The sequence below is a fragment of the Argiope bruennichi genome, chromosome 8 (genome assembly GCF_947563725.1).
Source record: "Argiope bruennichi chromosome 8, qqArgBrue1.1, whole genome shotgun sequence".
Classification (NCBI taxonomy): domain Eukaryota; kingdom Metazoa; phylum Arthropoda; class Arachnida; order Araneae; family Araneidae; genus Argiope; species Argiope bruennichi.
This window is the reverse complement of record NC_079158.1, coordinates 128,796,464-128,858,527: the sequence shown is the minus strand read 5'-3', so window position 1 is coordinate 128,858,527 and position 62,064 is coordinate 128,796,464. Positions and strand designations below refer to the sequence as shown.

Below are 62,064 nucleotides of genomic sequence, written 5' to 3'. Positions count from 1 at the left end.
CTTTTATTTCTAAGTAAATTCATCTTTTACATCTTACAAAATACATCTTTTACATCTTTTTTTTGCATCTTACAAAACACATCTTTTACATCTTTTCTTACATCTTACAAAATACATCTTTTAATTTGCACTCCAGTTATTCTCAGTTGACTGATTCACATGAATTCACATCTTTAGGTCTTATCAAATCACACGCTGAAAGTTAAAAAAAAATACATTTGATATTATTCATATCGTTTCCTAAAAAAATCAAAAATCTGGAAGAATACGATGTTTGCCAAAGATAACTAATATAAAATATTATTAAATTTAGTGTTTCCAGAATTAGCTAAACGTATTACTTTGTTTAAAAGGTGTTAGGAAGCTTCAGTATCCCCGATGTTTATAACGTCTAAAAATCTTAACGGAAAACTTTTCATGAAACAAAGTAGTTATCACAATTCTCACATGCTTTAAACAAACATATGTAGACCGCAAATACTGCACAACTTGTTTCGAATCTCACTTATCTCGTCGGCGTGAAAACTCCGGGTTAAATAGCATCAAAATAGTGCGTCTTATCTATGCGCGCTTGTACATTCAGCATTATTATTACTGAACTACCGATTCACCATAATCTCTGTAATGTTTTAATATTTATTTTAGTTTAAATTTTAAACAAATTATGTTACTTGAATTAAATGTACTACATCAGAAACATATAAGGCAATCTATCCAGTGATACCTTATTCATTACTATATGCCTTACATAAGTTGAGAAATTGGATACAAACATGAGAAATAATATATTTATATAATTATTATGAAGTAATTTATCGGAATAAATAATTCAGATGCTAAATAAAAAAGTATGAGATACACATACTTCTTATTGAAAATAGTTTAATAAGTTCTGCAAAATAATTTTTAATATAATATCAGGATAAAGGTTTTCCTAATCAATTTACAAGAGAAAAAAAAATGACGGTCAAAATGTTAAAATTCTTTTCATCTAATTACTTAACTTTAGCAAACGAGATGTATTCAATGAATGCTTTTCATTTTATCCTCAGTCTTGCATTCATATATTATATGCTATAAGGAATATGCTTTCTTATATATGGTGCCAGTTGACTATAACTAGCGACATATTGTTAGTGAACGGCATATAAAGTAAGTTTTACTAAAATCCATATTAAAAATCTTATTTTATTGTATCATAATTCTTATTTTAAATTACACATATATTCTTGCTCGCTAGTTTTGAATTATTTACCTGTTGATATTGACATATAATTCGATGTTTACATCATTTTTCACTTGAATAAGAAGAGCTCTTCCTGTCCTTTTCTTTAAAAACTTTGTTTGGTAATTACTCTTGTTGCATCCAAGAAATCATTTTACTTAGTTATTTTTTGGATTTATCCTGGTTTTTACCTTTTTGAAATTTTTACATTACCTCGGTTTAAAAAAAAATGCCAATTAATGGAAGTCTAGGAGAACGTAAGGAGAAATTGCTGAATTTGAACAAATGGAACGTTGGGATAGAAAGAATTTCTTATAGAATGAATACATATTTCTTGTGCAGCTCATATTCAAAATATTTATATAAATATTTCATTTGTGACTCCCAGAGCGTTATTTTGCTAAAAGATTCGATGCTTGAAACGACGAATTATAAGATTTCATTTTCAAAATATAAACAAAACTGTGCCATTTGCATTTAGTCTTTGTTAAGATATAAGCAATTGACATTCTTTGGGTTTTGAACTATCGTATGTTTTCAGAGTAGTTTATATATATGAGAATGAATAATATATGACGAAACGACCCAAAAATGTAGTATTTGTTATCTTTTTATAGGAAACTGATGTCTGAACATTATTCCACTTTCGAATTTCCGTATTATCTTAAATATGAATGAAGCACTTTATATTGAAAATTTTAAAAACATAATTACTATGACCTGTTGATTTTATATGAATTCCCTTTTATTGCATAATAGCAGTTCAATGAAATTCTTTTGAATGCTTTTTATTACATGTAGATTTATCTATAATGAATGCCAATGTAAAGTAACTCGATTTCCTGGACAATCCACGGCAGTCTTTACTTTTTTCAAATTATCAATATTTTTGTTACTTAAAGACTGATTATCCAATTTCAGCTTTCCCTCTTAGTTTTTTCTTGAGTCCGAGCATATAGAAATATATCACTCCAAAAATGGGTTTTAATAGGGTCTAAAACATGAAGATTCATTACTATACAGTTTCGTTGGCAGAAAGGTAAAAATAGTCTTGAATTTCTAAGAAACATGTGAGCGATGGCTGTTGATAACAGCACAAACCATCCGTATCGAAACACCACCTTCAGACCTCCCGAAAGGTGGGGGGAGCGATGGAAGTTGATTTGGAGCAACAAAATCAAAAAGAAATTATTGAATCGCTTCACTCCAGCTGTGAGAAATGACAGGATATCGCTTAAAAATCCAGTCTGTGCTCAGGGAAGCGTAAATTCCGCGTTTGGGCAGCTGTTTCAGAGTCGGGCTTAGCTACAGTTCGAGATCTGCGCTGCTGTCAGTCGGATTCCACAAACCGGCGATCATCATGTTCCGGGGAAGCCTCATCGTAAGTGCTCTCGCATTTTTAATTTTTTTAATCGGTTTTTTCTTTATTTTTATACATTAAGCTTTCATGGAGAAAGCATTGCAATTTAATCTTGAGATTTCTTAAATCTCGCTTCCAAAACGTGTGTTTGTCTCTCTATTGCGGTTGCATGAAATGAATACCGCAAAAATTCAACGATTTGTATGACTGAAATTTGAAGAGTAGTTTTTACATGAAAGTTGTAAATGCGCATTAAATTTTGGATAAAATCATTTTGATAACAGAATGTTCATCTGCCTGCTTATCTGTTAGCTTTTAAACATGACAACTGAGAAACGCGACTAATTAAATATAAAAGAAATTCAACTTGCTAGTTTTAAACTAAAATAACTAATGCGTAGCATATTTTGTACATAATGAAAAATACACTTTTTAATAAAACATACGATATTTATAACAGAATGAATTGATACTATCACCCAGGTAAAGTAATGGATATAATTTAAAACCCTTTCATACCATTTAATTTCAGAGATAAATGCACTTCGTGAGCTTAATTGCCTTTGATTTTTTGCGCCCTTTAAAAATCTCATTGTTACAACATTCACTCTCTGAGATTGATCTTTCCCGTCGACACACAAGAAAATATAAGTTTAGCGGTTTTTCATGGATTTTCTATCCTAAAAACAAAGACCAACTGAGCATGTTAGACTTCTTTTTATTTTATACCATTTGCAAATAATATGTTTTCTTTCTAAAGCAAAAATTTTTTGATGTTGGAATCAACTAAATTTTCAAAGATCCTAGTGTAATATTTCATCAAATAACAAATCTCTCATAAGCAAAATAATCAAAAATTGTCTCTTTATGAATATCCACTTTTTAAAACAATTATGCATTACACAACACATACTTATTTTACATATTAATTTGATTATTTCATTTATTTGAAAGCCGATCTTCATTCATGTTCCTCAAAGAAATTGTTTGCTGTAATTATAGCGTTTATACAATTATTTATTGTATTCTGTTATCTTGATCAGAATAAAAAAATGGCAAATAATTTTCATTAGTATATATTTATAGAGAAATAACATGAAAGTCTAATTGAGGTGAATGGTAAAATAACATTTTGAATCTTAAAAAAACATTGATTTCATTCCTTATGTATAATATGTAATATTCCTTATATGAAACTGACGATCATCTCCCAAAGAACGAAGAGACAATAGTAATAAATGTTCTGTGCAGTGGATTCAAAGGAATTTTAGATGTGACAATCCAGAAAATTCATAGTACATAAGCACAATCACATTGATCCACAAAATAAGTGAAGATTTAACTGAAAATATCTGAGAGGAGAGAAGGAGGGAACTGCAAATCTGCATGCACCGATGAAAAGGAAAAAGTACTGCTGAAATGTGTGCAGAATTTAAATATTTCAAATAACTCAAATATCTACTAAAATATAATTCTTATTCTGAAATCGAGCTTGTGTGTGTGTGCGCGCGAGCGCAAACGCGTTTCTTCTAGGTTTTGACTTCTTGATATCTTTAAATGATAATCACTAATTCTGTTAGACTTATAAACATTGAATAAAATTATATTTATATTATGAATATATTATATTATTTTCTTCAGAGTTTAGAAATTGATGAAACATATAATTGAAGATACTGATATTAAAGGCGCTTCTGCTATACTACAAACGCCTCGAATATTAGCATATTTTTAGTTAAATAAAAAGAAATATTTATACAAAATTGTACTTTTAATTTTTTTAATGTGCTTAAAATGTTTAAATGTGTTTATTTTTTAATTATATATATATATATATATATATATATATATATATATATATATATTATATTTATAATAATTTACTGTGTAAAAAGTTTAAACTAGAAAGAAATATTCTAATAAATTATTTTATTTAGAATTTTACTATTTATTTTATTTTTATTGACTAAATTTTTAGTGGTAAAGGTTTCTTCGATTCTTTTTCTAAAATTATTCTTAATCAAACTTCATGAAAATTCGGTTAAAAAAATGTTATCCTTCTATAAGCTGTCCTTCTGTTTCATTTTATCAGCATTTTAAGAATTTCTATAGAATTTCAGGAGATAAGATGCTCTACACAATATGAAGGACATTCCTTGTTGTCACTTAATTTTTCTAATGTTTAACGGAATAATAATTTTCTTTTAAAGTTAAAAAGCTTCTATTAATAAATTAGGCTTAAAAATTTAATGTATTGTTGAGTTTTGGAAAATAATCTATATATACGGTAGTTTTAAAGCTACATTTATTATTTTATTTAATTGCATATGTTCTAAGGCTTATAAATAAATTTCTATATGTTCAAAGATTTTTAATTTTACATTATTAAAAATAAAATGCTCTCTTTTAATTCATCTGATTGAAATTTTAAAATATTCTTTTTTAATTTTCATAGCCTCTACTTTTAATAAAACATAGCTATTAAATGGACACTTGACAAATATTTTCCTTCAGATAGAAGTATACATTATATACAGAAGTATTTCTATAAGCCGATAACATCCCGTTTTTACTGATGAAACTGTATGCTGAAATTGGAAATCACAGCCACTAAACGGAATATAAGATGAACCATAAGAGGCTTTTAGGCGTCTATATACTGTGTTTCTTTCAGAGCAGCATGCAGATATAAATTATATAACATATGCAGCTATGCTTATCCCAAAACTGCAATGATGCATTTATTGATTCCCTAAAAATAAAGCATTGCTTATTTTATTAATTCGATCAATTTAAAACGCCACCATTATTTCATGTAAATAAAGTGCTTAATCTGAACAATATATTACCCCTTTGTTCATTTGAAGTATTTTTATGTTTCAATAGATTAAAAGAATTTTTACAACACAAAAAATAATCAATATAACATACAAAACAGTCACATTAATAAGAAATCATTATTACGCATCTGAAGAAAATTCTACTTGCATACGCACACATTTATGAACAATCTCATGAGAAAAAGAAATAGTATCATTTTCAAAATGTGTTAAAAGTAAATTTTGGTCTCATCATAATCGTTTCACCAGATCACTTATTTGCTCAATTTCTCAACATTTAAAAATATCACTTGCTTAGTTTTGCTTTCTTTTCACTCTTAATATTTCAGGAATATTTAATTTCTGAAAAATATTAATGGGCTATTTTGATACTTTTCATTGAAATCTCAGCATCATAAATCAACATGATATTTCAAAGTTTACTGAAATATTTCATCTTATATTATAAAAAAAGGAATTTCAAAAAAAAAAAAACTTTAACAGATATTAAAGATGAGTAAATTGTGCAATGTAATTATTTCGGTAATTTTTTCAATTATTATTTTTTGATATTAAACTCCATAGTTAATTTTTTTAATAGGAATAAATCGAAAATGAGCATGACCTCTAGCCTCGCATTTGCAAAATATGTACTCTAATTTCTGTCATAATATATTCCATATAATTAATATTTAAACGGTAAATTTGTTTCATTATTGTCTTTGGGAAAATAATTAGTTTTCTTCACAAAACAGAAAATTCCATATTATAGAAAGTAAAAAATCCTGAATTCAGGCCATAATATTCCTTTCAGTGAAATAGAATTGAGAAGAGCCTTCATTCGTTCATTCACCAGCTGTTATTTTTCGACCAATTTAAGTTTTCCCTAGCTCGAAGACTAATCTCATTTTATGTAAGCAATATGTATCAACTTTTCAAGATAATTGAATTCAAGTTTCCTCCAGCAATAATCATTATCTTCAAGATAATGCTTTTCAGGCAACAAGTAGAGTTCTTGGAGGAAGCACTTAAAATCTGCGAAGGCGTTTGTAAAACAGGAAACAAAGGTATTATGAATTTATTTTAATCTTTCAACCACATGTCAAAAAGGAACTTCTTTATATACAGGAAACAATTTTAGTTTCTGATCACAATAGTATATGATTTGCTTCCTCCTTTCTATTATATTAAATAATAGTTTCTTCTAAATAGATTCTTAGATTAAACCTAATTACCATTTAAATTCGTTATAGTGGAGTAGTAAGTGTACTCACCAACGAAATACTACAGGCATATAATTAAGGACATCTGACCATTTTCAATGTCATCTGATGTTACAGTTCAGCAAAGTGTCTGAATACTTTTGATTGTTCTGACAAATAGAATATGTAAGTCGATTTAGAAATGTGTTCATCTTTAAGTGCATTTGAATAAAGAGCTAAAAGTACCTGAAAGATCAGATTGCCTTCACACCATACTTGTTTAGAAATCTAATTCCTGATCATTTATTTGTTTAAGTACTTAATCAATACATTCATTCATTGCAACAAAAATTTAAATTTAAATGCTTAAGCTGATAAAACTAAATTGCATAGTTGATCAAACTTGTTCATTATACTATGACAGCAGTTATATTTGAGAACTTGGTTATGAATTATATCATTATACTTATATAGAATAAAAATCATATTAATTTCATTATATATTATATTGCAATTTATGAAAACTTAGAAAATATAATTTTTGAGTAATACATTTATCCACAGATAAAGCATGAAATATAATTCTTTACATTATTTAGAGAATTTATCTAATTAGAAGTACATGCTTAGCTGTTTGAAAATAAGCTATTTGTCCATAAGTAGAGTGGACACTCTCTTTAAATACAGATTTTCACAATAATCTTTCAAATATTGCTTAATATATGGGAACAAAATTGTGCTTTCTGATCATAATATTTAAGATGATCAATTATTAACTGTTGAAAAATAAAAAATAAAAAGATATTTCTTTAAAATTGAAAAGAACACAAAGCTTTATTTGTGTTTCAGAATGTTATCTAAAACTTTTTAAATAGAATTTTTGTTTCATGAATCATAAGCACGATAATGATTTAATGCACCCATTAGCTTTTTTCTTGTTGTACATATTTTTATGCAAATTCTGTGTCTAATATGATGAGTTCTATCAACCGCTAGGGTATGGCAAGGAATATTTTAAAATTCTACCTCAGTTAAGAGTCGAGCTTTTCATCATCAAAGAGTACGACAACGGACTATATTTTTCCAGGTCTATCATCTCTTTGTATCATATGACATCGAAATATATTCAGAATGCATTGAAAATTCTTACAGAATTTGTATCTTTGGATCTTATCTTCAGGTTCTCTTTTTTTTCATACAAGTATCTCTCGTCCATCAGGATACCATGCTCTCAGGGTGGCAGATGAGTGCTTTTCATACAATTAAAAGATTAATTTTTCTAGCGTCATCAGACTAAATTCTCGTTATTTGAAGAAGCTTCTAAACGCATTAACTTTTATTTCTTAACTTATATATCTTAATATCAAGGTATAAGGAATATATTACCTACAACGTAGTTTACAAGTGAGAAAATAAAGAATTGAAAGACTCAATATTTAGCAAAAGAATAACTGGCAGATCCAGGATCCCACACAACTAAATATGAAGAATATTATCCGATCTCTCTCTTTCTTTCTCTCTCTCTCTCTCTCTCTCTATATATATATATATATATATATATATATATATATATCATTTCATTTTATTAGATGATATTCTTTCTATCTTATATTTATGGGTTCTGTTCCAAGTGTTTAATTGGAAAATTTTCAATCTTAGAGTTACTATTTTCCTTTCTACGTTTTTTTGCCGGAAGTTTTGAATCTTGTGTTTTTATTTACAATCCAAATGCTTAATTTAATATCATTACTATACTGATATTTCAATTGGATGAAATCATAACAATATTGATATTATATTTAATAATTTGATACTTTATTTCTAATTTAATAATCTTGTTGAGTCAGATTTCCTAACATTTAAGAATAATATATTATTGACAATCCTCACCAAATTAAATTCAACAGCTGAGTTCCAGCAGAAAAATAGCCAGAATACATTTGTGCACTATAATGATTTAAAATTTTAATATTTTGTTATTACTGGTGATTATTAAGGTTTTTATATACTATTTTCATAAATATAATTCCTTTTGCATTTCTAATGTAAAATGATGAATGGGATTTCTATATTAGTGTTTATATAATGTGAAGGTAAGGGAAACTTGGTATCATTTTTAATAAGCCTTTAAATTTTAATTTTTCTTACTTGAACACCACTGTAAGGTATGGCTGTGTATCAAGGGCCCTGAAGCACTTCCACGTCTTTAGGTGGGGGAAAAATTGTATTGATGCTTTATTTCTAATTTCAATTTAACTAATTTCCAAGGTTTTATCTTAATTTAGCCCATAGTAAGTTCATTCTTTTATTTCTTGATCCAATTCCCTTTTCTCTACTTAATTAATTCAAGAAAAGCTTTATAAAATTGCTCAATCAGCAAAACGCCAATACTTTCACACGCTCAGAGTGAAGGGATAGAAAACTGACCAGTAAGCACATTCTTTTTAAAAGATCCCTGTGTTTCTCTTATTTGTGATTGACATGCGTCAGAAATCCCCATCAGAATCTCAATAATATATTAGCATTGTAAAGAAATATTTTCCCTATCAAAATCTCAGATTATATAAGACAAGGGATAATTTATTTCGCTCTTTTTTCGACTTCCGCTTTTGTGCCGCGCTGTGGCGGACATGTCTTGTCCGGGTCTCGGCTTGTAAATAATTATGCTTTCCCGGAATGGATATTAAAATTAATTTAAAAATATAAAAAGTCTTTTCACTGTCTTCAAAACTGCATCCTGCTTTACATAAAATAATGATATATATATATATATGTGTGTGTGTGTGTGTGTGTGTGTGTGTGTGTGTGTGTGTGTGTGTGTGTGTGTGTGTGTGTGTGTGTGTGTGTGTGAATAGTAGCTCATAGCTCACTGAAATGATGCAAGAAATGAGCCACTGCAATGAGCATAGATGCTAACCTATATGTTGCCACACCTCATAACCAACTATTTACAGTTTATTAACATCAAAATCATTAACTTCCACTGAATTGCACGTGTCTATTTCACAATCGTTCCTACTCACGGTGTGACGTAATCTACAGATCATCCAATAGACACACAGTCAAGCTAATGGGAGTCTTTTTCTTTACTTTTCTATAAAATCTAACTCTTATTTTCTTTGATATATAAATTCTGTCATCAAACCATATTCTCCGTGTCTATATTTTTTTCTATCATCTGGCGTTTGACAAAACTTTGCCCATGCTTTTATAATAATAAAATTTTGAATTTTCATGAATATTCTGACAATTTGGACCTAATGTGCGAACTCAAAATGAAGTATGAGATTGTTAAAATCTGTTTTTTATTAACAGGAACTAAGTATCAATGATTAAAAGGACCCTATTAGAAATCGAATGCAGTAGCTAAATAATTTTGGAATAAAAAATATAAAAAATAATTTTAGAATTATGTTTTTAAATTTTAAAATCTTTTCGCGAAATGGAGATTTTGTGATTAATATTTTTTAATAATTTTTCATTGATTGACATAGAAATACGCGATTTCTGAGCTCTAGTAAAATTCGATACTGAAAACTAATTTACTCTTTCACTCCGTCCTAAGATAAATTGCGGTATTTCGATGCAATAAAAACTTTCATTTAGCATTTGAAAATATAATTTTTCCTCCCGGAATCAGTAAGCTGAATAATGCTATGCTTAATATTGGGTAATTCTTTCTTAAACTATTATTAAATACTCTTATTTATGGAGTTATTCTATGGTATGGGTAGTTTCGGTTTTAATAAATAATAATTGAATGTAAACAATTCAATTTTTTTGGAAAATTATTCCTGTTTGAATTCAAGAGCTAATACCATGAAATGTTTATCTAATATACAAATTAGTGAATTATAGAATAGAATGAGAAACTAATATTTAAAGAATATTATTTTATGTAGAAATTTCAAAACTACTATGTGAGAAATTCTTTAATCTGTGTAATTTCATTTATTTTAAATTTTTTAGCGATTTTTTAAGCGATTTTTTTTTTAATTTGGGAAATATTTTCTCTAATATTTGCTAAATAATCACAAGAACTATAGGAAAAGAAAAGATTTTTAATGAGAATTTATTTTCTTCTGCGATTCTAATATGGCAAATCATTAATTGAATTAGGAAAGAAAAATACCACAATGTCGAAAATTTATAAACAATATCATTGATGCGATCAGATTTCAACCTCTACTCAGCGGCTTTAAATCCAGCATACACCATAAGTCATCGGTTACCTTGCATTTTACCTTAAAAATAAGATGGCGAGGACTTCTATGTCTTCAATTATTTTCTTTTATCTTATGATTGAAATACTAATCACTTTTTTTTATCAAATAGAAGTTATGTGACTTCGTTTTGTTCTCGTTATAAAGCTTCGAATTCCTGGTGAGAGTCCGCAGTGTATATCCGAAACAGGATAAAGGGGTTGACTGTTTTATTTTCCCAACAAATGCAATCATCTTTATTTAACTCCTCTCAAAGCAAATTCGCATAAAAATCTTACATTCTTCATTTTTCTTTATTCTCACGAAATCAAAAACAATTTCCTTATTTCCTAATGATCACCGTGAGAAAAATCAACGTCGATGCCCCGCGAAGGCCGTCCTCTTTCATCTTTTCAAAATCCATCCAAATCTCATCATCGAAGAAGAAGTCGAACTCGCGCTTCAAAGGTTTTACCTGTTGCTTTATGAATATTCGCTTTTTATCAGGCCGTGCCGAGAAAGACGTGCATCGATTTGTCTGGAGGCTTGCTGAAGGAACGTCTTAATCAGGAGGAAAACGATGTTTCTTTTCATCGGTTTTATTGATCTCTGTATCCATTCCTTTGTTTATTAGATTTTCTTAACAGGTTAGAGGCGAGTAACTCTGAAAAGTATTGATGCCTGAATTGCTTTATTTTCAAGGTCTGCTGCGCGAATTGATGGATTTATGGATGAGGATACACTGAAAAGCGTTTCTTTGTGAAATTAATGATTACAAGCTATCTGATACGACTTTTTAATGCGAGTCTCAATTTGAAGTCGAAGAAAATACGGAATCTTGAAGCTATATTCGCATTTCCAGGAAAAATATTGAAGGAAAATTAGCTAAGTTATTATTTTAAAATTTTAAAGTATAAATCCATTTTTTATGTTTCCTTCTTTTTTTAGGAGAAAATAATTCGGTGCTACTTTACAATTCAACTAAGTAGAACATGTAAACCTGCCTTATCTATGAATGCAACAAAACATATTTATTCACATTTTATATGTAGACATGATCATATGAAACTAAAGAAATGAAGTGGTTTATTGTATGAAGAGTTGTAATCGAGTGCTGAAAATTAAGCTTTAATTTTCGGATCCTCAAATTATTGATAGATTTCACAATTTCCGATTTCATCCTTTAGAGTTTCATTAAAATAGTGTGTGCGTGATGATGTAGCAAATTGCATTGAATGATATTTAGAACATATTGCCAACAATTTTACTATGCATAATAGTATAGTCTAACTTCTCTGGAATGAATTGCACTGTCACATTGCATTGGGTAAATAAAAGCAGACAGGTGAAATTTCATTACTTATTCGTAAAAGAACTATTGAAGTGTCCTTGTGAAATATTTTTTTATCTTCATAGCTGTAACACTTTTTTGAAATCCCAGGATTAATATGTAACTATCTGGCATTGTTCCTTTAGACAAAATAAATAAATTCGATACTTAAAATAAAATCTAGGGCTCTTTTTTTTTTCAAATAATATATCTATTTTTAAATGCCTCGCAATCATATTCACCGCTAAAGTACATATCTAAAGGTTCCGAGAGATTAGATAATGAGTCATGAATTAATCAGATTTTTATAGTTCTATGAATTTAAGAATTATTCTACTTTTTTTATTTTGCATATTTAAAGATTTTTCTTTCGTACAGTTGTTTAACTTTAAAATTAAAAACTTGGAGCACTATTCTCAGGTGGGATCCTGCTCATAAAGTCTTTCTATTCCAGATTTAATTTCTATGTACCATTAGTCTCATGACATCCAGTCAAAACCTGTCGTTGTTATCATTGCAGAATTCACGTTCCTTTTTAATATTTGATGTTAGTTAGCTGAACAAATGTAGTATAATGATGAGCATGATTGATAACTATTAGAAAAGTGACTCAATATTTTTATTGTTGCTATTAAAATATTAATAAAACTTAATGTCTTTGTACAAACTATTCAATCTTTTCTTTGAGATATCATTTCAAATTTTGGTAACAAGTCTATCTTAATGATAGCTTAAGTTGAAAGCCATAATTTTTCTTAAAATCGCTAACAAATAAAATATCAAAACACTCTTTAGAAAGTGAGATTTCGAAGGAGAGTCAAAAAAGATTTTACTCTTTTTTTACAATTTTTGGAAATGATCTGTCAATGCATATTTCATCAAACTACTGCGTTGCCTATCGACATTTTCCGAGAATTACATTGAGTGCAATAATATGTGTTGCTTTATCTATAAGATCGCGATATAGGTCCATTTGTGATAGATCAATTTTGCAAGGAAATGAAATTTCAAGAGTTTATTAGAATCTGTAACGACGAATTGATTGGATATGTAGATTCGAATACAATGAAAACATGTAGGATATAAAACTGTCGTACATAATTATTACAAAAGATAGAAAGTCATAAAATGTCAGATTGTGCAATTGAGAGCGGAACATTTTTGACTTAAGATATTTTTCATTTGAAAATCTATGCGTTTCCATGAGTTCTAAAATATTTTTAAACGAATGAATCTCATCTTCTCAACGTTTCAGGTGCCTGTAAAGAGAAGTAAATACCCATTTTGTACAGTGTTGGTTAAACTTGTGGATACTTTTGAAAATTCTTATGTTTCTAACTTTGTACGCATACAGAAAATGTTGCGTTTCACAAAATTCAAATTCTTACGCATCATTTTAAAGACAATTTAAATGCTACTTTCAATGCTAAAAGCAAAATTCAAATATTTGCAATACAAAGAAAGTTATATTTACTTTAATACGAAAAACAAACATAGTGTGAGAGTGTATTGTAATTTATAACTTTTCTGGCAAATCAGTTTTCTTGTTCTGGGAACGAAAAAAATTTTAATAATTGCCAGCAAAAGCTGACATCGTGTTTAAAATTAGAACAAGTCATTATTGGGTTTTGTTCTGTAGGAGGAAGACTGTTTTTTTATGTAATAAAATTACAAGTAAGAAATTTTGTTAAACTTTTTAATATTTAATTGTAATTTTTGTAAATATTTCTAATATTTAGTCAAGAAGCAATGACATCAAATAAAAGAATAGATTTGACACCTAGAAAGAATACTAAGATTATTGTGCTTCAAAAATAGGGTCTTTCCTATGCAGAAATTTCAAGACAGGTGTCTTACAAATTCAATAAAAAGCAAAGCAGAAAAAGGTCGAAAGAGGTACATCAAATCTGTTGATAACAGAAGAATAAAAAGACTATGTCACCAAGATAGAAGAATGTCATCAGCGGCCATCAGAAGTTAATTGAATGATTCTAGAATTTCTGTCAGTTCAAGAACAATCAGGAGAAGATTATTAAATATTGAACCTCCTCGAAAAAAGCATTATCTCAATTTACAGCAGCGCATAAAAAGATTACAGTGGCCAAAGAAACACATTATTTGGACAAATGATCAGTGATCACATGTTTTGTGGAGTGATGAAACTAAGATATTGTTACTCAGTAGTGATGGGCGGAAATACGTAAGACGTAGAATAGGTGAAAAGCTATACACTGATTGTATTCAGGCAACTGTGAAGAACTCAATTTGTATTATGACTTGGTCTTGCATATCAGCAGACAGTATTTGTCGCCTTTTATTGGTCGCCTGTTATAGATGGGATACTAAATGCAAGAAAATAAATTGACACTATTCTCGAGTTAAAACTTAATTCTTCCATCAGTAATCTCTTTCCCAACAACTCATCATTTTTTTCAGCAGAATTCGGCTTCTTGTCATAAGCAAAAATATAGAAAGACTGGGTTATTGCAAAGAGCTTTTAATTGTTATCATGACCAGGAAACAGTTCTGGCCTCAATCTTATTGAGAACTTATGGCTCTTGTACGAGTGAGGCGTCCATCAAATAAAAGTTGAACTTACTGAGGCTACAATTGTTTCCTGGTATCATGTAATAACGAATGAAAATCATAAAACTCACGCAGCTCAATGAAACATTAATATAAGGGTAATATATTAATATAAGGATTGTGGTTATCCTACTAGATAACTAGTAGGATCACTACAGTCATCAGCATCTAATGTATCTCAATAATTATTGCCGTTTTAACTTTTTTTTTTGTTTTGCGAATATTTGAATTTTTTTATTGTATTGAAAATCAGTATTAAATTCTCTTTAAAATAATACACAAGACTTTGCATTTTGTGAAAGATAACGTTTTCTATACGCATACGAAGTTAGAAAAGATAAAAAATTCAAAAGTGTCCGCAATTTTCTCCACTGTTGCCGATAATTATCTTCCAAGAATTTTAAAATAAGGCAAAATAAATGTTATTGAAATTTGCGGGAAAAACACAGACACGATTCAAAATAGCCGCATTTTGCCCATCTTCGGTTTCGAGGATCGAAAAGCATTTCAAAGTATCTTGTTTTAGTTTTAGAGATGCTGGCTCAACGATATCTCTACAGAATCTGCAAGAAGAAAGGAAAATTTTACTTTTTCAGGTTTTTACAATACAAGAAAAGCCGTGAGTGTAGGTGATAGAGAAACGCAAGAACACAGGTCATCGACACTGAAGTATTTTTCTTTTTATCCGCCAATCACCTGAAACATATTTCTAGTTAAAATTATACATAATGAGTTTTTACTACACATAAACGTGTTTAGACTGCGATGAATATCACAACTCCTTTCTGCCGATGTAAGTAAATTTGTTTCCTGTTAGCTATATGATAATGTCACTAGATATTTTAAAACGAATATCATACTAAATCAGCTATGAGTTAAGGCTTTATTTCCCACAAACAAGAAAAACAAGAAGATAATACAGTTATGAAAGCAGAATCACTGTTATTTAATTTAAAGATCGGTTGTAGGAGGAAATATGTGAAATTTGAATCAATGTCTCCTCTCAACGAATATCATTTCTGTTATGCCAATTTATATGTGTGTTATTTTATCTGTTATCTATCTTAGCGAGCACCATTTGAATATGAATCAATGTCTCCTCTCAGCGAATATCATTTCTGTTATACCAATTTATATACATGTTATCTATCTAGGCGAATCCCATTTCTGTTATATATCTGTTAGACGCAGCAAAATGTATTAGTTTTTGTAGTAACAAGTGTGACTTAGAATGACTTATAGAGTCATTATATGATAGTGAACAAAAATCGCCTGTTTCTTATAATATTTTGAGAACACAAGTAATAAACCAATATAAGTGATTTGCATCAATAAAAATGTTTTGATTAATTTGGTGTATGGAATTTTGTTATGATAGGTGGACTGTTTGCTACTCTATTGTATTGTTTGCTAGAGTTTTTCCAGTGTATTGTACTACAATGACTGATTGATCAGTGGAACTTTTCTGATTCCGGCCTAATTGCCAGTATAATTTATAATATCTAAGCATCTTAACTGCTTTAATATTTTGATATTTTTTTAATTATCACTTCCATTTCGGGATTGTTCAAATCTTTTCGATTCATTTAAAAATGCATGGAATATTCGAAATGTTTTGGGGTAATGCTTTATTTTTATAACAAACTAACTTGTACCCGGTATGTTGCTGCCGCAGGAGAAATAATTTCGGAAATATTGTTTGAAATTTGAAATAGCTACCTTGTTTAATTAGAAATGGCAGAAAGAATGATATTTATTTTCTTGTCAACAATGAATACATTCAATAAAATTGAATGATATATAAAGAAGAAGTATAAATAACAATTTTTATATATATTTTTACTTTATTATTCAAGTGCTTTAGAATAGACAATATTTTTTTTTTGTTTTTCCTTTTCCCGTTGTTTTTAGCAAAACAAATAAATTTTTTGGCTGTTTAACTAGCGAGCATCCAACATACAAGTATCCATGTGAAAAAACATGGATTTTCTAGGTTCAATCTGCATTTGAAGTGATTGTCCTTGCACCTTGTTGATGGACATCGCAAATGGAAGTCGAATAATAACTGCAGTTGTTTGAAGTCAAAAGACATGGTGGTAGGAATAATGGAAATGCGTGGGAGGAGCATATCTTCCCCATTCGACCTTCTGTTACGAATAGTTGCCTCGATTCCTACTGCAAGTTGGTCTTCTCATTCTGATGCGCTTGATGGGTTAGAACATAAATTTGTCTTTCGTTCCTTGCCGCATATTGTTCTTGAGACTCTGAAGCCCGTGAATGTGCAATTCGTAAACGATTTGCTTCATTTTTCGCTTGTCGTTCCTCGTGTGTTCGAGAAGCTCAAATTCGCTTATTTCTATGTGCTCGGCTGGTCGATCTACTGACGAAAGTTTGGGAGGCATACAATGCAAAACACGATATACACTTGTAAAATCGAAATATTGTTTGTCGATTCACTGAATAAATAGAAAAATTTCTGTTTGCACCAGAAAATTTCCATTGTATACATAACTGATCAGCATAGATAATAATAATTCTCTTTTGCATATGTGAAATTAATTCTGAATAATATGTGCGATTCGCCTTAACCAAAGTATTGCGCCCGTTAAATGACAAGATCTTGTGTAGACGACTATTCAATAACGAGAAGAAAGAAAATGTGAGCTTGCACTAAATATTTCCTATTTCATTTCACTCACATGAATTGGCATCGATGATAATTTTATTTTGTATGATATATGACAAGCGGCTATATCTTTCGATTCCAGGTTTTCCATCTTGAACATGATTGGCTGTTCTGGACATGTGATTCACTGACGTTTGTGAGATGAATCTCCTTTCAGTGAGATTAATCTTACAACACATTTTATTTACTATTCTTCAATAATTTAAAGTTTCTGCTGACCTTTCCATTAATCCTATTCATTTAAAAAAAATATTAGGATACTATACATTTTTTATTTATGATTTCAATGAAATATATGCACGCTGCTGTAATAATTTCCGATACTTTTATTATTTATCTTAAGATATTTTCAAGAGGGAGTAATTTGGTGGGTATGGTAATAAGTGGTTAAACTCAAATCATGATATCATCGCCAAACTTGATTTTTTTCGATAATTCGCCAAATTTATCATTTGACTTGTAATTACAATTTAATTTAACTAATTAATATCATTAATTTGTAATTCCATTTAAATATTTAAAATAATAACGAAAAGCAGTCAAACAGTTATATAATTCCAATCACTGATCCGAAATCACGAACTTTTATGATTTTATTTGAGACTATAAAATACTGCAATTGCACCTTAGTTCGATAGTAAAGAACACTTTATTTCTCCTAAAAAGAGTGGCGAGTACATTTTTATGGAAAAAGAAACTTTCACTTGAATTCGAATATTTCACAAATGTCTCTATTTCTGTATTGAACGAAATATTGTTTGGGAAATGATTTTCGATCTTAAATTCACTTTCTTTAAGCACATCTTGCATCAAAGAAGAAAAGTATTAAAATGTTTTAGATATTTTGGTGGTGCTCTCCGAAATATTCTGGAACGTCAACAGAGTCCGTACTTAAAAAGCAGTCAAAATTTCTTTCATAGATTACGGATGTATGGTTTCGATTACACAGTCTGCCATTTTTCTTCTAGTTTCTCTTTTCTTCCATTTTTCTTACTTCTACAATGGACAGTTTGAATGCTGTATGTTATCAGATATTTATTTAAAGCGTGTCCACCCTGTTACATCATCAAACTAAGTCTATCAGAAAACGACTCGTTCTGTCAAATGACTGCCAATTGATCTTCGTAGATTCTTTGACATCCTTCCTTTTCATATTCTTCCATACTATAAGAGGGAATACTTCTCTACATCTCGGATCTGAGAATCGAACTTCAGATCGAATCTTTTCCAACAACTATATATATATATATATATATATATATATATATATATATATATATATATATATATATATATATATATATATATATAGCATAAAATGAAGTCTCCTGAAAGCGTCTGTATGTTAAAACCCGAAAAACTCCAGAAATATTTAACTAATTTTGAAGATATTTCTACCATTTTGTATGGCATTTATTGGGGAAGGTTTTAATATATTGAAGTCATATCAAAATCAAAAAAGGAGTTTTATAATTGCGATTTTAATTATTTTCCTACTACGATTTGCGCATGCGTAAAGCAGCAGTATCTGTGCTTTGCACATATCCGCTCGTGAATATGAGCTATGGTATTCATATACGATACATTTCTTTGTTTACGTCTAATTTTAAACAGCTATTAAAATTTCATTATTCTCCAACCTTAGCCGGAGCACATTTAATTCCAAAACGCTTTGTTTGTTGCGCGATAATGAACATGTAGAAGAAATAAACGTTATATTAGTGAATATCCAAGAAAGAATGTTTGTACTTTCTTCAAATTAAAGTCTTCTACTGAGCGAAGTAACCGTCTCTCTTTAAATCGCACTGTAATTGAATTACGGAGACAGAATGAATCTCGCCTGTCTGCTGACAAAGACATTTAAATTTGAGACAGGAGAAGTGAAAGAACAAACGTTCCTAATATTTTGTCCGAAAAGGAGCACTCTGCGCTGAATTTCGATCCATGTGTGGATTACAGAAATGATGTTTCGCTTTCAATAGGAACAATGTCTATAGTCTGTCCATATTTTCTAGCTTTAGGAACAGTTTTGATATACAATCGTTTTAGCCAAAAAAATAATTTATCGCCAAATTTTAGCGAAATGGCCGAATGTGGTGAAAACAGCAGCATTTGGGTAACAGTATCAAAAGCGACACCGAACAATTACCAACCTCGCAAGGCGCAAAATGACTGTATATCAAAGATTAGCCTTAAATATTTCTGAATATATGCTAAAAAAATGTTTTGTAGTTATTTTTGATGATTTCTAAATGTATTTTTGATCCCCCGTGACATTCCCATGTCATATCGGGTGGAGGTTAGACTTAAGTTTAAAGCTAATTTTTCCTCTTAGATGTTTGGCCATGGGCAACGCTGTGCGGGTATTGCTAGTATATATATATATATATATATATATATATATATATACAGGGTGTTGCCGAATTCGACCGACAAACTCAGAGGAATGACAGTAGACATCAAGAGGATAAAGAATCACCATACAATATGGGGACCCAAACGACGTTTAGGGGGTGAAAATCGCAAAAATATAGGGAGTCGGAGAACTGTTGAAATCTGTGAAAAATTAATAAAAAAATAACAAATTTTGTTTCAAATATGATTTTTTTAAATGAAAGCACATTCTTAAAGGCTGTTTTCCATGTAAGTAACATGCCAATTTGATGAAGCAGAGGGTCATAAATTATTGAAAACGAAAAATTACTTTATACCCCTTATCTTCAAAAATATTTAAACTTTAAAAAAAATAAAACCTTGAAAATATAAAGAATTTTATACTCTTTAGTTTGATATAAGTCTGTAGTGTGAAAACTGAGGAGGTTTTAAGATATTCAAGAAAATCTAAAATGTTTGCCGGGAAACATCGCTGCAACATCAGCACCGATGTTTACAGAGGATTTTGTCAAATTCGAAAGGTTAATTTAGAGAAGTGATAGTAGGCATTAAGAAGATGAAAAATTATCCTAAAACATAAGGTCGCAGAAGAAGTTTATTCTGTAAAACTCGCAAAAACAGACATCGAATAGACAATTAGTCTGGCGAAAAGAATAGCCTTGTGAATGCCAGGATTTGGAACAAGGTAGCCGAGAAGAAGAAGTTTTCTCGTATATAAATTTTCCATGAGTTCGAGGAATATAAAAGCACCGAGCATTGCAGAATTGATGGTTCGAGGAATATAAAAGCAGCTTGTATTCATTAAAGAGCAGTGAGGAATTGATAGTCGATAAGTTTCATTTGTAAACAACATGTCAAATTTCACGAATGAAGATATGCGGATATGCATTTAATTTATGATGTTGTAATGGATGCCTAGCACAAATATTATACCAAGAGCAATATCCAAGTAGGCGTTGTCCACACCACAGCACCTTTGCAAATATTGATCGACGGTTGCTGGAGACAGGATCCTTCAAAATATTGGGGCCAAATGCAGGGTAAGAACACAGTGTGCACATACCTGAAACAGAAAACCGAGTTTTGTAGCGTTTTGCCGATAACCCATCGACAAGCACGCGATCAGGTGCAGCTGAATTGGGTATTCGGCACGCTGGATGCTTGGTGTCACACAGGAATATGCACTCTTTCCTGGGAGAATTTTATTCTCAGATTTTATCTCAGACCTGTTGATTGCCCTCCACGTTCCCGGGACCTCAATTCCTTGGATTTCTTCTTCTGGGCCACATGAAATCTTTTGCTTATCAGACACCTTTGGATACAGTGGAAGATCTCGGAGCACGGATCGTCGTCACTGCTGGAGAAATCGCAAGCACATCTGGTATGTTTGAGCGTTTCCAGTGACCCTTTAAACGTCAGTGTCGGTTATGTAATGACCTTCGCGGCCGCAACACTGGGTAATTTTTATAAGTTTCCCATCGTCTCCTTTCTTATAATAAAAAGTCTGTGCTGTAAATGTATGCTGTATCTGTATTCCACCAAATAAATTTTCACCATCGTTTACAACTTTATATTTATTTCTTTGGAAATTCTTATCTCCTTTTTGCTTACTCTCACACATCAGAATTGTTCGGCAGAAATTTGCAATACCTTCTGTAAACATCGGTGCCGATGTTGCAGCGATGTTTACCGACAAACGTTTTAGTTTTTCTTGAATATTTTAAAACCTCCTCAGTTTTTATACTACAGACTTATATCAAATTAAAGAGTATAAAATTCCTTATATTTTCAAGCTTTTATTTTCCTAAAAGTTATAATATTTGTGAAGATAAGGGTTCTAAACTACTTTTTCGTTTTCAATAATTTACGACCCTCTGGTTCATCAAATCGGCATGTTACTTACATGAAAAATAGCTTTTGAGAATGTGCTTTCACTTAAAAAAAATTCATATTTGAAACACCATTTATTATTTTTTTATTAATTTTTTACAGTTTCCAAAAGTTTTCCGACTCCCCATATTTTTGCGATTTTCACCCTCTAAACGTTATTTGGGACCCGATGTATGGTGATTCTTAACCTTCTTGATGCCTGTTATCACCCCTCTGAATTTGTCGGTCGAATTCGGCAATACTCTGTATATTCATTTTATATACTGAGAGGCAATCGCGTTTCAAATCGCTGCTCTACATTTACCACTTTGTTGTTGGCAAACTTTTGTGCTTTTCAAAACATTTCTATTCAGCGAAATTTGTCATATAGGCGTTGAAGCATGACCGGTTTGAAAGCCTTTTCTTACAATTACAATAAAATGCATCCGATTGCCATCCAAAGTTTTCTTCAATTTGCGTCTGAAAATGAAATGGCGGACTATACAACAAAATCGGTATAACTTTTTTTTCATAAAATTTACTTTTTTAAACATTTTTCCCTAAAATCATTTAACAAAAATAATTTGCTTTATTTCCTTATTGCCATTCTTAATGCATTACTTCTTATTTAGGCAAGCCTTATTGAACTTCATATCTTAAGTTGAAAATTCACATCTTAAATTTATTTGAAATAATAGCATGATTGCAATTTTTATAATACCAATAATAAATCCCTAATTTTTCAAATTATTATTAGTACTTTTTTGTTTCGGTTAATGTTAGAAACAAAATTAATTATTTTTCACTTTAGATCCCAACAATACAAACAATAAAATATTAATTGGTTTAATTAAAGTAATATATGAGGAATTCCCAGACATTTTTCAGTAAAATGAAAGTAAACAAATCAGTCACTTCTATCTAAATAATAAAATTTGAGCTAATATTCATTCACCAGTGACCATTCCATGACCAACTGAGAAGAAAGTCTTTATTGTCACAAAATAATCAAGAATGCAAGTATGATTATAAAGCTCATAGTTAATAAATCTGAATGTGATGGTAATGCATTAACCGCAGTAATATACTGCCATATAGAAAAAAACCTTACCATCGGTCCCGAGGTCATTTGATAAAACTTTGAACTGTCAGTATGCCTGCCTATATTCCGGACTCAAGCCACGTAATTTAATTTAAAAACTGGCATTTTAATTCGAAATATTATTAATACATTTTTACATTGAAGAAAATACAATATTTTGTTTTAATTCTGGCTAATTATGTAAGAATATTCCTTGATTGATAATAGCTGAACCCACAAGTTCTCATCTATATCCACATGTTTTATAGTACATAATTTCTAGTTTGTTGGAAATTTTATTGCTAAATTGCATCCTTCATTGCACCATTTTGATGAAATGAAATTCCCGATATTCAAAACAATTATTGCTTAACTTCGTGGAAGGCTTTATTAAATACTGTTCGATTATGGCATTTGGACTCCCCAAAGTGATGATGCGCAGTAAATGAGAGCGCATTAATGTATTTACTTGGGAATATTTAACTTTGACTTTCTTTCTGTTTGATACATGTTTTTTCGCTTGTCCTTTTGAATTTTACTATTTCATTTTAATTCGAAATTTGCGTATTTATTGCTCATATTGTTAGTTGAAGCGGCATTGATGCTTTCTGAAATTGTATCAGGATTTTTTTATACCATGTTGTTAAATGTTTTAACTAATCAACAGAATTTGGAGAATTAATTATTCTGGTGCACATCCGAGAAAACAGGCAAATCAAGGTCATTTAAAAGATTTTCCGACGAGAACTTACTCCAAATTTTGCTGCACCTTAAAAAAAAGAAGGAAAAAGGACCTCTTAAAAGACTATCTAATGCTGAATTTGTCTGTATCATTATCAGCAGCCTTGCGCATGATTTTCAAGTAAAGAACCCCTTAGAATGGCAGACCATGACTTAATAAACAGTATAGCAATCCATAGTTCATGAAGTCATAATTCTATGCTGCAGGCCCTTTACAGTAAATAAAATTGTTCTAATATATTTTCGTTTTAATATGTGTCTTTGTGAGGCATTTTTGTAGGCATCATGTGGTTGCTTCGCTTCCTAATTCCGCGAATAATCTGAGTTCCCTTTATTATTCAATATAAATATCTGTTCATCCTTCCGTTATCTTATCCCTTTTCTTGAAATAAAGCTTCCTAGGGCATATCCAAACACGCGAAGGATTTACACATTTGAGAATTGACAATAGACATTACATGCTCATTAAAATATGCGAAGTATAATCTGCCTCATTCTGATTTTTAACCGTGTACTTGAATTGTCAGACTTAAGAAAGGAGCTAACTCAGAGAGAATGGCACAATCTTGGAAGTACATCCTTTTCATGACGGAATCAATCTAACAGAAATCATAAGAAAGAATGCGCTTATGCAAAGTGCATTTCAACATCATTTCCCTCTTCTTTTATAGATTGATTTTAGTATTTTCAGATAATAATGATTCAGGTAGCTTACTATTTCTCAATTCTATCTCATTTCAGCTTCAGGCTCTCTTCCTACTTTACTGCATAGGCAGTGGCATTGCATGGTCTCATAAGAAACACAAGAATGCCACTCAACCAGGCTACAAACAGGAACTTTCGACTTCCGCTCCGGCCCATATTTCTATAGAAAATTCGCCTAGTTTTGAAGAGGCCCACGAATCCAAACCGAAACCGAGATTTGCAGCCGCCGGACACTCCTCCGGCGGGGACCAGTACATTCTTGAGGAGGATGAAGGTCATGTGGTAGGAGAAGACGATGGTGAATTCATCGACGAAGAAGGCAAAGAGGAGGAGTATGGTCAAGAGCAAGAAAGAGGCTACCACAACGATGACAAGAAGGTGGATGACGAAACACAGAAAGATTTCAAACAAACTGGAGCATATCAAGATTTTAGTCAAGGTGAGCTATTTTGCAGTCCCCGTAGGATTTAAAAATATCTATAAATAAAATTCAGTAATATCCATTTGCATCAATATAAAAAAGAACCCCACTGAAATTGTATTTTTATTTATTTTTTTATTTTAACTTAGTTGGTATCCAAAGTATCAAAATTTCGAAAAAATACATAGCATCATTTTTATAACTATAAGTTATTGAACTGGCCATTCCATAGATGCAACTACATTTCTAGATTTATAATTGGATAGAAGGGGGAAGAGAATGGAAATTAAAACAACGGGTTTTCAGTACAAATAAAAGGATATTAATTTGAAAAAAAGTTTATAAAAGAAAAAATATTCCTGATTTTTATTATTATTCATAAAGAAAAGATATTCATCAGAGACAAAGTTTTAACATCAACTTAAAATTTCTTCACTTTTTATTGAGTGATGGCCTTATATATATATATATATATATATATATATATATATATATTGATCTGAAATTTTAGACAAATATTTCCTCTTGTATAATTTATAATTTAACTTCACCCATATTAAAATTAATAAAAAAATTTCTAAAATTTAATGTATTTCTATAATCATTTTGTATATTATAGTTTTTTTTATAACTTTTCTGTTTAATCTTTGATTTTCTTTCAGATTGATAGTTCCTTATTTAAATCCCCCATTCTTAACATAATTTTAGTTCAGGTATTTCAAAATATTGGAGCACACAAGTTTCTCTTTTACAGATAAGAAAAATTTCTAAGCCGTCTCAAAAACTTTAATGGCAGCCTATGTTCTTAAGAAATTTATATATGAAAAATCCCTGCATTTAACTGATAGATATTAAGCAAATATATGCTCGGACATCCTTTGATTGTTTTTAGAAAAATCTGCCTGTCCCAGAATCCATCTGGAGGAAAATCTCTAAGGGAAAAAACATGCACAGTGGGTATTCAATCAATCACTTTTAACAAAAGGGAAGAGAATTTATCAGCGATATTGAGGCACCTAAGGCAGCCTTCATAATTTCGTTGATCTGGTGCTTGCAGCTTTTTATATTAATATAATTAAAATGAAAAAAAAAACGTTCAACTCTTCACCTTTTCTTCTGATTGATATTTGAATGCATGATAAAATCATATAATAATATGTTTTGTTTTGTCAGTCCAACAGCTTAAGGCAAAAAATACTGTCATAATTTTCCATGCTATAAATACAATTCAATTTGACTATTTTTGTTTAGTGGCAATTTTCATTCTGTTATTGAGATTAAAATAATTCCAAATTCAACAGAAAAAAACCTCTGGTCAATTGAACAATGAAATAATATATTTTTACCGTTTTCTTATTGATTGTATATATCCGTACCAGTGGAGCAAAATACTAACAAATACATTTACTTTATGGTCACACATTTAACAAGTTCATTTGGCATCTAACCGTTTCAGGAAGATATTTATTTCCACATCAAATTGTAAGACGCTCTTTTTCAAAGCTCAATGTGCACATTATAAAGAAAAATAGTTATTGCCACAAGCTATCGAAAAAAACTTCCATTAATGTGAAATGCTGTGAAGTTTTTTTTTCCGTTTCTCTTCGGTAATCTGCGATTTTTAAGATTGTTTTGATATTTCATTTCATTCAATCTAACATTAAATCAATGACATTCAGTAAAAAAACATGATGAAATGCGGTTTGCTTTAAACACCAAGGAATAGCGTCATTATAAATATAAAATTTGCATTTTTAGAAATATGAGGTGGAAAAACAAACTATCGATTTTAATATAATTTTCATAAATGTCTTCTGAATTTTAGCGTTTTTATGAGCTATATATTGCTTCTTCCTTTTTTTTCAATTTTAATATATTAAATTTTTATAAGAATATACCTATTATAAACTGAGATAGAAAACCTATCATTTGCTTATGTAAACAATAATATGAAGATATGCAATCACAGATACTTAAACACCGCATTTCATCAAAGCAAATAACCTCTCCAGTCCTAAAATTTAGAAAGAGTAAGAAGAAAACATTTTATAACGTTTTATATTAACATTTTTATTACAGAATAGTGAGTGGAACATTGTGCATTGCCACAGCCGCTCACTGAGCTTTATTGATATTCTCAAGTGACTCATACTGAAGCAGTAGTTTTTATTCAAATATAATTATTTTTATATTATTGTGTATGCTTCGTCACAGGTTTTTGCAATAGCATAGAAAATTAATTAGTTTGAACATACAATTGATTGGATTTAACATGATTTCACTGACTGTATTTTTTTTACTGTTTGTCTGGCTATCATGAATTCCAGTCAATTTAAAAATACTGAAAGTATTTTTAAGTTGGAAATTTAATTTATTAATTCTAAAAATTGTTATTTGCAATTTCTTTTCTATGTTCTTTCATGTTTAGGACACTTGTTGTTGTTGTTGACACTTTGTGAGAAATTTTTTTTCAATAGACCTTTGCATTTCTTTATACAACTACTTTAAGTGACTTTCCACAGGAATGTGCTTGAACGGACCTTCAGTAACAGTACCTGATTTTCATTTAATTTATAGAGTAAGTAGATAATATGAACATACATGAACTTACATGTCCCTCAAAAATGAATAGTTAACAGAACTCTGTGGTGAATTCTAATTTGATCATTCTTAAAGCATTTGAGGTCATATATACAATTTTTGGTATGTAATCTTTAAGAGCCCATTTACAAACTCTTGTAACTTGTTTATTTGTCTTTTCCATGAGGCACAAATAGACATTTACTTAAGACTATTTTATTTTAAGTAAAAATTTTGAAATTGAATAAAGTAGATTTTAAAGTAATTCAATTATTTTTCCTGCATTTTTTTTAAAATTACAGTCTCTGTTGTTGCTTGTGTACAAAATTGTCTCAACTTATATGAAATGGAATTCATTTCTTTGATGAATAATTCATCAATGCCCAAATGTGAATAGCGATCTGAATGTATATCAACGTTTCCTAAACATGACTTGAAACTTTTCGTTATCTGTACATCAGAAAATGCAAAGCACATGTCCAAATGTTTCATGTATCCAAAACGTTTGCCTTGCTTTTTCGCTTAGAATTGATATACTGTAATTAAATGCGTCATTCAATCCAAAATTTCTAAAGTGTCACTTGGTAAACAAAAGTGGAATCTTCTTACGAACAATGAATCAAATCATCTTCTCTAAATTTCATAGCACCTTTTTCTATATTTTTCAACAGGTGGCGCTGTTTTTGATAAACACCATAAAGACCGCCAAGCCGAGAACAAAGAAAATGAGGATGTCAAGCAGCACGATGCGGGAGAAAAATTTGGTGCCGAGGCTCTAAAGGAACATAAGCTGGGAAAACATAAGGAGAAGAGTAAAGGGCACAAGAAATACGGTTTCAAGAACGTCTACCACAAGGAAGAATATGGAGACCATAAAACATTCCACGATGAATTTCTTGACAACGATCACTTCCACGACTACGACGATAAACATGAACACAAACAAATGCAAGGAGGGAGGTTCACGAAAGGATATAAGAGATCGGGAGAGAACAAAGAACATGATGTTGGAGACGAGAAACACGCTTGGGGAAAAGCCGGTCACGATGGACATGCTGAAGGATATTACGAGAAAGGAGGTCATTTGTCTGGACACCATCATGGCCACAAAAAACAAGAGGGACACTATGATGCTAACGCCCGTCATGGGAAACAATCGGCACATAAGCTGAGGAAGGGCGAAGTTCCTGTTGTGAGTTCTGTTTATCACCAGGGAGATGATAAGCCTCAGTATTACAGCCAAGTGCATCATGCTCAAGATGATCCTGCCCACTTGCATACTGAAGCTATAATACCTGAACATCATTACGGAGGGTATCATGCACGCCATAATGGTGCCCAACCTGCAGAGGTCAAGCCTGTCAAACCTGTGAAAGAGTACGCTGATAGGGAACTTCCACCAGTACCAGTTTTACAGTACCATGAGCGAAGATCACCTGGCGATGCAAGGCGTTTAGAAGTTATTGGTGATAAAACATATTCTGCGAGAGATCTTGAACAAATTCAGCAACCTATTAAAGATATCCAGCCTATAAGAGAGATTGTACCTCCTAAAGAAACTCATAGGCTCCAATCCTATCAATATATGCAGCCTGAAAATGACCAGTCATTCTCAAAAGAAGATCGAATCAGTAAATATCGTCAACAGTATGGTCTTTCGGAACCTCGAAAATCTTACCTTCATCAAAGAACTCTCCCAGCGTTACAGTCCTCTAAACCTGATTTACCAATTCAACATTCTCACCCAATTCACAGAGCCAATCAGCAAGTTCCTAGAAATCATCATTCCAATGAAAATCTTCCCCAGTATCAGACTCGAAATCATGGTCACCGACACTTTCTGATTAGTCCTAATAACCAACAGGATTCACGAAGTAATCAGCATCATCAGACTGACGACCAGGGGCATTCTAAATCCTATCCTTGGTGGGAAGCTTCCAACGCTGCTAGAAAGCATCATCAATCCAGGGATTTCAAACCGTCTCCGTCTTATCAGCATTATGGTTATGTGGAGGTGCCGGAACACGAGGCACCGTGGCGTCAAAGGCAACATCATTTGATGGAAGAATATGAACCAGCAGCTTCTCAGCAAAGGCCAGGATACATAAGGCAGCCGAAAAAGGTTCAGTGGAAAAGGGTCAAAAACCATCGCCATAGTTAGATAATCAAACATAGAAATATTCACATTTTATACCGTCAAGATCTCACAACTTTTCATATTAACTGAAATGTTTCTTGTTGTAAAAAGGATATTTTTTAATCAGACCTTTTACAAGGCATTCATTTGTAAATAATGTTTTTGTTTGAATAAATTGATGTTATTTGTGATGTCAAATTCAGTTTGCGATGAAATTCTTATGAAATGAGTCATACATTTATTACTAAGACTAATACTATAAATCAAAGTGCATCAAAGTGCGAAAACTCCTTTTCGACTTGATAGTGGTACAAGTATGAAATATGTTAGTAGAAATAAATCGAACTCTTAATAAGATGTACTATTTTTTTTCCTGGCTAAGATAAGAAAATTGTATGAACAAATAACTTTATCCTTAAAGCATACATATCAAAACTAAAATAATTTCAAAAATTATAATATCAATTATAAGTTTTCATTAGTATAAAAATTATATACTTCATTGGAAGTTCTGATTCCATATTCATTAATTAAATCAGACAAATATATTTTAAAATAATCAGTAAAAATAAGGCACCGGATTACTTACTCAAACACAGATTCCCATTGGTCAACTGTTATTTCATATAAATGATTATGAACCCGAGAGAAATCATCACTGTTTGCTTGATTTCCATTTTTGCGAAAAGTTTCAGGAACAGATTCTGTGTGGATGGAAATTTCGGCTCGATTCCTCAGTCACGATAACAAAGACGATTTCACCAACTTTTATATCATATGAGAGCTCTGGATAAGAAATATATATATTTCATTCCAGTCTCTCCCCATCACCAACCATCCTAATCTTTCGAGAGATGTCATAAAATAAAAACAATGCTATTAATATGGTTGGCAAATAGATGGTCGCTGAAGGCGGTCAACTAATTGTTATATATATATATATATATATATGATTGTTATATAGCTAAAGCTAGTTATGGGCTTGATCATTGTTCGATTTCCTTAATTTTAGTGATGTAACAATTTTAAAATCGGAGAAAGCTATATTTTCTGAAAAAAAGAAGATGGATTTCAAAATTTAGAGATATTTTTCACAATTGTTCTTTATATGCTTTAGTATTCTTAAGACAAAATTTTAACTTACTTCGAAGAGTGAAGATCAAAACAGAATTTTTCGCAATTTAGCCACGACGCTGAACCATGATATTATTTTTACGTAATGCGTCTTCAATTACGTTTTCCACATTCTGTATTGAGGTTTTGAGAAATAGAAGAAATCAACCCAAAATTCCCTCTCAATTAAGCAAGGAATTGTGCTTTATAAACATATATTTGACAAGCATTATTGCCTTGTTTGCTATAGTTCAAGAACTATTTGAAAATTGCTCTTGTCCAGTATAAGGCAACTAACTGCTTTCGTTCCATTTTGGTATCAGTGAAAATATATTTTCCTATTCAATATTATAATCAAATTATGTTTAGCAAAATTCTGTGATGCCCTGCTCTGATCCTCAATGCTCCCACTCAGTATTTCAGTTTTAACTATTTCATTTCGTGATGAAACAGCTAAGAGATATAAAGATGTTTTTATTTTTTTCTTTCATTATTTTAAATATATAAAAGCAGAAATATTTCACTTGACAACATAAAGAATTTCACGAATAAATATAAAAAGTGATCAATTGTTTTTGTGGTGATATATATATATATATACCGGGTGTCCCATAAATTTGTAAATACTTTAAAATTCATAAAAATTGAAGGAATTAGTAGATTTTAATGCGGTTTGCAAAACTGTTATTCTCATGAAGAGGGAGTTTTTTTCATACAAAAAAAAAAGAAATAGTTCAAAAATTTGTCGATAGAGGGCGCTAAACACAAGCAAAACATACGATTCTACGGGAAAAATACTTTTATTTGCATGCAAGCAATTGTTTACATACGTATCACACCAGTTCTACGGTACTTGATCTATGTGTCCGCCATCACCACAAATAACAGTTTGGAAGCTGGAGACAACACTGGTAACTGCATCATACAGCATATCCAGATGAATGCATGAGATATCGTGGCGAATGGCTTCCTTTAGCTGCACTAACGAAGTTGGCCTATGGCGGTACACCCGAGACTTAAGGTAACCCCATAGCCAAAAATCAAGGGGTGTTAAATCTGATGAGCATGGGGGCCATTCAAGTGTAAAGTGACAGCTGATTATCCGTTCTTCAGTAAAAGTTCTTCTCAAAAATGCCTTCATTGCGGTGTCGATGTGAGGAGGTGTCCCGTCTTGCATGAATGTCACTGTGTCAAGGACATCGTGTTCCAATTAGGACGGTATCACTTCCTTCTGTAACATTTCCAAGTAACTTTTTCCATTAACTGAACATGTCTTCCATCCTGCTTTTTTACAGGGCTTTTCAAAGAAAAAAGGGCCTACAATAATGGATGCAGTGAAACCACACCAAACAGTAACCCGTGGTGAATGCAGGGGATTCTCAGTGTAAGCATGTGGATTCTCATGCGCCCATATTCTACAGTTATGGGTATTAACTGCTCCATGCAAAGCAAAATGAGCCTCATTTGTCCACAATATTTTCAGCAGCCATCGCGGATCATCTTCAATTTTCGCCAAAGCCCAATTTGAGAATTCCAATCTCTTAGCTGTATCATTTGGTAAGAGCTGATGTAGCGATTGCAATTTGTATGGGTACAATTGCAATACACCATGAATTATACGATACACCGAAGTCTTTGTTATACCAGTTATTCATGCCACTTATCGTGCGCTACTGACTGCACTTGTAGACTGTTCCCTTAGCGTGTCCATTTGCGAAGAGACATCGGGGGTAAGGACTGTTGTTAAACGAGGTGCACCACTGCGTGGCCGATGACACAAACTTCCAGTTTCTTCGAAACGGCGTACTAGGAAAACAAGTCCAGCAGGAGTGATCGGACCTGAACCTTTCTTCGATCTTTTCTGGGTCCTAAACTTTCGTAAGGCTTCAGCCGCCGATTCGTTGCTGACATAAAACAACTTTACCGATAGTGCTTTATCCACCAGTGTCAACATCTTAATACAAACCTAATGCAAATCTTTAGAAATGATGTGTGAATCGCTCACTCTGCCTTTCATAAGAGTTTAATTTGCATATTTCCACTGATTTGCTTGTGTGCAGCGCCCTCTATTGACAAATTTTTGAATTATTTTTTTTTTCTGTATCAGAAAAAAATCCCCCTTCATGAGAATAATAGTTTCGCAAACCGCATTCAAATATACCCAGTCCTTCAATTTTTATGAGTTTTTAAAGCATTTACAAATTTATGGGACACCCGATATATATATTAGTTTTTACTTCAGTTCCAAATCTAAAATGTAGCAAGTTCATTTTATATGCATGAGCATATCAAAACTCAATTATAAAATATTAACTTCGACTTGAAAATTCAAACATTTCTTGAATAATTTACAATAGCTCAGTAATAATGAAATTTGAAAGCTTGACAATTGTAAAATTATTAAGAAAAATAAATGTTCATCTTTCCGTCTTAACAAAAATGAATTTTCAAAAATATGCAATCAGGATTTAATTTCTGTTTCCTATTATTGCTTTTTTTTAATTCTTAATTTTTGAAGTCAATTCCGCCAATTTTTGCATTTAACACTGTAACAGCCAATTATTTTAACCCTTTGCACTCGGATATCTCTTCTCAAGCAGCTTACATTTTGATGTTCCATTTATTCATTTTTTTTTTATTTTGATAATAAAATATACCCACAGAGTGATAAGAAGATGAAGAATTAATTTCTGGGGAAATTCAACTTAACGCAATTATGTATTTATTTTTCAGGACAATAAACAAATCCTTGTATAATAATATAAATCATTCTCAATCTAATACTCCTATCACTTTTGCGCATGCGTCAGGATGCGTTTATTAAGTCAAAATAGGGATGAGAGCAAAGATGGAAGAAAATATTTAGATTCACAATAAGAGGAACTCGGACTTAGGTGACGTAAAAGCAGCTTATGGCTGTTTTGCAATAAAATACCGAGTGCGGCATAAATTCGTACAAACTTCAAAAAATAATAATAGAAAAAGTAATGCTCGAAAAAAATTGCGGTTTGCAGCAATATGTTCAGAGAGCCTTTGGATTTTGTTATTTTCATTAAAAAAATGTATTTAAAAATGACCGATAGATGTCGCTGACACGTCATACCGAGACTGTTTATGCAAATCAGCATAGCTATGTTCTATAAGGCTGGAAATGGATCTGTCATTCGACGCCAGTACATGCTATCGCTACCAGATCGATCATTAGTGGTTAAACTGCTCTATAAGAACGGTGAATCAGCGACTAAACCATTGCGACAGTTACGGACGGTGAAAGGAATTAAGGTGAAGAAAAACCCAATTTCATTAAATAAGATATTGAATTCAGTTCGCCACTTTTTTTTTTCGCTTGTTCCGTCACTGCAGAACGCTATCTTAGGCTTTTGTGTGACCACGATATGACTGCTTTGCAGCAAAGACGTGTGTTATTTTCCGTCACCTTCAGCAGGATGGTGCCCCGCCCCCCGTTGATAGGTCGGTTAAGACGTTCCTCCTAGACACATTCACTGAGAACAGAGTGATAAGCCGAGGATGTAAGAATGAGTGGCCCTCACGATCGCCAGATTTTGCTCCAGCGAACTTTTGGTTGTGGGAATACATAAAGACTCGTGTCTACTGCAGCTCTCCTGCCACTTTGATGGAACTGAAAGAAGCCATTCAATTGGTCGTTGGTGGCATCGATGCCGACATCTTACAAGCTTCACTTGCTTAATACCTTGTGGTGGCGGTCATGTTGAGCATTTTGCTTTAAAATAAAATGTACTATAATGTTACTGTGCTCTGTTTTCCTGATTTTCATAAACCGTCTCGGTATGACGTATGAGCGCCATCTATCGGTCATTTTCTAAATACACTTTTTTTAATGAAAATAACAAAATTCAAGGGCTCTCTGAACATATTCCCGCAAACCGCAATTTTTTTCAAGCATTACTTTTTTATTACGATTTTTTGAAGTTTGCACGAATTTATGCCGCACCCGGTACTTTAGAAAAAATTTTATTTACTGTAAGGGGCTAAAACATTAATCGATAAACGTTAGGAGCATTTTTTTTTCGATAAACGAATAAAAGATTTCTGGTCTAAAAATTTGTTAATTCACTTTTCAACAAAAGGATAATAATGTTTCATGTTAATATACTTCTTTTCTTGTTTTTTATTGAATTTTTTTCTAACATTTTGAGATTAACAATGATAAATAATCTTGGTCTCATTTAATGATACCATATAAAATATTCTTTGTGCTAATCTTAAAAGCTTTTTTTACCTCTTAAATTGGCCATTTCAGCAATCAATACGACATTTTGAATTAAAATGAAATATTACTGTCAGAAAAGGCACAGCACTACTATAAACATGATTTAAAAAACTGAACAAAAAAGTTCATTTTTTTTGTCAAAAGTCAAATGGGGAGCAAATTAAAGTAAAAAAAAATAAATAAAATAATAATAAATGAATAAAAAAATGCTCCTAACCTTCCGCGTTGCACCCCTTAGCTATGTGGAATCGTCGAAAAGTGGTAGTCTCGGGATACTGAAACGAATAGTTGGTGAATAATTTTGCATCAAATTATTTTTCTGAGTGAAAAAAGCTAAAATCCCTTTTTAAATAAATATAAGTTTACAAATAAGTTCAAATATTTAAAAAGAAGTGGACTGTTATTTTTTATATACTACTTATAAAATCGAAATATAATGTAACGACATAATAGTAAAATACGCATATCGTAATATAAAATCAGGTCTAAGAATGTTTATGATGACGTGGATTCTAACGTAAATTATACACTGAGAACATGACATAAGAACAATGATTTTTTTTATAGCGAACTGCATACAAAATATATTACACAATTAAAAAAATCGTTTTTTATATCTTCTGGTTTCTCACTAGCCGCAATTGGCTGAGAACATATTTTATGTGTGATTTGTGCTAATGGAGGTTTGTTACATTAAAGAGTTTTGCTACCAAACATGCCATTGACCTTGAAATAGCATATTTTAACTAATAAAAATACTTAGGACAGTAAAGTCATAAAATCTAAACTTAGGACATCTATTCTTCTGAAATTCTTCCTACATGCAACTGCAATGGTAATGTGCTATCTTACGTCATACAAAAAAATTTGCTACCTCATGATTGACTTATCGTAAACCCCACTTTGAGCTTTGTTCAGGGAAAGTAAAATATTCCCTACTCCAACATGTTGAAGAAGTTTGTACGTGAATTGCCACCTCATAAGACGATTCTCTGTTGAGTAGTTGGAATTAGGAAGAACCTAGAAGTAGACTTCAGAAAATGTCCTGGTGTGAGAATTGTCAGAATAAATTGCAACTTTTATAAAATGCTATTTATTTTAACTGCTTAACATAAAAAATTGTGTAAATTTGGGCAATAAACTATTACAATTGCATAATAAATATGTAAAAGGGAGGCAAATTAATTATAAAAATAGAATAATGGCTGTAATAATTTCACAAAATGATTTTCGGACAAGAAAGTAATAATTTCTAAACTCACATACAAGGTGATAAAAATTAAAACACCCCTACTCTGAGCTCTCTATAAAACGAACTATTCTGTATAAAGGCTCCAAAGTTGGTGAACATATTATTCAAGACATGGGGAGATGGATTGAGTGAAAAAAAATAGCTCCATAGGCACCAATAGATGGCGCAGTACAGCAAAAAATAGGCTGAAAAAACTCAAAATACCCATTTGTAACACATTTTATTCGATTGAGATGCTTCTCACATGCAGAGTGAAACTGTCTTTCATATCTGCCAAGATTACCAGATGTCCTCGATAAACAAGAATTTTTTTTAATAAGATGAGATAAAGTTTAAGATAAAATTTGTAGAACGAGGTGGTTAGGTTACCGGCAACGCACGACTAATTACTCTATCATTAGTAAAATGTCGCCGAAGAAACTGCTGTACACAGAATCCAATGTGTGGAGGCGCTTCATCTTGCATGAAGGGAATTGAATTAAGACAGGGTTTCTCAACCTTTCAGTATTTGCGGCCCAGTTTTCAATCATAATTTTCATCACCCCCCCCTCCCGCTTACAATAAAATGTATACAACAATAATGTGCATTGAGTATTTTGGATTCTGTTTTTAAATTATTTTTAACTAACTGCCAAAACAAGAGTAAAAGTGAGCCAACGTTGGCGAGAAACCACATTTGGCATTTTGCCATTCGGGCGGTTAACAGATGAAGCGAATGAAAGCAGAGAAAATTTAAATATTATATTTGAAATGAAACCAAACAGGGAGATAACGGTAAAAGAATATGAAAGTAGAAAAAGTCGTTAATGAAAGTTAACTTAGACGGGGTGAGCTAAATTTTGAAACTGGGAATACATTTTTTCGAATAATAAAAGAAATAAAGCAGAAGCATGACTAAACAAAAGAGAAAAAAAAAATAATATTTATGGAAGGGAATCCACACGACCGATGCCATCTCGAGCAGGCACAGAGCATATATTTTCTCATGTGAATAAAGAAAATGTTCGATAACGCAAGTTTCAATTCCAGCCAATCTCATTCGAGTCTATCCTTCTATCGCTATCGAATCTATCGTGAATTTGTATGCTTTCGTGTTAATTACAATTCGACATATTAAATATTCACGGCAGCAGATTTATGCAGACTCATGGATAAATTTTTAAGCGGAAGTAAGCGAGCATTAGACGACAATCAAGCATCAACAGACACAGCGTGTACACAGACGAGCGTGATTCCGAAAATAAAATCAAGAAAATATTCTCAAGAATACTTAAATTTTGGATTTACCAGTACTGAATTAAATGAAGAAGAAAGGCCCCCTGTGTATCATTTGCTCAAAAATGTTGGCCGCAGACAGCATGAAACCTAATGAACGTAATGACTTTTGAAACGCTTCAACAAACCCAAAGAATTCTTCGAATTAAAATTAAAATCATATAAAAAGTAAAAATCAATTTTTAAAGAAACTTTGTAAATAAAAAAGCTTTAATTGCATCTTACAAAGTTTCATATAAAATAGACAGATGTAAGTAAACCTCATACCATTGGTGAAGAGCTTATTTTGCCAGCAGCAATTGAGATTGTAGAAATTATGTTTGAAGATAACTTTTCAAAACAATTGCAGTCCATACCTCTTTCAAATGATACTGTTGCTCTTCGAATTGGTGATATAGCTGAAGATGTACAGTATCAGCTTTTCTCGAAGTTGCGTGACAAATTGTTTTCATTACAGCTTGATGAAGCAATAGATAGTAATAAAGATGCTCATTTAATTGCCTATGTTCGATTTTGTGATAATATGTCAGTAGTAGAAGAACTACTTTTCTGCAAACCAATAGAATTCAAAACAACAGCTCTCGCATTATTTGCTATTTTAAATGATTTCATGAACGAGGCAAACATAGAATGGGAAAATTGAGTCAGAATATGTACCGAAGGTGCTCGTTCAATGTCCGGAAGATTCCAAGATATACAAATATTTGTAAAACAAATATCGCCTGTGTTCGTCTGGACACATTGCATGACCCACTAAGAAGTTTTGGCTTCGAAAGAAATGAGTCCTGGTCTGAATATTTTATTAACTACAGTTGTAACCGTAGTAAATTATATAAAAATGAGACCCTTGAAATCAAGAATCTTTTCTGCACTTTGTAAAGACATGGTTTCAGTACATTCAGCATTACTATTTCAGCGTACATTCAGCGTTACTATTTAGCGAGGCAAGGTGGTTATCACGTGGGAAATTTTTACAACGTGTTTATGAATTAAGAGAAGAAATCGCCATTTTCCTAGAAGAAGAAAACAGACCGGAGGCCGAGATGGTTTATTTGTGATGAAATTGCGCTATTTGGTCGACATATTCGAGAAATTAAATAACTTGAATCTTCTACTGCAAGGAGCAAATACATATATGATGGATACGAGTGATAAAGTTAATGCTTTCTGTACAAAATTAAAATTGTGTAGCAGAAATTTAAAGCAAAAAAAAAAAACCTAACAATGTTTGCAAATGCGTATGATTGTACTAAAACTTACAAGGCTGAAGAAAAACATGCAAAAGTTGTTTTTGTAACCCTTGAAAATCATTTGGCAATGATGACAAAGAATTTTGAAAAGTATTTTCTTGCTGACGACAAACTGATAGAAAGTTACGAATGAGTTAGGAATTCATTTCATAAGACTACCGAAGGACTTTCAATTGATGAAGAAGAAAAATTCATAGACTTCACGACAAGTGGCGAAATTAAAAGGCAATTTAGTAATAAATCACTATTTGAATTTTGGGCAGGAGTAGAGGATGATTTTTCTGCACTAAAAACAAGAGCATTTCGCATTCTATTACCATTTTCAACATTCTAACTTTGTGAAACTGGATTTTCTGCTGTGGTTTCTTTGAAGACAAAATATAGATCTAGGAAAAATATATAAACAGAACTGAGAGTGTCTATTTCTAATATTAAGCCTTCCTTCGAAAAATTTTGCTCTGCAAGACAGGCCCAAGGAAGTCATTAACAATTATTAAATTTGTTTTTAATTTAGTATGTTTTGATTAAATAAGTTTTTATTTAGTAAGTTGTTTTACTTTAATAAATTATTAAATATGTCAAAATGTATTTTGCTTTCTATGTGTATGTGTGCTTTCCTTTCAATCAGTTAATCAATTTTTTGAAATAATATTTTCTTTTAGATATTCTCGCGCCCCCCTTCTAGTGTGGTCGTGCCCCACTAGGGGGGCGCGCCCCACAGGTTGAGAATCGCTGAATTAAGACATTGGCTCTTTTGCATTTGGGTACAACCAAATTTTCGAGCCTGTATTGGTACCTCCATGTCCTTTGCGTAAATTATTAAGTCGACGAAAATCTCGAAGTGCAGCTGCAGAATTTCCTTTGTTTTCATAAAACAACTTTACAAGCAAAGCGCGAAGGTATCACTGAGAAGAATGATATTTTCTCAGCTTTATCCCTTTTATACCTAGAACAGTAAGTAGCAGCAAACCAAGGATTTATGCAAATGCGTGTGCTTACAGTGAGAAATTGCAGCAGTTACAATGACAGTTTCAGTTTCTTCACTTTTTATCTTCGTGTTTTTTTTTTTTTTTTTTTTTTTTTAATTTCAGCAATAGAAACTGGAAAGGAAAAATTCCATACCGCACGCGCGCGTGTGTGTGTGTGTGCTTGATTACTTGTATCTTTTCTGTTGTACAGGGCCATCTATCGGCGTTTCTGGAACTATTTTTTTTTTCTCATAGTCCGTTTCCCCATGTCTTCAATAGTATGTTCACCACTTTTGCAATCTTTACACAGAGTTGTTCGCTGTATAGAGAGCTCAAAGTAGGGATGTTTTAACTTTGTTGATCTTGTACAATTCTTCTATTAAAGTAAATGAACAAAATGGATAAAACATTTTCACTTTTATTTCTATTAATTTAAAACTTTCGGATTGTAATGAGCAAAACGCAAAAAAAAAAAAAAAAAAAAAAAAAAATCATTTGGAAACTTCATTCTCACAAAGGGTAACGTTAATTTCTTATCTAAAATTGAAGAACTACAACGCAACCATAAGATTTCCTTTATTTATTTTATTCAATTAATTGAAATAATTTCAATAATGGTATCTTGAAATTCAAGAATCGATTTCAGAACAAGAAGATAGTAAATTATAATCTCACTTACATAGATAATGGACTTCGTATGCTTTGGTATCGAGGCGGAATGTCTCGTTACATATATAGTATGAAAATTAGGAGGAATAATGCAAAGAATTGTGAAATCTCCCCCAAATCAACCTAAATATAACCTTAAAATTAGATATTAATCCAGTAAATCAAACCGCAGAGCTTTGAAAAGTCCTTTTTCATGATGAATCAATTCAATTCATAAGCACCACAATAAAAGTAGGATTTTTAAAGACTAAATTTTTTTCTTAATTTTATTTTTTAATCAAATGAAGATATAAAACCGCAAAATGTTTTTAAAAATGAATGGTTATGGGGAAAAAGATGTATGATTTGTTTCCCATTTCAGATCATTCGAAAATCTATGGTTCGTTTTCGCTCACTCATGCATTACCGATTCTTGCTTTCTTTTATTAGCAACAAATTTAGTCATATTATCTGGAATGATACAATTTAGCTGAGAATAAAAATCATCAATATTCAGTCAATGATTACAGTAGCGGAAGCTTTGTGAAATTATTTGCTCCAAATCTTTTAAAGAGAAAAAAATTCCATTAAATCATTCCATAAAAATCATAAAAAATTAAATTGAAATCAGTTTTACAGAGTACCAGGTGCGATAAATTTAATTTCTAAATATACAATATTCACGGCTTTCTATGATATTCTTGATTTTTGTGAATTTTACAAGATATAGTGTTCAATGCTTCCGCTGGACAATATTTATCTGGCTGGGCTCTTTTAGGATGGCATTGGATGTTTCCATGGACACTCGGTGGCTGGTAAGTACTACCTGTTGTCGTACGGAACAATAAAGATTTTACGTAATCGTTGAGTCTGTCGTGCAGGCTTCCATGCGTTTCACTTTCTGATGGTGGTTCGCAGCATTCTGTCCCTTCTTTCTGCGTTTGATCTTGGATTTGAATATTGTCTCCTCCAGCCATAATATCCAGACAAATGTTCCTAGGCTAAAAGATGTAATTAATCAATGTTCTTTAAGGAAAGATTATCATTTTCAATTCACGATTTTCCAAATATATTAAATACGATGTGCAAGTCGTCGCAGGGGAAAAATTCCAGAAAATCACTACTCGAACGATGCCGTAAGAAAAATATATACAGGATGTTTCATAAATACTGCCTAAACTCTGCACAACTAGATTCCTCGTGGGGAGTTCATAGAAGATTCCCAAAGAGCTGTGTCTGTACGACACATATTTAAGGTACGAAAACAAAATATGACATCACATCCGTTTCAAGGAAAAATAAAACACATTATTGAACACATCAACAGCGCTATTTTCACACTACAAAGGCAGAGGTTCAAAGTGTCATCCATGCATATGAGACAGGCTTGAGCATGCCGTGAAATAGGTAGTTGTAGCCTCTCTGACCGTAAGAAACTGTGCACAGTACTTCTAGTGGAATTAAGCTCACTAGTTAGAGAGCGCGTGCTTACCCCGGCTGTTTCTTCTATCCTCCGCAGTATTGCTATGATACTGTTAAGGTATTATACGGTCTTCCAGAATCATGACGACTGGCTGTCGGACAGATGCTTCTTGTATTTTGCAATCTGTTGTCCAGCCTGCGGATGACTTTGGCATCGGGAGGACGGCGTGACGAATATCAATGTGTATACTCCCTAGCAGTTCGTAAGGCATTTCCATTACATTGACCATAGATCAAATACATGCCGCAATAATCGCGACCGGAATACATGATCACCATGCGAAGACTATCGCTAACTGCCCGATGCAGCCTTTTAAATACGAGTTAAACTACGGCTTCACGGCATACCACAGAACTCACATGCATGATATGATATACACGCCGAACATTTTGAACATCATCGTCTGGAAAGATATGCAGATTGTGCTGTTGATGTGTCCAATGCAGTGTTTTCCCCTTGCACAGGGTGCGACATCATACTTTGTTTTCCCTATTTTTCTCGAAAACTATGTACTGTAGAGGTACAGTTCTTGGACATTTTTATATACTCCTCATGAGGAATCTGGCTGTGCAGAGTTTAGGAGATATTTATGGGACACCCTGTTTGCAGGAAAGTGACCAAAGAATTCGCGGGATCAGTAAGTATTCAATCTAAGTTTGAAGGACTCACATTAATTAATTTCCTTTCAAATACAGCTTTAATGCACCTATCTATAAAAATACGTTGACCTACGTGGCACAGAAAAAGCTTAATTACTTATTATGGAATGACAACAGTCAAACATAAATAAATCTACAGAATGCTTTAATGAAAGTTTTTTTTATAGTTGCACTCAATTCAACTCTTTCTAAATTAATGGAGCTTCAAAATATCAATAATATTGTTTTGGAAATGGTTCGCTGTATCCCCAAAGCTCCGTTTAGTTAGAGGAAAGGAAAGGTAATACAATCATGAAATATACGTGAAGCAGAAAGATTAATAATCGGTTTGTTTGTTTGTTTCTTATGGCACTTGCCACTGACAAGCCCACTGTTACGAAGACAGCGATTTAAGCTTGAGGGGAACGTCTCTTATTTTTTATAGCAGCGCCAACTAGGGCCAAGAGTACGACTTTGCCACTCACGCATCACTCATTCGCTTGCACAACCCCTTTTTACAGGAGGGCACATTCACACATCTCACAGATAGAACAACAGAAGAACAACCATGCCCAAACCGGGACTCGAACCCGGGACGCCCAGATCACGGGGAAGACGCGCTACCCCTATGCCAGGACGCCGGCTTAATAATCTTAAAAGCAACTATTGGCTAAACAGTAAAACATACCAATGAAAACTGATGATCATATCTTCCAAAATTATTATCTCACAAAAATGTTTTATTTTCTGGAATTTAAACTTCAAAACATTACCTTTTCATTTATATCCGTTTCATTTCTGTGCAATTTCGTTTCTTTTTTTAAAAATTTTCTATAATTTAATTTGACATACAAACTGTAACGAAGTATTTAAAGTTATGACGAAATTCAAATTCATCTACTCAAATTATATAAGGCGTGCTTTTGTCAACATCAAAATTTAAAAAAAAAATGATATATTTAGACTATTATTTCCGAAGTACGATTTTCACTTCCGCTTTTATTTGAGATTACATGTACTTTTCAATCTGATAAATATAATCATTTGAGTAGACTGATAAAATTAAAAATTTTCAATCTTATCAAATAGAGTGGTGGATGTTTCTAAAAAAATGCATTTCATGTTTGTAATTCTAATACCTAAAAATTAATAATCTGAGCGAACAAACTAGTCACCAGAGGCAGCTGGTATAATATAAACAAAAACTTAAATATTAAAAGTATTGTGATAAACTACAAAATGAATTATCGAATAAATATTTCTAATCAAGTTCGCACCCAACTATGAAATATACATGCATCTGTTGACCCTAGATAAATTAAAAGTTTCGCAATCTTGGTGGACAGCATTGCCTCAATGTTTGAATACAAAAGCGGCGCTTCTATAAATGTTAAATGATTTGAAAGCATGACACAAATCAGGATCCGAAATTCTTGGAATTGTATTTGAAAATCGGGGAAATGTATGGAAACGGAATTGTTATCATTAAAAAGGTGATTTATTCAGTCTCAACATAATATGAAACCGTTTTTGTAAAATAATTGTTTTGGCAGATATTTCCACAGGCAAGTCGAAACGTTTACCCATGGGGCGATGGAAAAGACTATTTTTGCGATCGGTTAAACTTTGAAGACTAAACTCTGCTTGAAACCAATTTCTTTATTATTTTTATTTCTTACTTTTGACTAAATAGACTGTTTGGTGACGTGGCGAATACTTTTCAGAACATTTCTAATAACATTTTGCAGCCCCATTAATTATCTAATCGAAGCGTTCATTTCAAAATGCTGATTGAAATAGTTTGAAATTATTACGAGGATTTGTTTTACATTTGAGAGTTGCCATTTGATTGTAAATAACATGAGTAAGAGGAATTCCTGTGCCTTGTAGTTAGCGTTATATATATATATATATATATATATATATATATATATATATATATATATATATATATATATAGTCATTTGTTTCTATTTCCTATGTAAATAGACCTTAGTAGAAAAATAAGTCTTTGCATGATTTTTCAGGACACTTTCTAATTAAGATCGTAAATCAATTGTATGCCATATCAATCGACTCTAAGTTGCCATATCATTGACTTATCAAAGTACTGATACAGCACAAATATAATTAATAAATAGTTAACCGTATTATTCGGCGACTAAATGCCATACATTGTCTAAATATTTACAGCATTTGTCAACACTAAGGAAGACCAATCTCCCAAGATACCACCATAGAAACCAGTATCGCTATTTTTTCTTTCTTTTGAAAATCAATGACTCTTAGATAAGTCATTAATAGTTTCTTGCTATCAGCTATTGTCCAGTTTCGATAAAAGATCAAAAATACTGCCTCATTATATGTTCTATGATAGAAAAACTTAGAATTATAGGTACTAAATAAAATATCTATTGTACCGATTTCACACTATCAATATATTTGATACGAAGGCTCATGACTTCGAGATACATCAACAAGGATTGTCTGCCTCCTTCTCCATTTTCGAGATATATTGCAAAATGCAAGATAAATAGCCCAACTCCAAAAACTGGACTGCTTTCGACAGTTTGTGTAGCCAATAAATATCGCCAATTTGAATGAGCAGCTAAACAAACGAAATACTTTATCATTACTTTTTTAAATAGCACTTTCTTTTGCAAACATGCAACTAATCAAGATTGGTAAAATGTTTATATTAATATTACTATTTTTCGTCTTCAGAAGAGGTTACTAATAAAAATATTCATCTAATCTTCTTATTAAGTGTCAATTTAAGGAGCCATATCTTGTCGCAACAAAGGCGTAATAAAGTTATATTAACAATAATATAACTAAAAATTGTATAATAATAATAGAGTGATTCTGATTATTATTATATAATATTGCTTTATATTATTAATCAGATAACTAATTAATCAGATTATTATTATATAATATTCTGATTAATTAGTTATATTTCAAAATGGATAAATTGTCAAGGCGAAATCATTCCAATTTTTGAATCTAAGCTCTGTTTCAAAGTTTTATATTTTAACATCTCTATGGAAATGGAAAAAGATAGGGTATCAAACACATATGTGATAACATACGTATCTAGAGATCATAAGCTACCACATAAAAATAAAATTGGTGGAGCTGGCGATCTGGTTTGGTTTTATGGCACAAGGACCAGAACTGTTGAACTCTGTCGCGAATTTTACCATAAACAGTATGCAATGGGACAATATTTCTTCGATTTTCCTCTAAAATGAAGGAAGGGAGAGGAAGAGGGCAGAAGAAGGAATTAAAATTTTCAAAATCTGTTTACAAGATGCGGTTCGAACAATTGATTCAGTGGTTTTCCTTATTGCTTTAATTGTATAGATGGACACAGCTGCCATAAGTCAGAATCTTCAACATTCATTACATTCATTTTGCAGCAGATAGCATCTAATCAATTAATCAGTTTCAGTAATATTTTCACCCTTCGATCCGATAAAAGTGGAAAGAAAGAGTTAATCCATTGAATAAAAAATAATTTGAGAAAACTCCAGAATAAGATTTTATAACTCTTTTGGTGGGTGGGGGGATGTATCTTTGAATGGTCTGAGGAGAAGGATCAGATACGACAGATTTTGTTAACAAATAGCAGCAGCGTGGCCAAGAAATGCTACTGCCGATCCTCTGGCCAACTACTACTTCCTAGGTTGGAAGACGTCAAATATAAATAAAGTGCTGATAAAAGAGAAAACAAAAGGTACGATATGAATGTATTTTAAACAGTGTAAATTTTGGAGTATCAAAAATACAGGAAATAAGCTAGATTATTTGACAAGAATAAGTTTATATTTTGCACAAAAATATAAGGCATTTCCTAAAACTAAACCCTAGTATAACGGTTGCAAACTGTGCGACGTGATGACTTGGGAAAATATAACATCCTCATAAGAGTAGAAAATTTAAACTTCATTTGCTATTTTTTATTTCTACGAAGATAGTTTGTGGTCAGTTGTTATCAGAAAATCAAACTATAGCGCAATGTGGAAAAAAGAAAAATGATAGTTTCATTTAATTCTATGATAAGAGAAAATGTGTCGTGATTAACAAGATCCATTACCACGCTATCCTACTCATTATTATATATACTAAAGTCCTGTTAATAATTGTTTTATTTTGCCTAAAAAGTTCTTGATTTATTTTTACCTATTTATAAAGATATTCTTGACTACTTTACCAAACTATACTTTTTCACATAGGATGCTATGGAAAGATTTTGATTGAACAAGAATTCAACGAATAAATAAAATTTATGAAACAGGGCTTTCGTGTGTGTGTCAAAACTAACTTAATGCATAGTAACTTATTTTCAGGGAAAGAGTGATATTATAGATTGGCAGAAACTGACCTTTGCCTTCATACCGCAGTAGTCGGCTTGGTAACTGCTTGTCAGGTCATATCGAGTCTGGTATTTCGGGGTGCGGTAGAGGGCAGCCATCCACCTAGGGGCAGTGGTCCTGGCCAGTTCTAGGGGTTGAGGTCCATGAGCTGAATGGGAAACGGAATCCACTTCCATCATGTTTGGGCCGAGCAACATGGGTGTGTGTTGGAGCCCGGAAGTGGGTTTATGGCTCGGAAGTCTGCTGAGGGTCGGTTGTGGATAATAGCCCGATTTGGATGTTGTCTCACCTCTAAAGGCTGGGACGACGCCATCGCCTGCATCGTAATCTTCGGGTTGGCATTCTGCTGGGCCCTTTGGAAGAAGAGAGTAAGACTTTATTTTTATCAAGTATAGTTATTTACTTTCTCATTGAATAAATAAAGCGGATACATTGGCTATTAGTCTTTCTTGTGCATGCTAATATATGTGAGCATTTATATATATATATATATATATATATATATATATATATATATATATATATATATATATATATATATATATATATATATATATATATATATATATATATATATATATATATATATATATATATATATATATTTTAAATGCATTAGGCCTATTGTTTTGCAACTAAGCCTTCTCGATTACCATTAATTAAAACCCCTTTAAAAGCATTCAAAATTACTTTTTCCACCTATATTTTGTCTTTGCAATTCGTATGTTTTATCATCTTTTTGAAATACTTTCGGAAGATATTAGGAAAGAAAACGATTTTTTTAATCGCCTTAAATTGCAAGAATATATATATATTAAACTATGCCAATTTGATTTTTAGATAGATTTTTTAGTTGCTCCATTAATGAAGATTTGTTTTACTTTTAATCACAATAATAATTTGTACCTCATAGTTCATAGTTTAGTACTTGCATTTATAATTATTACAAGATGAACGGCTACATGTAATAAAATAAATATACTAATTGAAATTGCACGTAATGTCTCTCTTCAACGTACACATCAATCTCACCGGGAAAGGGGCGTAACAAATAAAATGTCATAAATATTTTTATTAAACATGAACATTTATGTTTTGATAATTCTTTGTAAAGAAAGTGCTTTCTTAGAGAAACTTCACATTACAGAGAAAAAACTTGTGGTATCCGATTAGGTAAAATCCCTATTCGAATCAACAGATGCTCTATGTGTAATTCGCAAATCTATATTTTAAGGAGCTTTTCTACTTACTTTTTTAACTACTCAGTTAAATAAAAAAAGACTGTACTCACCTTTGAGGAAAGACCTGCAGCACCACGCTGTTTGGCACAAGGACAACAAAGGCCAGAATAATCGAGGTATTCCTGAAAATGGACTTGAATTTAGAACTAGAAATCTGGATCACTTAGCAAAGGTCTATACAATTTTGGATTCAAAGTATGCGTTCCAACACATCTATCGAGATTTTCGTACTAAGTTTTATATTGGGCACTCAACTAAATTCGTAATTCCATCAAAAGAAGATTTCTATTCTCTATTCCCTAGCTTGGAACTCCATGTATGCTGATAGTTCAAAACTAGTGCTGATAGAATAATTTGAAAATGACTATCTTAAATATAGATTTTTTTTTTCATTTGCACTATTTTTACTTCAAAAGAACTTGAGATGACAGGATGAATAAAACGGTGGAATGCAGAAAAGAAAAGGTGAATTCATAGAATATTATATACAGCAATACATTATTCACTTCAATAACTTTTAACTTCAAAATATATAAATTTAAGGATATTTTATTCGAAGCGTAATACAAATTTTTAACTAAAAACATATATTATTAAAAGAAATAAAAATCTTTGAGCAGTATAAAACAATCAAACATTTTAAAAGATAAATTATTTCAATTTAAGGTATCCCACCAAAAATATTAATGATAAAAATATTTTTGTGTGTGTTTAACATAACATGTATATCCAATATTATAAAATATATAAAGTTCTCAACTGAGAATAAGAAATTTAAAATAGCAAATATCCAAAATTCAAAAAAAAAAAAAAAAAAAAAAAGGACAGTGGTGAAAATAATATGGAATAAATTTCAGGGAGTGAAGTCAGGAGCAAGAATCACACATCTTCATCAAGAAACACCTAATAGTGATAACGGAAGAAATATTTAGAAAAAGACAATATGTCAACTTTGAACGACAATCCCTTTCATAGAAATACTTCTCGTAGTTATAAAATTACTATCGTCCCATCACTTCTGGACTCACGAAATGTAACATTATAAACAAGAAGGATCTAAAAAAAAATTTAAAAATGTATTCCTTCCGGTATTTCTTCCTCCCGAGTGCGTTTCTCATATTTTTTATTGCTATTTTTGCTTACATTTTTCATTGCTTAAATTTCACTTCGCCATTGCTTAACTCGTAAAAACTGGATATCGGAGAACACACTTTTAAATTTACTACGAATCCTTTTTCAAATCAGAGAAAGCTCATAATTTTAATCGTAACTATCTCCGCCGATTTTGCAAAACCTCCATTAAACTTTTTTCTATGTTTTTGTTATGGTATATCACAAATTTTTTAATGGACAGACAGTCTGGCGATCTCTTCAATTTTTAGTTATTTTTGTCACTTCCTTATTTTGCCGTAATGAGCGCTGTAGCCTGTCACACTAAATTCTACTCAAGCACACACGTACACACACAAATCAAGCACAGATTACGTCGAGGATGTGTTGTACGTCAAATTGTTGCATGTATTATGTATCACACGTAGAGGATGTGTGCATTCTAATAAGAAGATATTTAATTACATATTTTAAGAGAGATTCCGTTACTCTAAGAAGAGTGAATATTACTGTGTAAAAATCAGATTTTAGCATTCTGTCCTATTTTCTCCTACTCCTTGAATCTTCAAATTTATTTCAATGATATTGCAGTTAGTAAATAAGTAAAAACCTACATCACTAGAAGATAGCATATGGAACAATTTTCAAAAGGCTTCAAATTATCTTTTTTTTTTGTATTAATAATCAAGATAACGTCCTTGTATATTCTCTAATACACTTATTCTGCCAGAGAACACCTTATATAACATTGGCATATAATAGTTACAAAATTTTAATTTTTAGAGAGAATTTAGCATTTTTTCTGAATTTATTGTGACATCCTTGGCTAGTTATTTGGCGAATAATCTCTGGCATGCGCTAATAGTATCCAAAAATTTAATTCGGGTTTTAGACACGTTTTAGCAACCAATTGAAACAAAAAATGGCACAAAACTAATTTGTAATAGCGAAATCCCACATTTTATTTGATATATTTAAATTATTGCATTTCTGAGTTATCCCAATTACGTTTCTGGAAGGACAGACCGACAGATGGCACGCTTTTTAGTTGGATTTGGCTCAAAATTTGATTGAAGTCTATGCCATAGATGTTAAATTTATGTGCCCATTTTTTTCTATCTAGCTCTCTTCGTTTTCTAATTATCGTGTTAACTTACATTCGAAAAGCAATGATCCCACATATGTTCTGAACCACCCATCTGAACTCGTTCCCACCAAGTTCAGATGGGCTTCCTCTGAACAGATTTTACTCAAAATTTAATAGAAATCAGCAAATCTTATTTAAATATTGTATACTTAACCCTCTAGCTCAAAGCGTTTTTAAGTTATCTTTGTCACAGACAGACAAACAGACGGAAGTTTTCCAAAAACGTGTTTTTCGAACCGTTTACCTTTTGATACTCGCTCAATAATCCTATATGAGGAAGAGAGCTCAAATCCATCACTTTTCTATTAAATATACAGCTTGATGATCTGGAAGGATCAAAAGGCATTATTTAACAATTTTAAAGGCTTTCAGTACTATTACTAAAATATTTGACCATTACTAAAGTATTAATAAGTCATAATTTCGATTAAAATGTTAATAATCTAAAATATTAATAAATAATTAATATTATATAAGAGAAAATTGTTTAATATTGTAGTATACGAAATATTTACAAAAATATTATTTTACAAAGAAAAGAAAGAAAGAAAGAAAAAATAAAAACTGAATCAGACGAAAAAAATTTTCGATTATCATGTGCAACTGTTTAGATATGTGGATTAACTTTTAGATTAGGAAGTTGTTCGTCTCACACGCATATGAAAAATATATCAAAAATGAAATGAGTCAAAAACATCAAGATTCAAATCAAAAAATCTTTTTTTTTTTTTTTTACACTTGACTAGTAGGCAGAAAGTTGCAGACTAGTTGCAAAAAATGGCAAGTAATTGTTCCGATGGGATAACAACATGCCTCTATGCTGTTTTTTTATTTATTTATTTTTTCTTACTGCACATGCGTTTGTAGAATTTGGTGGGTTTTTGGCGTGAAAACAAATTGGTCATTTATCATAGATTAATTAGTTAATTAATGTTTTGCTCTTTTTCCTTTCTAATTCGAGGTTGTGTGTGTGTGTGTGCTTTCAATTTATTTGCCATTTTTCCTATAGTTTTCCAAATTTAGGTAAATTGATCCTTTTTTTTAAATTTTACCATGTTTTTTTGTGCAAATATCCACCATTATAATACGATACGCAGTGAAAAAAAAAATACTGGTCTGCCAAAACGGCAATTTATAGCCAAACGTGGAATATCTGAATCTGTCTTTCGAAATTGTGGCAAACATAAATCAGTTCCTTTCTGCTCATACGCTGCCTACTGGGTATATTGGGTATATGCTAGTGGAGCTAACATACATTCCAGAAGTTTCAAAGAAGAGCGCCGTAGCTTAAATTAAAGCACAAATGCTGTCAAATTCAATTAAAAGTTTAGTTGGATAAAGATCTAACGGATTAAGGTCATTCAAGCAATTTCCAAAATTAGGATCTCAGGATTGATTTAATTCTGGCTAAAAATGTTTTTAACGTTATACGCTTATTGTTATAATTATGTAAAAGTATATCAGTAAATGTTACTTCAGGTTAAAATTCTACGACTAGTATATGGATTCTTGAATAGGACTAATATTAATGTATTGTTTCTCGGCAAGCACGTCAAAATAGCAGCAATTGCAAACATCTGGCCAAAAAAATAAAGAATAAAATAGAAACTCTCCAAACATCCACCATCTTGGATGATTATCAGAAATTGTAACAAATAATTTTTAGAATTTCAATAAAAAAAAAAAAAAACTGTCGAGATTCCAGTGTGTTATAAATCTCTCCAAATTAATTCAACTTTGTAGTTTATAATGGCACTTATCATAGACAATTCCATTGAATTCCACTTTAACGACTGAATATTAATATTAAGTCTAGCCAAGTATTTTGATATCCATAAGAACTCACTATTCCCAAGAAGGGTGTAAAAAGGGCAATGGGTAACCTGGGAGACAATTAGCCACCATTCCAATATCATTACCAGTATCTTTAGATTAAATAACAAATACCGTGGATAAAACTGAATTCTTCTTTTGCAGTAGTTCGCCAAATGTAGTGTTTCATTTAATGATACCAGATGGACATTTGGCGATATTTTTTATGTAATTTAATTGAGATAGATCTGATACTATGTTGTATACTGATACTATGTTCACTATCCAAATGTAATTCTTTCCCTTAAATCTTATATGTTAAATGCATAGTTATGTTTAGGCAACTTTCAAATTTCCCCAATTTCAACTTTACCCCAAATTTTATGTCGAGGCTTTTGACAAAGGATCAAAATGAAATAAATCTAGGACTTTATACAGAGCAATTAAATAAAATTTATTTTCTCTTTCAAGATTAGAAAGAATTATATTGAAAAAAGAAACTTACCTTCCCCTCGAGATAGCATCTTATTCTTTAAAATTGTAGGAATTTCTTGATATTTAAAAAAAACAAAAATATTTACTGTATGCAAAATAATGATACATCTATGAGATTGCAGAAATATATTTAATACTTATATAAGACTTAAAACGTTTTCTATTTAAAAGCCAAATAACGCTAACAGTCAGAAAAAATGCGCCGTAGAGAAATAATATCATGAAGCTCGTGGAAATATTAATCAAGTAAGATACTTTACTTTCATCCATTTTAAAATGGTTTCATTTTGAATAGCATAATTGTCTACAAACATTTGTGTCAAATGAAATTCTTGCAAAGTAATGATTTACGAAGCTCCAACGGATGAGTTAAGAATATTATATACACATCAGAATTTTAAATATTGGAAATTAATTAAAGATATTAAAAAAATTGATCAATTAAATTTAGTACTAGTCTCGGGCTGGCCCACCATCTGCAAAATCTGGGATGCATAACCCATAAAGATCAAATCATCGAAAAATTTTCAAAAAGGGTTGTTACGCTAGAAAATGCTCTCTAAGAAAGATTACTTCAAACTTTTATTAAGGTTCTCATCAGTTAAAAATAATTGATGTTTTAAAGCTTTTCTAATAACTTCGGAAAATACTGATGAATGAAATCCCTTTTCACACCTTTTTAAAATAAGAAGAAGAAAAAAAAACTTTTCAGTTATATCAGTTTTGTTTAATTTTTTTGCAATCTTTTAAAAATTTTCTTAAATTTTAAAAACTGGCTGCACAACGGCTGATTAAATAAAATATTATCCTTCATTCCTTTATAAAATGATCGGTAATCAATTTAATTCTGATTTCGACTTCATAGCAGAAACTTAAGTAAAAAATTACATTTCAAATATTTTACCTTTCAAGATTTGCTTGCGTATGGTTATTTTAATTTAAATGGAACTGTCCCTCATTGTGTAGGTGTGTTTTTTTTTGTATCTATACTTTTAAAATGATTAGAAAAAGCAAAAAGCTGTTACCGCAAACATTGGTCCTATTTCTCCAATTTTATTTCATGTGAAAATTCAGGAAATTAAACCTTAGATATGGCGTAAGTGGTCATCTTCCCACACCACCCCATATTTTTGTCACCAAGAATCAAAAATATAAATTTTAGAGTGCATTCCCTCTGAGAAAAATGACATCAAATTACTTCAACCCCAATTTTTATATCTATTTCGCTAACTTTTAATCGTATAAAATGTATAATTTTTAGAAACGTATCAAGTGCCACCTATAATGTTCCGCTTTCCAGTTTTAACATAAAATAATACCTTAATGAAGCCCGCAGGCTCAATAACTTGACCAACTTCGCCAATTTTATACGCCAAGTCATTTCGCAGATATGCTACCAGTCTAACTAATCAGAGTACTACATATTTCCATTAGCGGATCTTTCCCACAGTGACTCTCTACGAACAAATCTCAGTCCATTGTAACTGCAGGCGAGGAAAGTGGAATGATGTCTTAAAATCGGACGGAGGGTTGAACATGCAAGAGAGAAGAGTGAGAACAACTTTTAATTGGTTTGAGGGGGGTACAGGATTAAATCTGCTATGGGGAAGTTTTATAAAAGACTTTGTTACACTTCAGAAGCAGAATAAAAACGCCCAAAAATGTTTGGAAGAGGGTAAAATTAATATTTTTTTATATATATGGAGATATAAGGAGGGGAGACAATATTTTATGCAAAGAATTAATAAGAGTTTTCAATTTATAGACATGAGATTCGGGTTTACAAAATGTCTATTAAACACATACTCATTTTTAATTGAAGTGAAGTTCATTTCAGCTAAGTTAAATTTAAAGGAGATGTACCGAGTGAATGAAATATAAAAATATATATGGGCCTTGAATTATTTTTGCACATGGAGAGGAAAGCGAAGGAAATGAAGATAAAAAAAAATACATACCCGGATCTTGTGCTATTAAATAAAGACACAAAATTCCCGTATCCAATAGTTACTTATGGAGGGGGCATAATCCTCAGCCTTTCGCCTACTACTACACCTCGGCAAACTAATATGATGTATGTTATTTATTTTGCCAATAGATAGAATGTGAGAATGAATTTAGTATATAAAAGGTAGTATATACAACTGAATTTTGCTATTTCATTCTGTAAGTTTTGACAAATTGGGTTGAATAACATTTATTAGTTATACCAAGTGGCCTTTAATGCTTAAGGAAAAATGTCAGTTTAACACCTTACACAAATAAGACGTAGTGTATCATAGCATTACTTGCATTTTATGAAATGCATGTTATTGGATATCACTCATTTATCCGTGAGTGTACGAACAGGATGATTTTCACTTTTTAAATAAAATAATATCTAAAGTTAATTAAAGTTGACTTTGTTTAAATTGTTTTTATCTTATTTTCAAGTTTAAAGGATTCTATATGATGTTAGCGTTTTAAGTAAAATATTTCATTATTGATATTATCCTTAAATTATATTACTGCCTCTCCCTTTTATCTCTCTTCCCACTTGCGGTTATAATGCACTATTCTCGTAGAGAGCCACTATGGGAAAGATCCACTAGTCACATTTCTTGTGCCATTTAAACTAATACCTTCGTTTTATCAATGAGATGTTGTTCATTAATTAATATTACTAAATGAATGATTTTAATAGGGCGGGTGAACAGCTGGATGGCGAAGGCAGCTAATCATTTTGAATTTGTACTGTGAAATTGAAATGTATCATTCAATCGAAGAAGACAAAATAAATAATGCTTTTTAACATGATAATATTTATAAGCTAATATATTTTTTGTGAATTCTATAATTAATAAAAATGGTAATTCATTGAATATAATGGTTTTTTGTAATCAAACCAGACGAAGAAAAATAAGATGAACTATGCCTGAATTTATGCTGTTATTAAGTAATAATTTTTTAGATTTGATTGAATTTCTTTTTTATTTAAATTAATATTTTTTTTTCTTATTTCAATTTTTTAAAGAAAATAAAGCTGTTATAGTAAAAAAATAATTTTTTTATGTTATTAATCACTGATTGGTAATTTTGTTTACCTTTTTAGTAAATACACAGAATGTAGCTGTTGTTACTTCGTGTCTTTTATTTTTGTTCTTGTTATGACGTAATTTATTTTCGTAGAGTTACAAGATATGTTTTCTCATGGCAATTTTTTCATGCCTAAACAAAATAATTAAAACAGGTAATTAGGTGGTCACATTTTAATCTCTTTATATTATAAATGTCTCCTTTCGTGTCTAAATATTTATTAACATCATTGTGTTGAGTTTTTTTCCCATGAACTAGTTAAAGTCGTATCTTAAAATTAGTAATATAACAATTTGTTTCGAATCTTAAATATTTTATCAATGAATTAAATTAAAAACTAATTTGATGTTCCTAGCAAGGTTAAAATTTGCTATTTTTAGAGTTTAGCGAGTGCTGAGACATATAAAAAACACCCAATCTTTATTAATTTTACTGGAAAAGATTGCTTATATCTCTTAACCCACTTCTACGAACAATTAAGTTAACATGAAAGTGAAAATTGTTTGCAAATATCACAGATTGTCTATTCTATTCGGGCAGATCCTGGATGTTACAATTAAGCATATGCAATAAATTTCTGACAATAAAATGCATATTTCTTTCAGGAATACATTATTAAAAAACAATTTCTTTATTTTATTGAAAGCATTTTTAATTTCCACCTTCATTCAAAGCAAAGTATATGCGAATATCTAACGACTTCGGAATAAATAAATGAGCAGTGATTTCGAGTGATCTGTATGTCAGTCCGTAAATTCGTTTGTATACAAATTCAATGACATTAATAGATTAAACTTGATATGTTACCATGCTACTAAAATGTTCAGTTCTATTTAAGAGACATCTAAAATGCATGTTCTTTTTTCTGTATTACATCACAAAACTAAATGCTCATGCGCACAACTCTAAAAGTAAAAATCTGAGCACTCGCAATGCTCTCTATCTTGCGCAAAACTGACGATTTTATAAGGGGGGAAGGGGGGAGTGGAAAACACATGTTTTACAGATTATGCGAGAAAGTTTTGGGTAAGCAGCTCTCACTAGTCCCATTAATCATTAGCTAAGTTTCCCATTGTCGTTAACGTTTTCTTCCAGGTATCATTAGATTCAGAAAAGGCTTATTTAAATAATTTACCTTACAGTCACTTAGATTTAAGAAAATTACAAATTATCGAACTGATCAAAATGAACAGATGTAAATTAACATTTACATAACTATGGGTGGCTTCTTTAAACAATGAAGTTAATAGTTATGATTGTGGATCAAAGATGGCGACAGCAGTGAGTATTTCAATTCGTGCAGTTAAATTGCATGACTAACAAAAGAAATCAAATGTCTAGATAAATGCGTAATGCAGTAAATTTCTTTATTATTTATTCTTTGTCTTGATTTGGTAATTTATAAGGTTGTCAATAAGGTTGTTTATAAGGTAACCAAATAAAAATTTATTTGGTTTTTAAAATTTTGAACTAAAATTCTTAAAATATCTAACTTTGATAAATTTTGATCATTTAGATCTCTCTAAAATAAAAACTGTGATCATATATATATGATCTTAAATAAAGAATTCTTTTACTTTTACTATGCTATGAAATGAAAAAAAAAAATAGCAACGTATTTATAAAATCTATTTTTAATATGCTTTTATCCTAAATAAAGATATATCTTAATGAACTTTTGTCATTTATTTGTCTACAATGACGGACATTTCCAAGAAGTATGATTATTCATTGCCAGTTATTACATTTATTTACATATGCTTTGATACTCCACCTAGTGGGGGGAAATGTTGTATCTATTTATCTGTCAATAGGGCACGGTATTGATAAAATGTGGAAGTAGCAAAAAGCTGCATGATAATTAAGCAGAATTCAGTAAATACTTTCATTTCAAAATTAAGATGGCCTTAAAATCGTTTCTACGAGAAAACCCGAAAAATAAAAAAATAAAAATAAAAAAATCCGAAACTCTTATTGAAAAAATATAAAATCAGAAGAAAAAAAAATGCTGAAGAACTGCCAACTGGAAAGAAATATACTCTTATTTTTAGAATATATTTATTGACAGAAATTGAGTCAACCTAAAATAGAAATATTTTAGATTCGAAACGAGCATTTTATATTTTTTAATCTTAATTTTCGTAATGTTTTATTTAAGTATGCTAAGGCGAAGTGGGAGGATTTTATCAACAGCCATCAGCTTTCTTTGAAATATATGATTTCCATTTTTTTTTCCACCAAAGAATATCCCTGAATTTGGAATCTCTAAGATCCTGTGTCAGTTGAATGGATATACGTAGAAAGATTTATTAAGAAAAAAGTTTAAGTTTATATAAAAAGTACACAAATTAACAACACAATTATGTATATTACATAAATGAAAAAAAAAATCAATTTTTCGGTTAACAAATTTTGAAGAAATTTCCTTGGTCCGATACCAATGTTGGAATTTAGAATTTTATTAACTAATGTAACAAAATATCTTTCATTCGGCTGTGCATAAAAATGTTTTAATTTTGAATGTCCAAATGCCATTTTTTTTTTTGTCTGCTGAAAACTGAAATAAATTTTGAATTGGAGATTGTAATTTTTCTGGCAAATATCATAATTTTGCTTTGTATTGTTTTTATTTCATACTTTTTTAATTTAATCATGGTTAACAGTATATTGTGATCATCTGAATAGAAGAGTGGTATTAAAATTTAGAAATTGTTTCTTCTTCTGGCTAATAGATGGCGACAGTAAACAATTGAAATTTTACCATTTCTAGCATTTAGGAGACGATCCATAAGTTTTGTCTGTGCTATAAAACACTTGTAAGAAGATGAAGAAATTTATTAAAAATAATATCTTGCGTCGTGAAAGATAAATGAAATGAGTGCATCATAATTTTTTTTATCAGATAATAAAACCAATTATGATGTTACTGATCATTAAGATACACGGCCGTCTTATAAAGATTGAAAGTCTTCATGTACCTTTTATTTTATGTACCTATCCACCTTCAAAGACCAACTTAATGCAATGAATTTTTTGTTACTAAAAACTTCAATTTCTTCAGCAAAGTTAAAATGTGAGCTTTAACTAATACAAAAACTTTCTTGATGAAGCCTAAATATGTTTATTTAAAATAAAAATATGAAAATAGAAGCTTTCGACAGTGAATTTTATTTGCATTATAGAATATTCTTCTTAGATTATGTAATAACTCAGAGAATAATTTTATAAAAATTTCTGAGATTCATTAAAAAAATTGAGAATGCTAAAATAAACAAGAAGATTTCAAACAATAAAAAGGATAATATGCGTTCAGTAGATTATATTAGTGTTTAAAAATGGAAGAACTTGTTTAAAAAAATATCATCATTGCTTATTGTGAATTTAAAATTATAAATGAAACACATTTCAAGAACATATGTCAAAAATATGCTTTAAATAGAAATCTGTTCATTACGGAAAAATGAGTCAAACTTGAAACTTTTAATCGTTTCACTTTAACTTGGAACCATTTAAAACAAAATACGAGATGAAATATTAGTATCAAAAAATAAAAATAATTGATATTCAATTCAACAATAGAAATTATGCTTATAAAATGAATTTGATTTTTTTAATTGATTAAGGATTGAAAGAAATTGCATCATTAAAAATATAATTTTTTGAATTTTTAAAATTATTTCAAAAACATTTTTATTTTAATTTTTTTAGATAGCATTGCGAAAAAAAGCTACAATTTCGCTTTTAATTTAGTAAAACTCCAAGAAAAAAAAGTCACAAGGGCCCATTTCTTTTCTCCAATATATTTATGTGCCAAATTTGTTTGCCCTCGATCAAACGGTGTAGCCTGTAAAATGTCAGCACGCATACAGAACCAACTTTCGTCTTTATGATTAGAAATTAATTGCTATTGACCGCCAGCTGGTATTTAATCTCATTCAAATCATTTAGATAAAACTTCATGTCCATGATTCCGTCTCATCATGAAACAAACAAAACAAAACAAAAAGAGTTCTGCTCATCATGTATATGAACTTTTCTGATGGAAATCAGTCCCATAACATCACGGTGTTATTAGAAACATAAATGTGCGGTTCATCTATATTTTAAATACCTCGGTATTGTAATTTCCCTTTTTTATTATTTCCTTGTATAGTAAGTAGGGAGAAAGTATTGTAAAACTGACAGATATCTACAAATTTTCTGTAAAAACCAAATTTCATCCTTTTAGCTCAAAGCGGGTTTCATTTATTTTTGTCAAAGATATATTGACAAGTAAAATGCCAAAAATTTATTTGTCAAATTCGGAGAGGTCTGAAACCCGAAGATTCTCCATAATCACGCGCTCTATTTTATTTATTATTATTACTTTTGCACGTTTATTCATTTCTCGTCTATGAGTTGTAGTGACATTATTCCAAACATCAGGAATGAGCCGCCAAGGATCACACGATAAATTTATTAAAACTGCTGAATTCACGTCATAGGTCAATATTTCGTAACATTCACCAATGCAATACACTTGCGGCCTTATCCAAGGACCATAATTTTATAGAGGAAGAGACAATGCATAGTGAAAAAAATCTAGACATTAAGTTTTTCATGAAACAATGAAAACTATTTGAATATCAGGGCAAACAATGAATTCTATTGGTAGAAATTAGAGAAAAAAAAATTTTTTTTTCTTCAAAATTCAGGAAAAATCTACAAGGTTATGAAAATGAAAACATCAAAATTTATATTTTTTTTTCGGTTTTGGAACAGTATAAAATTTATTTTTGAGCAATATTTTAGGATGTTATCACTGAAAATAGTCAAAATTCAGCTTATTTAATTTATTTTATTATACTTAAGTAGTCAATCCATTAATTACTAATTAATTAATTTAATAAGTTCGTAATTAACTTGTTTGTTTTTTTTAATTAATTCTTAATTAATTAAAATTTCAAACAACATTGCACATTCACATTCTCCAAACAATAAGTGTCGAAATTTCGTAGCCGAAGATGAAACTGTCTGACTTATAAAGCAACAAAGCTCAAATATACGCATCCCTTCATCTTTATTTTTAATAGAGATGACATAAATGAAACGTATATATGATAAAAGTGGCTCAGAATCCCGTCTACAATAGTAGTCTTTCACTTACTTCATTTTTTTCAGGGGAAAAGTAGGACTTAATCTATTTTAATTTTGGCAATGAACTCTCAAGTTTTGTCTTGAATAAAAATATCCTGAAAGCAGAACACATTCATTGTTTAGTAGCGTTGTCCGATGCTTCATTGATTTTTTGACACATTTCTTCACTTCCCATACCTTGGATGGAAGGAAAGAAGCAATGACTCTATGTCGATGCACCTGTAACACATCATATTGTGGGATCCTAAAATCTCAAACGCCTGACATTTTGATAGCACTGCAATCATCTAGTGACAGGGGCTCAGAAAAAAATAGTACTGCACAAAACTCCAGCTAGACGTGTCATTTATGCTTGAAGCTGCTTAAACTAAATTTGAATTCATTAAAAATCGACCTGCCATTTTTATATTCAATTTTTCTCAAATGAAAGCGGTAAAAATGATATCCTTTGGAATGTTCCATTCATATTTTTCATGTATCAACAAATAAGAAATAATTCTCATTTACAAACAATCTAATATTAATAATAGAATTTAGTAATTTTAGAAAATTACTAAAAAATATTATTTTCGAATCGTGATTTCTATCAAAATTGAATAAACCAAATATGTTTTCTTGAAGGCAACAAAAATGCTATACAGAAGAAATGTTTTTTACTGGTACTGGTTAGAACATATACTATCAAACTGATCTCAAGAAAATGATCTGTCTCTGCTCTAAGTAATCTGTGGGAACTTTTGCAGTTTTGTTCTATTGGTATCATTTTGTATGCAGTCTTTACAGAAAATGTGTACATTCCTATCAAATGTTGAGCAAAATCAATACTGAAAAAATCTGCCTGTTTGGCTGCTCGAATACAAGTTAACTGAAAAACAGAGGAAGGTAGATAGATTAACAGAATTTCCATCTCTAGCACGGACATCCATCCAATCCGATGAGGATTTGAACGTCTGTTGGAAACATGTAAACAGGATAACGCAGAAACGCAATGATTTAAATATATCAAATTCGGTGCGGCATTTCACGGATACAAATGTAGTTTTGAGCAGTTTGTATTTTTTTGTTTTGTTTTGTTTCAGTCGAGTGGTGAGAAACGTGACGTCTCAAGCATACATTTGATTTCACTGCTTGCCAGGGGTAAATCGGCGAAAACAACTCGACTCGCTATAGATTCAGTAAAAACACTAAATTCTCTCCAAAGGATCATATTTCGTAACAATTGTGCACTAATCCCATGCCAGATGCTCTCTGAAATGGCACCTTTATTAGAGAATATGCGAAAAAGCTTTAGGGAAGCCACTGTCGCTGTTTTCAATAGATAATTAAAGGTTTAAAGCTCTTAAAATTCGATTATACTTCTTTGTAAGTGGAGAGGGGGAGAAGCCGATTTTACTTAGAAAAATTGGAAAGGATTTTTTTTTTTCTCTTATCTAGAAAAATGGATAATAAGGG

General features: G+C 31.1%; 1 protein-coding gene across 1 annotated transcript; it reads left to right on the top strand.

The window, feature by feature from the left end:
- The first annotated feature begins 2,517 nt into the window (after positions 1 to 2,517).
- LOC129981462 (uncharacterized) lies at positions 2,518 to 29,467 on the top strand. Its single transcript, XM_056092308.1, has 3 exons — positions 2,518 to 2,606; positions 24,237 to 24,639; positions 27,873 to 29,467. The coding sequence occupies exons 1-3, from the start codon at positions 2,586 to 2,588 to the stop codon at positions 29,360 to 29,362; spliced, it is 1,914 nt and encodes a 637-aa protein (XP_055948283.1). The 5' UTR covers positions 2,518 to 2,585; the 3' UTR covers positions 29,363 to 29,467.
- Positions 29,468 to 62,064: the final 32,597 nt, after the last annotated feature.

Coding starts and splice junctions, on each gene's coding strand:
- LOC129981462 (XM_056092308.1), top strand. CDS start 2,586: ATGTTCCGGGGAAGCCTCATC. Junction 2,607..24,236: donor TGTTCCGGGGAAGCCTCATC/GTAAGTGCTCTC, acceptor ATCTCATTTCAG/CTTCAGGCTCTCTTCCTACT. Junction 24,640..27,872: donor ATATCAAGATTTTAGTCAAG/GTGAGCTATTTT, acceptor ATTTTTCAACAG/GTGGCGCTGTTTTTGATAAA.